Source organism: Terrapene carolina, unplaced genomic scaffold, assembly GCF_002925995.2.
Source record: "Terrapene carolina triunguis isolate 2854851 unplaced genomic scaffold, T_m_triunguis-2.0 Scaffold136, whole genome shotgun sequence".
NCBI lineage: Eukaryota > Metazoa > Chordata > Testudines > Emydidae > Terrapene > Terrapene triunguis.
In genome coordinates, this window is record NW_020664487.1 from 958,019 (window position 1) to 1,025,329 (window position 67,311).

A 67,311-nucleotide genomic window follows, 5' to 3' on the forward strand; every position below is an offset into this window, starting at 1 on the left:
CCCCCCCCTTAATCAGAGGCTTATGCTTCTTGACCTCATATGACCTCATGACCCCTCCATGACCCCAATTGCTTGGAAATTCACTTTCTGTGACCCTAGATGACCCCAACTGCCTCCAAATATTTTCCTTGATGACCTCATATGACCCCCCCTTAATCAGAGGCTTATGCTACTTGTCCTCATATGACCTCACTGATATCATTACAACCCTTACTGACCCCTTCATGACCCGAATTGCTGTCAGGGGCAGGTCTTGTACTCCTTGTGGGCATCTGGCCTTTTCCTTCTGGCTAAGGACTCCCTGTAGAAAACTCCCTCCATCCATTTGCTACTCACTTTCTGTTCACCCTGCTCAGCTACTGGTTGTTCCCCCCTGTGGGTTACGTGCTCTGCTCCCTGCTATGACCTCAGCAGTCCCATCTCTGCATTAGTCACTCAGCGCACACTCTCCCAGCCTATCCCAGCCCTCCTTGTCTCCTGATCAGTCCAATCCTCACTCATGCAATGACCTGCATTGGCCATGCCCTTCTATGCACCACACTACTTCTAAGCAGCCTATTCTTCCCCAGAGCCATCATCCATGTTAGAGGCTCTCTGACCATGTTTACTTGAGGTGGGGCCATCGCTGCTTCTAGCTAACCTGCAAGATAGTTTCCTCCTTGCTGTTGTCACCTCCTCAGGTGACTCTCCTTGCTACCAGTTCCAGCCCTGACTCCCGCCTGGACAGTCCCAGGTTCACCTCCCTTTTCTATACCACCTCATTTATCCAGATGTGTTCTCTGCTGCTACATCTGGCTGGGGGAGGTCCTTCCAGCGACCTCCCCGGGCTGTCTTTTGGCATATGCGCTCAGTCCAAAGAGCATCCCTGTGCTTTAGAAACAACCAACAGATGCCTTAACTGATCCTGGATCTGAATGGGTAACAGTTGAGGCCAGGCCGAGCCAGATGACTCCATCCAACGCGTTCTTCTGTCTCCATTTGTCTGTGTGTTGGGGGAGTCTCACAGCAGAGGGACGACAAATTCTGTAGGTGAGTCCTAATGCAAATTTCCCTTCAGAGCCCTCTCTAGCCCCAGCCTGGGAGGGTACGATCTGCTACCGGCTCGTTTTTCCACAGGAATGTCGGCGCCCAGCTGGGGAAGCAAAGTAGAAGCCGTGTCATGTTACCTCCCACACACTTTAGGCAGGTATTTAGTTCTATTGCTTAGCTCTTTCCCCAGCGTCCTGTGCTAAGACCAATCCTGGACCGCGGGCTTCTTATGGACATTCCAGTGCTGCCCTAAGCTCAGAGCCCACTGCCCCTCCCCCCCGTACACCCTGGGACACTTCCAGTCTGTCTGAGTTGCCCCCAGTCTGCCCTTTCCCTGCAAGTGGAACTCTCTGGGTTAGGGGGCTCCAGGCAGGCAAGGAGGAGCTGGGTACCAGGCCCCAGGGCCCACCCTTGGAGGACATAGTGGGCAGTGTGAGAAGGAAGGTGAGCTGGGGGTTACTGGTGGGGCCTGGCATTCATGGAGATGGGCTTCCTGTCCCCTCCGCCACCGGTTTCCTGAATGACCTTGCCCAGTACCAATACTCTGCTTCCCATCTCTGCCAGGGGGTGGCAGTGGATCCCTGGCTCTGGAGCTAGAGCCCTCGCTTCCCCAGGTGAGGATAGTGCCACTCCTGCATGAGAGGCACCCACCCTCCACCTTGAAAGGTCCAGGCTTGTCCATCGGAATAGGCCTTCCCTGGGAACCCCTCTAATCTCATCCCACTCTGCTGGCCCCACACAGCAGACTGGCTCTCAGACTGAACAACAGGTTCTCTGGGGAGTTTGCTTGAGGCCAATGCTGGTGAATTCTCCCTGCTGCTCAGGCTGGGGAAAATTTAGCCCTGGACAGAACCAGCACAAGGGCAAAGCCTGATTTTCAGGCCTGATGTAGTAATTACACTTTGTGGGGGGTGGGAACTTCAGGATTACAATGGACAACTCAATGTTTATCAACTTTGGGGCCTCATCTGGGAGCAGAATATTCCTGATGTAGAAAAACCAGCATCTGGGAACTTAGCACCTAGGTGCAGGGCAGAGTGTTTTCAGACACATGGACCCAGAAGGACTCTGCCGTTCCCATGCCAGAGCCAGTTGCACCAGCCTTCCGCAAGAACAAGGGATGCAGTGGATTCTCTATCACTTCCCGGCTTTCCCTCAGGACTGGCTCTTTCCAAAATATAGGCTGTAGCCCAGCCACAAGTTATGGGTCACTGGGTGAAACTATCACCTGGGTAATGCAAGAGGCCAGACTAGATGGTCACAATGGGCACTTCTGGCCTTCACGTTTCTGACACTAACTCTGTTCCTTCTGTTGGTTTGATTATTTCACTCAACACTCTGTCTGGGATCTCTGCCTCTATCACTTGGTCCACCAGCTCTACCCCTTGAGCTAAATGTGCCTGGGTTAAACAGAGGCACTTCAGTGGGTGTCCCAGTGGGATGAGAATATTTAAAACATCCCCAAAGCACAAATTACCACTAATTTCTCTGATTTTACAGTTCACATCATCTCCAGTCCAGTTCGCACAGTCATGACTCCTCCGGCTGGGGACATCTATGACACCCCTGGGCAGTCCTCGGATTGCATCTCTCTCTGGCAGTGCCTGATAACTCACACAATTGCACACTTCATGGTTACGGCCTCACACAGGCTTGACACCATATTTCTTCTTCAGTGTTAGATTGTACCGGCCTATAGATAAGCATCCCTTCTCTCTCGGCATCCTGTTGAGCATCTGGTTTGGGGTCTGGGCAATACCAGATCAGGCCCAATCCATTTGCTCCTTCGGAGCATTCGGTGTCCAGATTCTCCAAGTCTTCTGAAGAACCATTGCTGAGCTGCTGGAAAATTTAAAATAAGAAATACGTGTGTGACATTAAGAACAACCCAAGGGCAGAGGACAAGGGGCAGAGAATTACAGCTGGCTTAACCCGTTCAAGCATACATTTCTTGGCATTAAAGAATTGGGGTATCTGATAAGGGTCATTGAAACTCTCATGACTCTGTGGACATTGGAATTTCGAAAACAATTGGCTTAATTCCACTAATGACCATGCAGTTACATTGGTGTAAAACCACAGTAGTGCAGGTGAAATCAGGCTCAGATAGTTTCACAATGCCAGAGAAATGCGGTGAAAATAGATATTTTGAAGTTCCATATTTCAAAGTGCCATATATGTAACATGGAGTTAATGCACAAATCTACATTGCTTCCTCCTGCTTCTGAGCCACTTTGCCATTTTATCTTCCTGTCTTAATCTGTTCCTTTGTTCTTTGACTCCCTAACAATGGAAACGGCAGTAGGTTTCCTGTGCTGCTGCCCTTACAAGAACTCAGTTGGAGGCAACAAGTGGGAGATCCTCCCAGATCAAAGTCAGCAGGAAGACCAAGAGAAAGTTTCATCTGAGCTTTACCACTGAAGTCAGGGGAAGAATATGTCAGGCTGTCTGGAGTGTCTCACGAACATGGGTACCAACCTCCGGACAGACTATTACAAACCAGGGCGCAAACTCCAAACTGGTTGTGAGTTCTATACTTAGATTTCACCACCCAAATATCAAGTATGAACAACTCAAGCACTTAACACAGAGTCACAGACAATCCCCTTGGGCCCTGCAGTCTATCTTGTCACCCAGGCAAGCCTGCCTTTGTGAGAGATGGTTCCTTACACCAAAAATCACAACAATATTCAGGTTACTCCCAGTCCCAAAGGATCAGTCACTTACCTCAGGTCAATTGCACCTTAGATCGCTCAAAGACAGCGCCTGTAGCCAATCCTATAGGTTTATTAACTAGGAAAAAGATACGAGTTATTTACAAGATTAAAACAGGTAAACATAAACAAATAAGTTACAGTCTTAGGTTTCAAAAAGTAATAGAAGCTGCCATAATGTACAAGCTCTATATGTCTCTTAGGGCTAACCCAAAATAAGCAGGGAGGGGATCCCTTGCTTATTGTGACAGGGCATGCGTGCCCCACACTGGTCATGCAAGGGTTAACCCCACCCTTTGGGCCGGGGAAGCCATGCCCCCTCAGCTCTGCTGGGCATGCTCAGGCTGGAGATCAGGTATAAAAGGGAGCAGCTCAGCTCATTCTGGTTTGACTGCCCAGGAGTGAGGATGTATGCTGTGGACTCCAGCCTGGGAACCGCTGAGGCCCTGGATGGCAGAAGCCAGAGACGTTGACACCGAGGTGAATGCCCAAGCTCTTGCAGACATTCCAGGAGTGATGGAGCTGCACAGACAGAGGAGCCCAAAGACCTTGGAGATGCCAGGACCACTACACCAGGGACAAGGTAGGAGGTAGCTCAGGGGAAATTATTCATTGTGCTGGGTGCTGTCAGGGTGTTTTTGCCAGCTCCCCCCTAACCTAGTGGTGAGTGCACTTGCCACTGCCAGGGCCCTGAGCTGGGACCTGGTGGAGCAGTAAGGGCCCTGCAGCCCTGCTGGAGAGGGCAGTTATATTGACTTTTGCCCCTAGGCCATGCTATCCTGAGGCAAAGGCTGATCACACAGACTTAGCTGTGGGGAAATAATAATCCAGACCCTGCCCCAAAAGGGGATGGGGTGTGCTTGCCCCATGACACTTAAGTTTGGGAACATTGCCCTCTCCAAATTCCAAGCTGCACAGTGACACACTTCCTTCTGGTCAGGGATTTTTATTCCCTTCCCCCACTGTTCAAACTGTGAAGTTTGTGCACCGCCTCCTCTTCATGAGTGTGGTGGGTGCAATCGGTCTGTTGTCCACTGATGTTCCACAATGGTTCATCTGGTGTCTATAGGCTGCCTTTGAGATGGCACCTCTTGTGGTAAACTAGTATTTCACCCTGGGTAACGCTTCTGTCCTGACTATTGGGGTTCATAACAAACACTCTTATTAGCTACCTGCATCCATCGTCTATGTGTAAGGTAAGAGCAGCCATCACTGTGTTGCTACTGCCCCCTCAGAATTTGTGGGGATATGGGAGGCTAGCACAGCTGCTATATGGAGTTCCTGGAGTTGTGGCCTTGCTTCCATAATTAACTCTGCTGCCTAAATTGGTGGGTGTCGTGCAATAAGATTTAGGTGTGTAATGTTCCATGTGGGGCCCTGATTCTAATCAAGGTTGCACACGAATGTCTTGTTTCTCCCACATTGATAAATAATTAGTTGTTGTGCTATGACAGATAATGACATCTTTCTCTGTATTTAATGAGGCCTGTCCTACTTTAGTCACTGTAACATGACACAACAATGGCCCCATTTCAGCCCTTTGCCATTTTCTCTCCGCATGTATGAAAGTTAGATTCCCTGCCCCCCCAAATCACATTCACAAACTCATCCATGGCAATCTGAATGACTGAGTGCTGTTTTAGGTCTGATCTAGCTCTCATTGGCTGGATTGGCACCTTGTAATCTGGTCTGATTGCCCCAGGAGCAGGGTCACATTCCCAATCCTGCTTCCCCCTTGTCCCCAAGGGACAGTAAACGGTGTGAGCATTTTCCCCCTCACTCAGCTGTGCTTGCTAGTGCATTGGGGAAGGTGCTTTTGGGGCTGGAGGAGGACCAGAATATCATACAGGAAGAGCTGGATGACCTTGAAAACTGGAGTAATAGAAATGGGATGAAATTTTAATAGTGCAAAGTGCAAGGTCATGCATTTAGGGACTAACAAGAATTTCTGCTATACGCTGGGGACTTATCAGTTGGAAGTGAGAGGAGGAGAAAGAGCTGGGGGTATTGGTTGATGATAGGATGACTATGAGCCGCTAATGCAGTCCTAGGATGAATCAGGTATTTCCAGAAGAGAGGGGGAAGTGTTCTTGCCATTATGCAGGGCACTGGTGAGACATGATCTGGAAAACGGTGTGCAATTCTAGTCATGCATGTTTAGAAGATGACGTCAAACTGGAAGAGGTGCAGAGAAGGGCTACTAGGATGATCTGAGGAATAGAAAACCTACCTTATGAGAGGAGACTCAAAGAGCTTGGCTTGTTTAACCTAACCAAAAGAAGGCTGAGGGTAAATTGATTTATTTCTATAAATACATCAGAGGGATAAATACCAGGGAGGGAGAGGAGTTATTTAAATTAAGTGCCAATGTGGACACAAGAACAAATGGATATAAACTGGCCATCAAGTTTAGGTTTGAAATTAGACAAAGGTTCAGAGGAGTGAAGTTCTGGAATGGCATTCCAAGGGGAGCAGTAGGGGCAAAAAACCTAACTGGCTTCAAGACCCAATTTTTTTCTCAACTTTAAAATGTGGCATTTTTTTTGTTTGGTTTTAAATATTCCCCTGTGAGAACTGCAAGTCAATCACTGTAGTATTGTGTTTAAGAGCCTTCTGGAAAGTAATTAGCCTTTAAACAGAAGTGAAAGTGACTTGAAAGTGTCAGTGTCACTCCTGTTTTAAGTCCCTTTCTTGTCTTTTATTATTTCTATTCGGGTGAGCCCTAGGCAGATGCAGTATAAACTCATGGGGCCTTGCCCTAGTAGGATGTTTCCAAAAGTTAAATAATATATTCCAAGCTTGTTGAACTGCAAAATGTAAGTAGCCTGAATGATAGAAAGTAATCGACATTTTCCTACAATTGTTTAAATTGTTGTATGCAAGAGTTAGTAACCAAGTAAGAATATACATTAACATTTTAACCCTAACCAGTGTCCCTTAAGTGACTTGCCACAAGTTGTCAGAACATGTTAGTATTAGAGCTGAGCGGGTCTAATATTTAATTGCCTTTATATAGGAATTAGAAATTAGCTGACAGGAGCATTGAATCTGCAAAAAAAGCTAGTTTTCAGGTGCTTCAGTAGCCCCTGGAATCATGCTTAAAGTTGCCCTCCCCAGTCTGAAATGGTGCCCCTGGTTTAAACTAATGTAAATGGTGGAGTCTGTGTAATTTGAAATCTTTAAACCACGATTTGAGGACTTCAGTAACTCAGTCATAGGTTAGGGGTCTATTACAGGAGTTGTTCTGTGGCCTGAAATGTGCAGGAGGTCAGACTAGATGATCATGATGGTCTCTTCCGGCCTTAAAGTCTGAGTCAAGGGTCTGTCTAGTCCCCACCTAACAGCACAGGAGTGGGAGTGGCAACCTGTTGGCCACTGCTTTATCCATTATGCAAGAAGGTCTGGGGGTGTCTTGCATTGCTTTTCTCTCCTGAGTTGGGTGTGGTTCGGTGGCTCACAAGTTAGCACTTTGTGCAGGTCTCAACTGCACTTTTCTTTTTGGACAGATAACGTTTTTTGCTTCAAAGTGGCTGAAAGGCTTGATATGAAATTAATAATGTAAGAATAGTTTAATATGAAAAACAGCACTAGTAGTTCAGTGTGAAAAGATATAGTTACATTTTGCAAGGTTTCTTTGATATCTCTGGGCTGTTTGCCATTTCAACAATTTTAATAAAATTGTTGCATTAAAATGGTCAGCAAAGATTGCATTAAAAAAAAGTGCATGCAAACGAGTAACAATCTGCATAGCATAAAAGTTGCATTAACACCTAGCATGTCAAACAGCAGAGTACATCAGAAATCAAACTTCTGTTCATTAAAAGTCTGTGACCAATACAAATTAAAGATAGCAAAAGGGAGCCACAGGGAAATATTTTAGGTACGAAGTAAGACAACTGCATTGAATAAAGGCAAGATAAGGACACCAGCATCCTGAACACCATTATAATTAGTGATAGGTCTGTGTCAACCCCCCTGATTGGAACACACCTGAGCTTTGTGGTGAAGGTTAGAAAACCAGATCCAGATAGGAATCTGAATTTTACGAATAGCCAAAACTATGACAGCAGAGCTGAGCACCCCTAGGCTGGGGTATTTATACTACAAATTTGAATTTTGTGGTCTGGGGCCTCTCTATCATAACTGCTGTTTGTATTATATAGCACTTTAAATATTGGACCAGATACTGCTGTAATCTACACACTAGTATTAATCAGACTAAACAGTATCCTGACATTTTGTTCTATCTAGCAGGTCGGTCTGTCTCCTCAGGACTGCACTCCATCTAGTGGTGATTGTACTGCCTGCATGTGAATGGACACAGAAGTGAAATAGAAAACCTGGGTAGGTGCTTTATTGAAGATAACTGGAAAGGGATGGGGTCATCAGCACTTGCAGATGTAGTGAAACCTACAGTTAACTCTCAGTCCCCTACAGCATAAGCTAATGCAATAGAAGTTTTGAGCACGAAAGTTAACCAACAGAGCTAAATCACTGAGGCAGAAGAACAGTTTAAATAAATGTATATTTGAATTTAAAGAATCCCTATCCTTCTGCCATCCAAGGTTATGCGAGCAGGCAGGCTTAAATCTCAGGATAGTAAACCCATTTCCCATGACAAGAGTGAAGGAAAACTTGGATTTTGTCTAATTTGTACATAATTGATACTGTTTCCTTCTAACTTCAACTAGTTTAGTTCAGGCAAGAAGTTCAAAGCAATGGAGGTTGTGTGGAAAGACCTAGAGTAATTCAGATTTTTGGCAGCCAGTAGTTTTTGTACTGATTTCCTTCAGCTTATAAAATTCCCCTATCCAGTGCTACAGGTCTCTATATGACCTCTAAAACCAATACAAGTTGACCTATATAAATGGTGGTAGGAAGGTCAATAATGAGCAAACTCAGCCTCTGGGAATAGAGGGAGAGTAAATGCCAAGCCCAAGACCCTCCATTGGGAATGCTTTCCTTCAGAGAAACACTTTAGGGAACTCTCAGCTGGTGTGCCCCAGCTTATCTCAACTAAGCTAAAACATAAGGAGGGAGGAAGTCAGGAAACCCATACTATAAAGCACTTGTCGTTCAAAATCAATACCTTGGATTGCATCTGGAGTTTAGCTGGAAACCAGGGCTGATACTGGAGCACAGGTGTAAGCTGCTTTCTGTGGGGAAACACCAAGCAAATGGACAGATGTATTCTGCACCAGATGGAGTTACTGAGCAGTCTCCAGGTGTAGCCCTTTATTTTTCACAAGCGATTGTAACTTCAGAGAGCACTGCTCTGACCCAGTCTGGAGGCAAGCAAGGCATTCATGGCTGAGGTGGGGTCCCCATCTGAAAGAAGAGGGTATAATTATGGGTCCCTGAGCACAGCTGAGAAAGCAATCTGAACATCCAGCAGCAGCTGAGGATCCTACAAAGTTGCAACCATAGGCTGAGAACAAAAAGCAGCCATGAGACCAGAGACACCCTTTATCTTTTCTTCCAGCCTACTGACAGGCTACCTGTGGGTAGCACAGTGTCTGAGGTGCTCTCAATCCTCCTTTGAGGTGGGGAAGTAGTAGTATCCCCATTCTGCAAATAGGGAGCTGAGCTAGAGATGAAAGACCTGATTTTTCAGAGGTAGATGTATCCCCTAGAGATGCAGGTGGCACATATTTGCATCTGTGGGTGCCTACATAGCTTTGAAAATCTGACCCTAAGTGACTTACCCAGGGTCCTTGAGGAAGCCTGAGACAGAACGGAATAGAACCAAAATCCTCAGGGAACTAGTACAGGGCTCAATCAACCAGCCCCTCCTCCTCCATTCTCTCTGGCGTTAGCAGAATAGCAGAGCCATGGGAGAGGCTTGGGGTTTTTTTACTTTTAAAGTGAACCAATGACTCTTGCAGCCTAGTCATTCTGCCTCCTTAAAATTACCTTGGCGGCTTCAGTAGGGTTAGGGTTCTAGAATTTTCAGTTCAATTCTTTACTACTTGTACTAGGGCTAACTGCAGCCTTGGAATAAGTAGGAACAATGCCATTAATCTATTCCATGTGTCTCTATTTGGATTGATGTTAATGGTGCTACATCCACTGACTGTTGGACATTTTCCACATTTCACCCCAGAGGTGGCTGCATTTCCATGCTAAATTAAATGATCCCAGTGTATAGTTTTTAGCCCAGTGTTTAGGCTTTTGGGGGATAAAAGGTGCCATATAAACGTAAGATTAATTACTGGCCAGATTCTTAGCTGGTATAAATAGTGTAGCTGGAGCCATATAGATTTACACCAGCGGATGAGTTGGCCCTTAGTCTATTTTCTGAGCAGTGCAACAATTTTTTTATCCTGTAGAAGTCAAATGTACTGTGACCAAAATTGCATAATTCTTCCCTGCAGATGGAATGCAGGGGGCAGTTTTGTGGGGAACAGAAATAAGAGGGGAAAACAGTAACAAAAGCTAGCAGTGTGGTGAGCTAAAAAATATTTGATGCTAAATTAAATCCAGCAGTCCCTGGTCACAGTCATATTTCAAAAAGACACAGCACTCTCTGGGCAAATTCCCTTGGAAATCACTCTGACCTGCGGCTTGCTAGAAAAGGCTCGTTTATGAGAATTGGAGTCTCTGATCTGTCTTACAGAAAAGGAACCTCAAAGTGAAATACAAGGCTGAAAAGAGGGATGCATCTTTTCATAAAGAGGGGGAGAAGGTTTTTATATGAAGTTTCACAGATCAAAGTTCTGTTTCCCTACAGTCTTTGAAATACTCTGTGTTGTCACATATGAGGTAAGAGCTCAATTTAAGTTTGAGAGCTGCAGAAAACAGGCAGATAAAATATTCCTCTCAAAGGGAGAATATTTTTTCATTTATATATTTTGATTCATGATTAATGAACAAATCCCATGCTGTGGCAATAGCGGCACCACAGTTAAGGTTGCATTTCAGAGTTCCATTTTAACAGGCGCGTTCAACCTTTATTTTGTAGAAGTCTTATTGAAATGGTGCAATCCCACCACAGAATATAAACTTTGGTTATTTGACTTTTTTCCTGGTGGTTTGAAAGTTCCCTGAGCTAGGAAAGAGAAGACCAGGAGTTCAAAATCTCACTTCTAAGAGCAGTTTACATTTCCATGCAACCTACTACCCTTTTGACTAACTGTACAGAATCCTAACCAAGAAGACAGGGAAGTCAGGGGGTCTAGAACATCCCTTCAAATACACCTGGAGCCAAATGAAGATCAGTCTTGCTGAGATTCCAAGCAACAACACCCATACTTTGAGAACTACAATTTGTCCCCCATGAGCCTCATGTGGCTGGAAGGTTGGGGAGCCATTGGTTTACCTCTAGTTGGCCACACAAGTGACTTTCTCTGAGACCAAAACCGAAGTTGTTCAGTGGATTGGAGCAGCTGGGGAAATTGGCCTTTTTCTCCCTAGAGCCAACTTCTTCACTCCCTCCCTGATCTTCTAGAAATCAGAGGACTGAGATAGGATCCCTGTTGCCTGCAGTGTGTGCAAAACCACCCCCTGGGTAGCCAGTTTAGTTACAAGAGCATGAAAGCAAAGGTATTGGAGTGATCATCGGGTCATAACAAACAGCTTTACTTTTCAGCTATGAGAAAGGTAGTTAGTGATTTGCTTCAAAGAATGTGAGCTCTTTATTTGCACTTCCAGTGTCACCTGGCACAGGGATGCAGTTGGGATCATTACAACAGCAATTCAGCCTGTCAGACCAGATTTGAGCTAGATTGGCATGGCCTCATGCATCCTTTGATGGAGCTCACAAATCTGACATCACTGTAAATACTCTGATGGGGACCAATCCTCAGCTTGTGTAAATTGGTGTCGCCCTGTTGGCAGTCACATGGTGAAATCCTGGGCCCACTGAAGTCTCCCATTGACCTCAGTGGACCTGTATTTTACCCATGGAGTTGTACTGATTTGCACCAGCTGAAGCTGTGACCCATTATTGGCAAATGTCACTTCACAGCAGAGATGATCCACTTCGTTGAGCCAGAAGCCATTACATATGCAGAGCTGTAGTCTAAGAATGTTGACAGATGAAATGAAGACTCCAATTAAATTATTGGCCTGCTAGCAGTAGGCACAGCTGTGAAATCTATTTCTTTAGTCACTGGGGGAGTAAATTCAGTCCCATGTAGATTGGCTTACATATTGCATTGCTAAACAAAAACACCAGTTCAATAAATAAGTCTGTACCTATACATTGCACTGTGGTGCCAGAAGACCTCTAACAACACAACCCATTAAGTTGTTTCAATACAAATGTCAAGGGCTTGTATTACTGGGCTTTCCTGACCCACTTAATCAATAATAAATATTAATAATAAAAAGGTCAAGCCCTTTATTGCTCACCTAAACCCACACCTGTGATAATTTACATCAGTGGTAAGGCCAGGAAAGTGGCCCAATGCTCCAGCAGTTTCAACTGCAAATACTTAACACCTTGCCTAGGTCAAACTGTTCTGTAGTGGGGTCGGTGTCCTGGCTGGTTGTTAACTCTCACTGGATTAGGTTCAGATCTGCCTTAGGCCACAAATGAAGTGGATTTTGATGTATTTCCATACTGTCACTGTTGCAGTCAGCAGGGCTCTTGAGCCAGATCCCCCTTTATCAGAGACAAGGGGCAGCTTGCAGGGCAGTCTCTGGGGGATCTGAAACTTGCTCCCCACCTTGGTCTGAAATAGCCCAGATTTGGTAACTTTCCAGCCAGGCTGCAAAATGTCTGTTTGCCAGGGCTTTCGGAGGGGGCTGAGCGTATGTTTCCTATAATGCTGGAGGGGTGGCTGTCTGGCTGCATTGCTATTGAAATAGTCACTTTAATGCTGCTAGGAAGCAGCATTAAAGTGCTGCTAGGAAGTTAGTGATTGTTTTATAATACTAGGATACGTAGACCAAGAGCCTCAAAGGTATTTAGGTGCCAACTATTTTAGGGGACCAGATACCTTTGAGGCTCTAGCCCTTAGCAGCTTGGATAAGTGTGTTTTTATTTTAATTCTAAATACATTAAAAAAAATCTATTTTACTTCCCAATAGACATTTGCCCACATTATGAAACGTTGCTGATTACTCGGGACTACCAGTTGGAGTCTGTGCTCTGGAGAGGCCTGCAGTGAAATGCTGGCAGAAGGGTTGTTTCTGGTGGGCACTGGAAGAGCTTTGTAAGGAAAGCAGCAGGTACCAGCTACCCTATGGATGGTCTTTGTCTGGTGCTTGATTTCTCGAGTGGGAGTCGCAGATAAAAGCACCAATAATAGGTGTACTTACGGAATATAAATGGGTTTGGTAGCTGGCATGTTGAATAATGGAAAAAGGGATCCAGTCCATTCCTGGAATAACTCTTGACAGTAAGTTACTGCAGGGATGAATTTCTGTCTTACCTGATCAATGTGGTACCTGTAATAGCTTGTATAAAAAGGACTCCGGTTTTGTACATATGAACTCCCAGCATCAGCTACCACACAGACCAATTCTGCCAGTACTAGGCTGAGGGAGTCAGTCAGGGCTGGGTAGGAAAATCTGCCGGTGAGCTGGCAGGAGGGTGTTGGGAGCAGATAAGGGAGTCAGAATTTTACTGTGGTATGTGATACCGCCAGACATTCAATGATGGTCCTGTATCACCCAGCTGCCTTTATTCATTCTATCAGTAATGGGTTGTGGGGCAGTAAGACAATAGGTTGGATCCCCCTTGGTGCAGGTGGTGGGTGTGTGGTGACCAGGTGAAAAATAAGCTGCATCAGTTGTGGAGGGCATGGGAAATTCCTAAAGCAGGAGAGGTGCACAAGTTATTCATTGTAACCCTCTGTTTTTCTACGCCTGCAGGTTCTTTGCTGTCGTGCATTGCCATAGTTTCTGTGCACCTCCCACCTGAAAAAGGTGTAACAATGGCTCTCTCGCTGCTAGGCACAACCCTGCGTTGAGGTGGAATGGAGCTGTCCCTTGCCAGCACAATGAAATTGAGTATGGTGAGGTAGTGGTGGAGATCCTCTGAGATATCTAGGGGTCCCTGTACTGCAATTCTACCTGTCTTTGTGATCCACACAAGGAGGGGAAGGCTTTTTACGCTCTCCCCACACTATGCACTTGTGTAAGGACCAGGCAGAATCCCTGAGACCCTCTGTATGTGGCCCAGTTATAAAAACGCATCAATATTTTCATTTCAAATGTGAATTCATAGTATCCTACAAATGTAGGGCTGGAAGGGACCTCGACAGGTCCTCTAGTCCAGCCCCCTGCCTGAGGCAGAGCCAAGTAAACCTAGATCATCCCTCACAGGTGTTTGTCTGACCTGCACGAATAAACTTCTAGTGATAGAGATTTCAGAGCCTAACTACCCTTATGTTTTGATTCCCCCCCAATATCTAACTTAAATCTCCTTTGCTGCAGATTAAACCTATTACTACTTGTCCTACCATCAGTAGACATGGAGAACAATTGATCACTGTCTTTATAACAACCCTCAACATATTCTCAGTCTCCTTTTCTCAAGACTAAAGATGTTTAGTTTTATTAACCTTTCCTCATAGGTCAGGTTTTCTAAACCTTTTATCATTTTTGTTGCTCTCCTCTGCACTCTCTCCAATTTGCCCACATCTTAAAGTGTGGTGTGCAGGCCTCACCAGTCCTGCGCAGAGCAGGACAATTCCCTCCTGTCTTACATATACCATTCCTGTTAAACTCCAGAATTATATTAGTCTTTTTTGCAATGCATCACATTGACTCGTACTCAATTTGTGATCCACCATACCCCCTCAATTATTTTCACCAGTACTATTGTCTAGCCACTATTCCCCATTTTGTAGCTGTGCATTTAATTTTTTTTATTACTACATGTAGTACTTTGCACTTGCTTGAATTTCATCTTGTTGATTTCAGACCAGTTCTCCAATTTGTCAAGGTAACTTTGAATTTTAATCCAAAATATTAGCAACTTCTCCCAGTTTGGTGTCATTCACAAATGTTATAAGCGTACTCTTCGCACCATTATCCAAATCATTAATGAAAATATTGAATTGTACCAGACCCAGAAAAGGCCCCTGCAAAGCCCTACTTGATCCATCCTCCCAGACAGACAGCAAACTATTGATAACTCTTCTTTGAGAACAGTCTTTCAACCAGTTGCAAACCCACATTATAGTAATTTCATCTAGATCACATTTCACTCATTTGCTTATGAGAATGTCATGTTGGACTCTGTCAAAAGCCTTACTAAAACCAAATTGTTTCATGTTTACTGCTTCCTCCCACCCACTAGGCCAGTAACCCTGTCAAAAAAGAAATTAGGTTGGTTTGGCATGATTTGTTCTTGACAAATCCATTCTGGCTATTTCTTAGAACCCTGTTACCCCCTAGGTGCTTACAAATTGATTGTTTAGTAATGTTCCAGTATCTTTCCAGGAATCAAAGTTCGGCTGATTGGCCTATCCTTCCCTAGGTCCTCTTTCCTCCTACCCCCCTTCTAAAGAGCTTGTTTGCCTTTCTCCATATTTTGACGACTTGTAGGATTCCTTTATCTCCAGGTCACTAAATACCTCCTGATGGAGCCAGGGTGGCCTATTCTGCCTATCTCTTTCACCTGGGGATAGTTTGATGAGCCATTAATATTGTCTCATTGAGAAACTGCTAGCTCTCCTAAATTCCTTTATCTCTTAGATTTTCTTCCCATGGGATCTTACCTACCAATTCTTTGCATATGTTAAAGTTTGACATGGGCAGAATTAAATCTAAAATGTCAGTCCCTTGGTTACTTCCTCCACCTTCTGAAACAAAGTTGGCCACAATATATTCCAAGAACTTATTAGACGTTTTGTGATATTACTACTGTAGTTAGATGAGGCCCTGAAACATAAACCCTTGTATTAGAGGCCTGGTATGAGGCCTAAGGCCTGAACTAAAGTAATGGTCAAGACTTTGTAACATAAAGCAAAGTTAAGCTGTGAGCAAGAGGCAGGCCCTGCTCAGAGTCTGGCAAGGAGAGGGCTGATGTTGCAAAAACACACATACCTAAAAGGTACTGGACACTAGAGATAAAACCTATGCCAGGATTGTAACAGCTCTCCGATACTAGCACATTCCACACAGATGAGCAAGAATATGCTGATCCATCCTAAAGACCAGGGCAAAAGGGTAATATGATGGATGGGGGTTGTTTTGATCGAACCAACATGTACAAGCTGATAGGCGGCACCTTACTACATAGAGGGGTTGTACTTCAATACCTCAGGAATGAGGTGTAACTTGTTTGTACCTGTGTATAAGAATGCACTCCTGAGGGGTTGTCTATCTGGCCTAGGGGGCAGTGGTAAACCCCTATGACTGAGCCGGTCCATTGTCAGGGAGCACATATGTATTAGCAGAACTGTAGACACCTGATGCGGGGAGCTAGAGACTCTCATTTGGCAATAAACCTGGCCGGATGCCTTCATACCTTATTGGAGTCTGCTGTGCCAGCTATCTACGCAGAGCAGAGGACAGCACACGCATGCAGCTGACTTATCAACATTGGATAGAGCAGAGCACCACATTGTTGATGACAACTACCACGTCTTGTTTGGGATATGTTTGTTTAAGAAATGCTTCAACTACCTCCTCTTCCTGACTTGATGGTCTATAGCAGTGGTTCTCAACAAGGGGGTATCAATTCCTATAGATATTTCCAGTTATTTTAAACAGGCTCCATAAAAAGCACCCGCGAAGTCAGTACAAACTAAAATTTCATATGATGACTTGTATCTAGAGCAGCATAAACTATACACTGAAATGCAAGTAAATATTTATATTCCAATTGTTTAATTTTCTAATTAGATGGTAAAAATGAGGAAGTGAGCAATTTTTTAGTAAGTGTGCCATGACACTTCTGTATTTTGTCTGATTTTTGTAGGTTTTAAGTGAGGTGAAATGTGGGGTACATAAGACAAATCAGATTCCTGCAAGGGGTACAGTAGTCTGGAAAGGTTCAGAGCCACAGGTCTAGAGTAGATCCCTCTTTTCTCCCCTTTTACCTTTACCCAGAGATTCTCAACTGGTCTGCCTTTCATGACTTACTGGGGATTGCATCACATTCAGGTGCATTGCTGTATACCAGCATACTAGTTATAGGCCAGATGCAAATCCCATTGAAATGGAAGCAATCCCCTTGCCTTCACTGGGCTGTGGATCAGATCCTATGCCCTACAAAGGTGATTATTGTCATAGCAGCTAACCATTAACTGAACATTCAAGGGCCACTCCCAAGCCATGATTTACTTCATTTAATGAATGCAATGTCTAGCTGAATTGTTGGCTGCGTTCCCAAGTGCTGCATATATAAAGCACTGCAGAGTAAATAATCCTTGGAAGACTCGAGTACACAAGGAGGAAATGAAATTTCAAAGTGATTTTATTTATTTTTTTCATAGTTTGTAGTGAGATTCCCATTATTGAAGGGAAACGATACATAGCGGGCAAGCTTATACATCAGTAGTGAAACGTGTCCTTCACAGTGTCACTGCAACGTGCCCTTGTGATCTTGTCAAGGATCTATCATTTCATCTTGCAACTGTTGTGCAAATTGATTTGTCTTAACAGCATCAAAAGATGGGAATTAAGGACAAGAAGGCAACAGCATAAAATAAATTAAAAGCATCTGTAAAAGTTTTCCATATACAAATAACTTTTTTTTGGTAACTATTTTTTTACTTACTGCCACTGTCTGTACACACTAACTTCTAAACTAAAAACCTTAACAAAGGTTTGGTTTGTTTGCAAGGAGAAGAAGAGGGGTCAATACTTTAAAATGACCCTGCAAACTGCTGAGCATCTCCCAAGTGATGGGAACTTAAGGAGGTGGGCCCTTGGTACAGGGACTGGGGCCTTGGAGGCACTTAGCACCTCTTGGCAGATGCTCAGTAACTTACAAGGTCAGGCCTCCAAAGACACCCACTCCTGCAAATCTTCACACAGAGGAGTGGTCTCGTTGGCTCTACTCCTGTGTGAGTAAAGATACTCGCCTGGATTTGCAGGCTAGGCCTCATATGCTGCACGCTGTGTAATACGCTAATAAGCTTCCTTATTTAGGCTTGAAGGTGGAGGGTGGTTCAGAAGCCTTCAGCACTGACCTCACTCTGCTCCCACAGGGGAGCTTTACTGCTGACTTTAGGGGAGCAGAGTGAGGCCAATACTGAGTGCTTTTGCAAACCCAGCTAAAGAGGTATATGGCTGTCGCTCAAGTTGTTCTCTTGTTTGTGTTCTGAGCCAGCTGCAACAACAATGCACTAGCAGGAGATGTCATTTGTTAGCTGAGAGGCAGAGCCATTTACCAATGAACAGAATTACCAGAATATGGGCAGGGTGGTTACCCCAAACTGAACTAAGCATGAATAAAATAGGGGACTGATATTACTTGGAAAATCATTGTAAGGTCTGTATTGATGCATAGCTATATACAGAAATTGCCCATGATTAATAAATGGCTAAGGAGACATTGCTTTATGCAGAAACCTTCACTGAGAGGCATGAATGAAAAAGTTTTGTACGCAAAACACATCACTTATACATGGTTAACGAGAGAGGGGTTTCCTGGGGTGATTGCAGAGTGTGCATGTCAACATAGGTGAGAGCAAAGGAGTGGCTCTGATGAAAGAGTTTGAGATGGTTATTTTTCTTCCTTAATGATAGTTTGAACTTAAACCCGATTGGCAGTGATGTAGTTAACATCTTTGAAGTCAATGGTGTTAAACCATGAAACTGATCATCAGGTCAAAATCAGGCAAACTAGAGTTGCAAACATTAGACTAACTTAAGCTACTGATGCGGTAACCACTTTCAGTTGATGGTGGATGTGACCCCTGTTTTAAAAGTCACAATGCTTACAAAAACAACCACCATGGGACACAGTTTGAGACCTTATAATTAATTAGGTCTGGATTCTGCATTCCGTTACACCAAGCAACTGACAACAGAATTTGGACCTCAGATACTGGTTGAGACTGGGATGCCAGAATGAATACTAGCTTTAAAAATTTAATGTGTTACTAGGGTGACAGAGGTCTGGTGTGAACCACTGCTGTCTGGGATTTTCCTGCAACTGTCAGCTGGGAAACTGGTTGCATGGCCAATACTAGTCTTGTACAGGAAGAAGCGTTCCATGGGACTTCTGTTAAAATCAATGGAACGAGTCACATAAATAAGAATGGCAGGACAGGACTTTCTTTATCCTTAATCACTACGAGCACCACAGAAGAGGTATCAAAAGATAATACATGAAATCCTACCATTCAACAGTGCTGTACAGACTCAATCAGGATGGTTTTAAGAAGCCAATAGGACCATTGAGTGCAATGGCATTTTGAAAAGCAGATTGTGAACTCATGTACCCTTCGAAAATTGAAGGCCTTTCCTAATAAGGATTTGACAGGAATGGAAACAGCAAGAAACAGGGCCTGGATTGCTTAACAACCATGTTCAAAGCCCAGCTTCGGGCTGTACTACTGAATATGAAAAATCTATGGCAGAGAATCGTGTCTGACTTCCTTCTAGGAGCTGGTAAAGGTCAACTCTCATGTTTGTATGCTGAACAGTTATATATTACTGTAGCCCCGTTGTTTCTTTGATACACTTCTGTGGTGATTTGGAATTCTTTATTGCTGCTTTTGCAGGTACAGACCTGATGGAACATGGGGCCAAAATCCTGAAACTCACATAAAAGTTGTAAGTTCAGAGAGAGCCTGTGAAACAGATGAGTGACAGCCAGATTGTGCGCTCAGATACATGTCTCTGCCAATTCAAAGTAACTGATGTTAATGGGGATGCTCTGGCTTGGACAGGTGTAACTGAGGGCATGTCTTCATTGCAGAGAGAAGGTGTGTTCTTAACTCAGGTTAAAATGTCACTGTTCATTGAGGCATACTCCTCCCGGTTAAACTCATCCTTTTGGTCAGACGCAATGACCCTTTCCTTTCTTAGGCTCCAGGCTTACACCCTACTATATTCTTCTTTTGCATCATTACTAGAAGTCTGGGTGTCTTGGCCTACTTATATTATGCCTGCCTAACTGGCTGAGATGCCTTTTACATTGTGGCAGGATTTAGGCTCATGAATCTGTTGTTCACTCTCTCTCAGCCACACACAGCACATATAAAACCTCGGATAAGAATTCTCTAACGTTCCCTCCCCACCCAAACTGCTGTGAAAAAATTCTGGCTGGCTGTAGAATAATATTTTTCTCCATTCCAGGTTAATGAAGTCAATAGCATAAAATAGTCCCCATTCCTGAATAACAAGAATAAATGCTTTTTTTGTAATAAAAGTTGATACATACGTTGGCTGAGACAGTTGCATACCAATTCCCTAATATAGAACTCTTAGAATTGCAGGCTTTCTGGAAGGCTGTTGGTAAATAAATCATCCCTACTGTAGTGCATGGCACAAATTGTCTGCCCTGTAAAAGGAAAAACATTGCAATACTTACAAAGACAAATTTAGGACAAGTTCCATCCTCGTGTACAGGTGAACTTCAATGGGAAGTGGGGGTGCATATCACAATAAAGAACTTAGTCCCTAATGATCATCAACAATATTACATGGGAAGAGATGGGAAAGAAACTATTTGTCTTCAGCTGGCACCTAAACCTAAAGGAAAAAACATCAGAACTACTGACTCAGTTACCCACTAATGCTCTACGCAATTTTCTTTTTGACAGTCTCGCTAATGATTAGTGACTAGAGCTGGTCAGGGTTTATTGTTATAGCAGCCATTGATTTACCTTTTTTTGGATTAAAAAATGGATTTTTTCTTTGCAGCTAGTAGGGAGGGAGTTTATTTAAAAACCATCTACTTTTCACTTCTGCAAGGGCTGATGTGTGCTAGCGGGAGCCAGTCCTGGGTGCGGGGCACTCAATGGCAAACTCCCAGTAGCTTCAATGAGTGCAGGATTGGGCCAATAGTTAACATTCAAGGTAATCCCCACAGAATATGGGCACTTGGGTGCCTTGAACTGTCTTTTTAAATCTTTCCATTTACGCTGTACACAGGATCTCTCTCACACGCAGACAGACACATTTTCTTCCACTAGCAACAATTCAGGAATCTGCTGTGTGAAGGAAGGATCTTTCTGTCTGCATCTTTCTTCCCTTTGCATCAGAAAAACGTGTGGTTCTCCCCCCCACCCCCCACTGAATTGTTCAGACACAACTCACCACATTTCAGTGCTAACTCTTCTGCCACACATGGAAGTGCATCAAATATTAAGGAATTTGCGCATGCTTGGCTTATGAACACAGGGGTTGCACATGCCTGGATCGCGTCTTAGAGGCTAACATTTCTACTGATCTGTCTTTTACAGTTCGTTGGAACTCCCCCTGTAGGGCAAGATTCAGAACACTTGAACTTTTATGACTTTAGGGACTAGATCCTCAACTTGTATAAACCATCATAACTGACACAGCTCCACTGAGTTTAACTGAGCTTACACCAGCTGAGGATCTGGCCCCAATTCATACCAATAATGAATGAGCTTTGGGCCCATAGGAAATTAAGGACTGAATCTACAATTTTTTCTTAAGCAAAACTCCCACCGATTTTTGACTGGAACTTTGTCTGTTTCCCCACACCTGCAGACACACATCAAGTTGGCAAACATGATGGCACTGATGACTCAATAGTAAATTATCATTGGTCGTTTTCAAACTAACCTTGAGCACCCACTGAAGCTTAAGGTAGGTGTCTACTCACTGAAGCTGCTTGTTGAGGACTTCAGCACAGTGGGAAACTTGACACATCAGGTGCCATGAGAGCTGTGGAGGGATTTGGTCATGAGAATTTGTCCCCTGGTTAGGAAATGTGAATATTTTATGACCAGTGATGCAGTTTCACAAAGTTAGTTACTGAGGTGGGTTTAAAAAAAAAAAAAGGAAGGTTGGGACCAGAATTACATTTTAACAAATGAAATAAACTAAATTATTGTTCTTTCCAGTGTTGATCGGCACCAGTCTCTTTCAAAAGCAGCAGTGTTTCTAGGTTTCACGTTGTTGAAAATGAGGAGTTGGGCAAAGACCTCAAATGTTTCCATGAATATATTCCCTTCAATAAAAAGTGAAATCTCTCCAACTGTGTTTATGGGCCGTAGGAGTCACTTTCTTCAGCTGGTCTAGCAAATGTATTTACAGGCAGGAATGTTCATGGAAACACCACATTTTATGTATTTATTAGAGAAAACTCTCACGGAGCAAAGTTTGAACTGGCAATTTGATTCTAAAAGCAACATGTATCCAATAAGGGAATGGAAACAATACCACCTGACCTCTGTAACCAATCAAAACTAGCTAACAGACTAAATGTTGATCATCAAATAATCAATGAAGTTCATGCAAATAAGCTACAGATAAAGAATTATTCAGCAAATTTCATGTAACAATTTTAGACATTTATGAGTTGCTTAAGGACTATCTGCACACATGAGATAAAATATTTGTTCATTATTCAGCCAGCTGTGTTGTTGAGTATGATACTTGCATTTTGCTAGGCCGGTGATTTTTTAACCTTTTTTCATTTGCAGACCCCTAAAAAATTTCAAATGGAGGTATGAATCCCTTTAGCATTCTTAGACATAATCTGCAGCCTCCCAGGGGTCTGTGGACCATAGGTTGAAAATCACTGTGCTAGGCTTTTGGGTCAATTGTTTCTCTGTGTGACATCACAACTTCTCATGTAGCATAACTGGGATTTATATTATCTAATCTGAGGGGAGGAATGTCACATGGGCTGAATTCTAAAGAACATGCTATACAATAATGAATATACACGTGAAATCAATGATGTCAGATCAAGGAAATAAATGTTTACGTTGGATTTTTTAAGGCTCTTAGGATAAGTTAGATTTGTTCAGGTTATTTAGCACTTGCTGAGCTGTTCAGTAACCCAAGGCCTAGCTTCAAATGTATAATGTATTTCTTAATCTCCCTCCCCATTAGTCATTAGAAGAACGGACACCAAAAAATCAAACAGCGGCTGCCACTTTCAAAGCCTTGTACAAAAATAAATCAACGTTGTCCTCCTGCCAGTTCCAAAAAAATCTCGAACAGTCCTTTGTAAATTTCACTTTTCATTTGTACATTACAACAGAAATAGTTAGCGCCAGTTGCTAAAGCTTACTTCTCAGTCAGATTCAAGGGTGAGTTAAGTTTAAGTTCCCCTGCCTTGATATCTCCATTCAGTATCTTCTCTCTTATTCAGGTTTGTTTATAAATCTATTTTTGGAATGAAATGCATTGGCGGGGGAGAAAAGAAAAAGCAACAGCTCAATTTAGACATTTCAAAGGGCTCATCTGGGATGTTATCTGCATGCACAGGACTCCACTGTCATGTTGGGGTAGACCTTAAGCACCACGTTCTTATTTTCATCAAAGAATAGGATGCTGAGAGAAGACATTTTGTCAGGGACGCAGCAAGGCTCAGGAATACCAGGGATGACCCCAACTGCTCTCACTATGCTCTGGATGGTGGCATGGTTCGATGGCTTCAAGACCTGCAGAAGAAAGAACAAGAAGAGAAGGAAATGTGAAGGTTCACGTTAAAATGGAACTGTATTGTTTACATGGTAACACTGCGCTTCATTGTTTGGGACAAAATATAGCCAATTCCCTGAAGAAAGACAGCGACGAGTCAAAAAGGCTAGCTAGCGGCAGCAATTCTGAGTACCTCTTTTAAAGACTGTTCTCAATTGTCACGGTATATCCCTCGGGATAGCTTCAGGGAATACCATTCTTGGATTAATTTTACTGGCCACTGGGTGTCACTGTTGCTCTACAATTCAGCTAGAGTTTTCTTACTCTGAAGAAAGTGGCCCTTAACTTCTTGCCTTTTCAAGAGACACACCCCATCTAGGGGCAACGGCTGCATCAGAAACATATAGACCAGGACACTGTGTACTGATGGAAATGGTGGTGTAAATTATATGCCGGATGTAGTTTAGTCAGAAAAGCAGCGTAACTGGGTGTAAACGTACCTCTGATTGTAACTTACACCATCATTTTACATCATTGCACAACTAGACCCAACAAATTCCATCAGTAGTAAACCTATGAACACTAAGGCAAAATTCTGCTCTCAGTCACTGGTGTAAACCTGAAGGTACCTGGAATTACATTTCTATAACTGAGCAGAATTTGGCCCACTGATTATAACTAGAAAACAAAATTGACTGAGCTAACTTCATTGTCCAATATGAGTAAACAAATTTAGAACAAGATTTTAAATATACTTTCATTTTCAGTAACCTAAGTAGCAGTACTAGTAACACAGGAAAACACAGTAATCCAACAAAAACCAACAAGAATATGATTTTTTTTGTTGATACTGTCCTTTAAGAAAGATATTCAGAACTTCATTTTAGAACTCATCTCAGACCTAAAACCTGGCAGTCACAGAGTTAAAAATGCATCTACTCAAATGTCAGGCAAGGTTCAGTGGGCCAAATATTCAGAGAGCCTGCAATTTTCCTGACACAAAAGATAGAATTTGTATCTGCAAAAATCAGTCACAGGGGTTAGACATCTAACTACCTGATTTGCAGGCCCAAATGACTTTCCATGGAAAAAGCACTGGAACAATTTGGAGATTCTGGCTCATTATGTCATATACATAATATAATTAGGAATATCTACTTGTAGTTATGTTGGTGATGTGCAGGGATCTCCAACCTGCCTCCATTTAAGCAAACAAATGCCAACGGTATTCTTCTGCTTTATCTCAGAGATACGCGATCCTTAAATTCCAACCACAATGAGTCAGAATGGACATTTTTCATATCATGTTGCTAGAACTATTCTCAGTGAGGATAGGAACCCTTTGATGCAAGATTCAAAAGGATCCATTTGGGAACATTCCACTGTTGTTTTTTTGTTAGGGTTAACATCATCCAAACTTGTTTTCTTCTTCTCCAGATGAGAGAATTTATTCCTGCACTCTGAGAGACTGAGCAATGCATGGGACCCATCCTGAGTTCCCTTAACTCCATTTTAAGGTAGTTAAATTTGAGGACAGTCAGGCTCATAACTTCAAACATATTTAGGCACCTAACTTCCACTGAAATCAATGGGAGTTAAGCGCATAAATAGCTTTATGGATCTGGGCCTCAGAGCCTTGCAAGAAGCTCTCTGTATCTACCTGCAGCAAGACCCCCCCCTCCCCCGTTTCTTTTTTTTAAACACAAAGAGTTCGGTAAAATTCTCTTTTTAATTTCTTGCAGGAAGCTTCAATAAGCTTTACATTATTATGATTTTAAATAGAACAAAACGACCACAGAGCTCCATGTCCCCAGTGCAATAAGGCATGATGGAGTGCCTTAAAAGCCATGAATTCTAAGGAGAGCCCTCTTTACAGCCATAAGCCAAATATGGTTGAAAAGGGACTGCTCAAAAGTACAGTTATCCAGACGCGGAGATCCTGCAGCGAGACAGCTTTTTAAAGAGAGACTGTGATTTCCTCTGCAACATTTTATAGAGCATTTAAAAATTTCAGTGCTCCCACAACTTAAGATTTTTGTATACATTGTGAAGTCAGAAAGCAGGTGATAGATTAGGTTGTTCCAGACACACAGTTCTCAATGAGCATTCTGCACAAAAATCAAGGGGAGCTTATGGCCCTCAATGTCCTAGGGTCCCTATAGTTCTCACAAAAAAATCAATAAGAATCCTATTATTGATAAAATATCCACGGTGTCTATTGGATTGATAGGAATTGAAAATGGATTTTCATAGTTTTGCTCAGCTTCTTATTGGGAGCCCTGAATGGCTCTTCAGACAGGGAACCTGTGCTACCCCAAACTCACTACATGAGGTGCGAGGCATTAGAGGATCACAGATTGCTCACCATCACTGAAATGGGGTCTAAGGTGGCGGCCGTTCTGCACTAGGAATGCTTCTCAACTGTCTGGAGGAGGGGATGGGAAGATTAACCAGTTTTAACAAAGTTGCTATTTGGTGTGTTTTTTTTAGTTTCCTAAAGACTTTGCATTTCTCCCCTCTTATGGTTTCCTTTGGTCAAGTTTGAAACTATCAACCATAATTATGTCATACAAAAGAGGAGAGCAGGGATTCACTGGTTTATGGTATAATGCCTGTCCTTAATAGCTGAGGTTTTGGTTCAGCTAATCAGTAGATCTGACTCCGTTTGGGTGGGGTTTTAAACTCAAACCCTGGACTACTCACTTTGGATGGAACACTGAAATATACAATTGCATCTCAGTAACGCTCTGAATTAAACAGATTAAAGTACACGTCTGTTTACAGGATTGATTCCAAAGGTGCTCGGAGTAAAGGCCTCCCATGGGATCAGAAGGAGCTTTGGGTGTGGTGGATCATCTGGCAAAGTAAGTGTCAACATTATTTGGTACTGGGCGGATTACACCTATTTCCTTAAATATCTGAAATGTCTTGTGTGTTACCCTCTAGCCCACAAAATACACAGCCCCTTAATCTTAAAAGTGGGATTTTCAAGGCGCTCAGGCTTGGGCTAACTTTGCTCTCATTGAAGTCAATGGCCAACTTCACCGGCAGCAGAGTCAGGCCAAAGCTGAGCATTTAAAAATTCCCAATGGAAAGGGTTAAACTGGCATATACCCTGCATAGAGAGTGTTACATCATCTTTGCCTGAAGGCAGCCTGCTCTGTCTGGTTCCTACTAATGAAAAGCAGGCTGGATCTCACATGAGATTTTCTATTAGAGTGGGAGTGGCGTAAGGGAAAAACCCAGTAACCTCCAAGTGGCCAGATCTGTGAACGAGTCCAGCTGTGGTTAGGACTGCACCTGCTAAGCTGCACGCATCCTTGAGAGACTTGCTGCCCAGTTGAATTTCATTATAGATGCATTAGGAGTGGAGAGAATGATGTCAGCGACAAGCTTTCATTCCTGACCTGGGAGAGGGACTGTCTGGCCTGTATGCTCTATGGTATTCTGCAAGTTCAGCACATGTGGGTTTGACAGCACTCTAACCATTTCACCGAAACAGGGAGAGGGTAAGGCTGGGAATTGGGGGTGGGGGTGGGAGGGGAAGAGGCACATCTTTTGTTAATTACGCAACAGGGTCGTCAACCAGGCTAGATGGAGCTCAGTTCTCCTTCACTGAAGGGCCGCTGTATATCCATAAGCACAGATGAATTTTTGGTATTACCTGACAGCTACAGTATCAGTTTGCAAATGCACAGCTCTCATGAATGTCAATGGGAGTCGTGCGCATGGATCAAGAATACTACATGGATCTCAACCTGCCTGTTTCTCCTTGTCATGTGTTGAATCTTCATTCGCACTAAAAAACCAACGTGGATTTTGGTTCACATGGTGCAAATTGTATTTCACACTGCACATGTGCACAACAGGCACAGTTTGGATCCCAAAATCAATGGGAATTTGCTGTTGACGTTCATGGAACGTTAGACATGACATTGTCACCTACTTCCATAATAAACTAGATACACTCCATTTGAACACAGGAAAGAGTTATTCAAAGGTCACGTTTAAGTTTACGTTAAGGAGCCAATCCGACATTCCTTATGTACCCCAAAAGTGGGAGTTTTGCATGCTTAAGAAATGCAGGCTCAAGCCCTACATTTGTACCAAGCCTTTTAAAATATGTTTAGAGATGAAGAATGGGTTTGTGGTTAAGGCACTGACCTTGGACTCAGGAGATCTGGATTTAGTTCATGATTGTCACAGATGTCCTGTGTGATGCTGGACGAGTCATTTAATCTCTTTGTGCCTCATGTACCCGCTTGTAAAATGGGGTCAGTAGTCCTTTTTTGTCCATCTCATCTATGAAGACTTTAAGGTTTTCCAAGGCAAGGACTCTTTCTTACTTGTTTGTACAGGGCCTATCACAATGGGGCCCCAACCTCAGTTGGGACTACTGGGCACAAAGTAATACGTACAATAAATAGCAACTGTTACTGTGAAGTGCATTTAGTTCTCAGAACCAAATTAAGACCTGATGCAACTGAGCTCAACCTCCATGGACTCGCACCTGCTTTCACTGAGCATGAGTTTGACTCTAAATGTTTAAAGAAGACTGTTAAGAAACCACTACGGTTTCTCAAGTAAATTGGCAAAAGATGGGAAGTCTTCTCCGACGTCTGGGTAAGTACACTGTCTCCCTTTAGCTTCTCTACACGTCAAATAGCAGCTTTGTTAGAACCAATTAATCTTCACTTCCCTTTCTCCAGACTGCTGAGCAGCATGCCTAGTGCAGAACAGACGCCACCTTAGACCCTGTTTGATGGTGAGCAATCCCTTATTCTAGGTTTTGCACCTCCTGTAGTGATTTACACTCGTGCAGTGAATACAAACTAGTTCTGATAGTAAAATGATCACATCAGAATGGGAGGTTCGCATTTGCTTTTAACCACCAGAGATGCAAGGCCATGGGAATCAGGCCCTCTGTTTGTGAAGTGTTTTAGGGCCCTTCAGGATGCTACACAAAGAAAGTGCTACGTACAAAAAGTGCATGTTCTTATTACTCTTTCTATTTTCTGGGGTTTGGCAGTTTGTGGGGAAAAAGGGACTTTTCTTTTGTCTTGGGATCTCCATATTTTAAAAAAGAAATAGAACATAAATCCTTATATGAAACTTGCTTTCTTTGTTATGTTAATAGGCATTTAGCAGCAACTATGGGTGAAATTTGCAGAAGCTCTCAGCACTGGCCAAACCCTTGACTTCAGTGTGAGCAGAGCTGGCAAGGAGTGCTTCTGACAACCTCACTGCGCACCTATGGTGTACTTCAGCGTATTTTTGCAAAAGCTCATTTGTTGTTGAAGGTGCATGTTCTTATGCACGTGAAGTTTGACCCAAAGCTCACTGAAGTCAATGAAAAGACTCCCATTAACTTCAATGGGCTTTCGATCAGGCCTATTTTGAATACATGCCATTTACCTGCTACACAACACAGGTGCCCTCTTACCAAGCCATCACGGTGCCATCAGGTGAATGGGTGCCAATTTTGAAATGGCATGTTACATGTTACTTACTGGACGTGAACTGTTCAGCTCTTGGTGGAGTGTAGCTACTCTTCACTGGGAGTTGAAGGCCCAGATCTTCAAAAGTATTTAGGCACCTAGCTCTCATTGAAATTAACGGGAGTTAGGTGCCTAAATACATTTGAGGATCTGAAGCCCTGCAGAACAGCGCTATAAGAAAATACTATTTTTTAATCTAGAGACGCTAAACAATGTCTAAGGAACTGGTCCACTTAGCTATGCAGATGCAGCTTCTACACCAGCACACTGAAATGTAGTGTTTATAGGGAAAAAACTATTGTCCACAGATAGAAAAATAGTGTCGTCGTTGTAAGACATGATCCAAATCACATAGAAGTCAGTAGCAGATTTCCAGTGGGGTTTGGAGCAGTCTCACACAGAATAACTGGCAGCTTAAAATTGTTTTCCTTGTTTGTTTTACTTCTTTCAAAATATCCATCTATTTGCCCATATTACACGGCTCACAACATGCCCAAATTCGTTTAAAATGTAAAGTGCTTTCAGGTAGAAGGAGCAGCTGAGAGAATTAGTTTAAAAATTATTTTTGTTTTTGCATTCCTGTAAATTAAAATAGCCACACTGATCTATTTCAAATATTGCTACATATATGACTTATTTGCTCTTGGGCCAATGTCAATCCCCAGAGCAAATTTTTTACAGTTGCGTTTAAAATCCTTATAAACAAGGTTGAAATTGGAAGTGCTGACACAGCCTTAACCAGAGCAATGCCCAGGGCATTGCTATAACTTAACGTCCTTAAAGTTAACATGGAAAAAGTCTAGGTCAAATTGCTGCTAAAGTTAAGGGTCTGTTTCAAACCCATACGTGGGGATATAGGTATGATAGAGCATGGATGCTATCAATCACAGAGGGAGAAGCCAAAAAGACCCAGTAGAATGTTTTACTACCACTGAAAAACAAAAACAATCTTGTTAATATCTTTTATTGGACCAACTTCTGTTGGTGAAAGAGACAAGCGTTCGAGCTCCACGGGGCTCTTCTTTAGGTCACTGTGGCGCTCGAAAGCCTGTCTATTTCACCAACAGAAGTTGGTTCAATTAAAGAGGTTACCTCATCCACCAGTTCTTTCTAATAACATGGCTCCAAGAACACTGCAAATCTCCTTGTTTTCCTTTTGAACTCTCAGCAAAGGCACAAAACTGAAGCCAGCCCTCCAAGTTTTAGAGTCTGATCCTGCAATCTTAATTCAAGTGAGCAGTCTCCCTGAAATCAACAGAACTGCTCACATAAGTAAAGGCTTCCTGATCAGGCCCATACTGGACTAAATTATCTCGGATGTTACCATACATCTCCTCTGTCTGTCATTGAAAAAAAGACATCATTCCGATTAATCCCAAAATTCCGCACCGATTTGAAATCATTTTGCTTTCAGTGCTGACAATTAGTTACATGAAAAAGAGAAAATGGTGAAGATAAGGCTAAGGCAAGAACAATGAACCCTACATCTACTGTGGTTTCCAGATACCAGGAATAATTTGTGTGTGTCCCCCTCTCCCCATTTTGGGTCTTTGTTACATATTGCATCCCACTTTGTGGCCTTGGTAGGCTGGGAGATGTGGGTATGACCTCCAATGGAGCTACACTAGAAATAAATTTGGCCTACTGATTTCAAGAAGCCAAGCTCATGCAACAGGGCCAGATCATGGAACCCTTACTCACCAGAGTAATCATTATTCATAGCCATAGTCTCAAAGCCATAGGGGCAACTCTAAAGTAAGGGTTCCAGGATCAAGTCACTTGTGCTTATGTATGTATCTCAGAGGATACAGTTCTTTAGCAAATGACTTATGATTTTGATTTGATTAGCTCCTTGGCTTATACTCAGAGTCCCATCCACTTCTAGGACTCTACACCCTCCTCCCCCTTTCAGAGCAGCTTTAGAGCCCCACCCTGAAAATATTTACTACCAAACATAGCGCTTACTACTCCGAGTGGTCCCATTCATTGGTTTCTATTGGGACTAACTCAGTATGGTAATTACTATACTTGGTCATAAGCATTTGTAGGATCAGTCCTTTATTATGCTTGATTAAACTGGACGGTCACCAGTTCACACATTATTATTACCCAATAAGCAATTTACAGCATATTTGGATTCTGGACAAAAATAATTCTGCTATATAACTTTGATTTTATATCTTTGCATAAAGCAATTCTAACTTCACATTAGCAATTTTAACAACTACCCCTTAAAGAACAGACATAAAATATTACTTAATTACTACATTCTAGAGCTTAATAGGAGCCAAGCTGGATTTTACCATTGTAAACAAATCTGTGCAGTTCATAAAACCTAGATGTGTTTTCCTACTCTCTGGAGATAGGAGAATAAGACAGTGGGGAAAAAAAATACTGTACCTTTGGAATGGGGAATTGACATTCGCCTGAGCAGTAATATGCATCAAAGGATTTAGGGGAAATAATCCATTCGCTCCAGCCAATGTCTGCAAAATCCACTTTGAGATAGCGCCGCGCACAGTATCTTGGTTCGTTCCATTGCTTCCTTCTTGCCTTCTTCAAGGTTTGCTCATCAAACTGGAGCGTTTGGCTCTTCTGGTGGTTGTTCTTTCTCTGCTTTTTCTTACCCTTTGTCCTCTCTGCCAGCCGCGGCTGGAGGGTTTTGTAGGGTTTCCTGTCTTCCCACCCCTCATCCTCATTGTACTGGTACTCGGCACCTGGGAGCTCGTTGTTCTGCAAGGGCAACAGGATGGTGGTGGAACGTTTCCGTCGCTGTTCACCAAGGCTGCTCTTTGAGTGGCCTTCCGGTCTGGGGAAACCCTCAACCAGGGAATTACGGTGTCCTTGCAAGCTAGAAACAACACTCTCTGGTTCTGAAATAGCAGAGTCATTGGCGTACACCAGGATGTAAGGTTCATAGCAGGACGGAATCCTCCTCCAGGAATAGCGGCCAGTCAAGGCCATTTTCACACCAATCAGAAGTTCATCATTCTGCTTTGCCTCACTCAGGACATGAGTAATGTCCTTCCACTGCCAGGAAAGGACATCCCGATAAGCCATGGAAACATTTATTAGAAAACGTCCCAGGGTTCGAGTTTGGTTCCCATCAGAAGGAAAGCTCAACACCGAGAGATCTATTTGAATTTCAGGTTTCCTGTGTCCATGACGAGAGCAGCCTCCGGATCGGGGACAACTCCAGGTAGCATTTAGTAGGTCCCCAATGTAATAATGCAATGACGCCGACAAGATATTTTCAGACTTGGTTAGGGAGGTCAGATTAAAAACATGTGGCTCTTTGCTTCCTGGGCTCCCTGAAAGAAGAAATATTCACATGAGAACACAGAAAATTCTAACACCCCGAAAGACCAAAGGGCCAGTGTTACCTGTTGCTTTGTATTATCTTCACTTATTCCGATGGAAAATTCCCCATTGACTTTAATGGGAGCAGGAGCAGACCATTACATTTGAATATACAATCCCCACACAGTTCCCATACAGCGTTCAATTTTGAAGAACACACTTTACTATTCAGTTCTCACTGGCCAAGTGAAACTTCAACAGCAACTAGCAGTTTTGTTGGCAACCTCAGGAGAGAGGCCAAGGATTGACTGAACTTGGAAACTAGCTAGGTACTTATACATCATTAGAATATTTGAGTGCCTACCACATATCAATGAGTACATCCACACTGCACCCTTCTGAGGTCAGAAAGCAAACGATATCACAGGAAACAGGACTGCTTAAAAGGATACACTGAAGACTGCAAAAGAACATCCAGGAATTTGACAGCCAAGTGTATTTTTAATGAGTGTTTATTTAGCATGTGTGCAAATGGCTAGCTTGACATCCCTAGAGAACAAACGTTCTTTCTCTGTCCAGGAGAGAGGTCTGGCATGGACAGCTGCAGTTTAGACCTCATCCAAAACCTACTGAAGTCAATAGAAAGACTCCTAGTTGACTTCACTAGGCTTCAGGTCAGTCTTTTTAAGCTTCAACACATTCACTTACCAGTATGCTTCACTTCAACCCTAACGTCTTCCTACCAACGGAGGATGGGTGTAGGGAATCAGCTAGAACTTAGAAGAGTTGGGCTCAATTCCCAGCTTTCTTGTGTGACCTCAGGCAAGCCACTTGGGCTGGGATTATCAAAAGGTGCCCAATTGAGTTAGGCACCCAAATCTCATTGAATTTCAATGGCTCCTTTGAAAGTTCCATCCTTAATCTCGCTGCACCTCAGCTCCCCATCTGTAAAATGGGGACAATACTTTTTGATCTTTATTTTTTGTTTAGTGTCTAGCTGTCATTCAGAAACTTAGGTGTACAATGTGCCAGGATAATTACTAATATAAATTGGGATGTGTTACATTTCCTTATTCAAAATATTATAAACTTCAAAAACTAAACCAAACAAACAAAAGTTAAGCACTATAAATGTTCTGCTACATCAGGGCCCATGCACAAAGTCTACATATCATGTAAATCCCACTCAGAATAGAACCCTAGTACTGGCCCTTTAACCAGGGTAAATTTCACCCTGTATTTGTAGATTGGTTCCCAGCATGCTGGAGCAGTGGCTCTCAACCTTTCCAGACTACTGTACCCCTTTCAGGAGTCTGATTTGTCTTGCGTAACCCAAGCTTCACCTCTCTTAAAAACTACTTGCTTACAAAATCAGACATAAAAATACAAAAGTGTCACAGCACACTATTACTGAAAAATTGTTTAGTTTCTCATTTTCATCATATAATTATACAATAAATCAATTGGAATATAAATATTGTACTTATATTTCAGTGTATAGTATACAGAGCAGTATAAACAAGTCATAGTCTGTATGAAATTTGAGTTTGTACTGACTTTGCTAGTGCTTTTTATGTAAAACTAGGCAAATGTCTAGATGAGTTGATGTACCCCCTGGAAGATCTCTGCCCACCCCTAGGGTACATGTACCCATGGTTGAGAACTACTGTGATAGAGCACTACATGTCCATTGGGATAGAGATTGGAACAGCAACAACTACAAAATTAGGAGAATAATCAAAAACATCTCTAAGTAAAAATAAAGCAAGCCTCTAAAAATGTGGAAAAGCAAAAGGTTTTCTCTTTAGTCCCACCAGCCCAGGAAAGTACATCAGGAGCCATAGTATGGTTATTTTAAGGCAATAAGAGAAGAAATATTTCTGCACAATTGGCGAATCCATGACATGATATTTTACAGATCTTTATTACAAGGTAATGGCATTGTTACAGCATCCTGTTTTTAATGCAGACCACAGTCCACAGCATAAACTTTCCTCCAGAATAAGCGGGTCACGTTTTGACCCAGTGCATTAAATGATGTCACATTTCAAGGTGCAGACGTCAAAAACAACCCGTGCACAATGTTTTAGAGATAGGGAGAGGCTGCTAAAGAAGAATCAAGATCTGAAACAAGGCGTTAATGAGAAAAGACATCCATGTTATTGGAGTGGAAGGGTCAAACAGACCCTCTTTCCTGAATGCATGATCCACAAGGAAACAAACCAAGGGCAATAATTCCATATAGGCACAATGTTACCGTGCCAATGAGCAGGTTCTTGTGAATGGGGGATCTCCATGGCTTTGAAACTACAGAGGTCAGTCTAATAGGTATCTCGCACAACCCAAAGACACACTTACAACAGAGGCCCCGAGTCACCAGGGCATTTAAGCTTGTGTTTTGATTATAAGCATAAAAGTGATTCCACTGGGCAACGAGCAACAGCAGGTTTCCTTAAAACAAGTTCTATGCTCAGATTGCGATGACGTTTATATTGGTCAAACTGGCAGAAATATAGATTCTAGCGTTAAGAAACACTGGAGAGCTGTAAAACTGGGCTGTATGGAAAATACAGCTATAGTGAAACGTGTATATGCAACAGCCCCCAAAAGGACTGGAAACAAACCAACACATTAGAAAAACAAGGGAACATTAAGTTAAAACCTTCTTTGACATCATGGCAATCCACCTTCTCAAGAGTCCGAGGAGGGATTTTAGCTCACAGGGTTTTGAAAGAGTTCTTTCATTTAAAAGGAATGACAAAAATAAAATCCAGAAGTGCCCATGTAAATAGAGATGAGCAGGTCTTTGGATAAAGAAAATGACTGCTGATATTAACCTTTGCTCAAGCACTTCAACTGAACACAAATCAACACTTCTTTCTCCCCTGCCCCCGATGTTCCAAAAAGTTTGGGGTTTTGGGGGGAGATGGAACTCGGGGCTTCCAGATTCTGACTGGCAACATCAAAATTGCCAGTAAGGTCTGAATAAAGCCAGCAAATGAAGTAAAAAACACATCTAGCCCATCTCTTTCCCATTTTTTGCTAATAGAGCAGAAGAGTTTTAGGAAAAGTGGGTACTGCGCAGTTAAGGGATGGAAAACACCTGTTCTATTATGTTCATTGTTCTGCAAAGACAAGGAAGAATAGTTCATGCAAATTTCTGACCCAGAAGGAAGAATTGAGAATCCCACACAGACAAGAACCTGTTTTCACATGCTTTCCTGACAGGTTTTGTGGATTCGAGATGTTCAGATAATCTAAGCACCTGGAAGTTGACCTAACTGAACTAAACTGCAGAATGCTTTGAGATTCACCCAATTTGTGTCTATGATTCATTACCTGAAGACTCTGTTTTCAACAGATTAGATCCTACTTTATTTTATTTTACAAACAGGGCAGGCACAGTCTCTTACTACTTCTCTGTGCCGCACCTAGCACATGACCACCTGATCTCCGTTGGGGTCTGTATGGACACGTGAATAATACATACATCTACAAATAATGAATTACATCCATCTACTCCTACGGACAATTATGTTATCACAGGGGTCGGCAATGTTTGGCACGCGGCTCGCCAGGGTAAGCACCCTGGCGGGCCGAGCCAGTTTTCTTTATCTGCTGACGTGGCGGGTTCGGCCGATCGCGGCCCCCACTGGCCGCGGTTCGCCGTCCCGGGTCAATGGGGGCAGCGGGAAGCCGTGGCCAGCACATCCCTCGCCTGCGCCGCTTCCCGCCACCCCCATTGGCCCGGGACGGCGAACCGCGGCCAGTGGGGGCCGCGATCGGCTGAACCTGCCGTGTCAGCAGGTAAATAAAACTGGCCCGGCCCGCCAGGGTAAGCACCCTGGCGAGCCGCGTGCCAAACGTTGCCGACCCCTGTGTTATCATGAGGGTATCTGTTGTTTGAGCTTATTTTTACATGCAGAGTCAAGTTTTTCTTTTGGGATTTTAGCAATTAACAAAAATGGTAACAGTTCAGAATCTAGGAACAAAAGAAAATGGGAACACAAATTAATCTGCTCTTGCTTAAAAAAGAAAGAAAAACTAACTGGTTTGTGATACACATGAACGGGGCATTATGTATTTTGATTAACAAGCAAAACCAGACAAGCCATTCTTGCACTCTTACTTAAAAAAAATTATCAAACATCACGTGCTACCAATAGATGGTGCTGCTTTCATACAACCCACTTATGCAACTAACTAATCCAGTTTCCCACCTGCATGTAACTCATGCTGGCTGATTATTAGCTATTGTCACTGATGTGTTATGTATTTGGTTTTAGAATTAGATTAAAACAAAAAATACACAAAAATGTATGTCTTGGTTTGACATCACTTGGGAACAGAGTCCAATTCACCAATCATGCAGCAGGGATAATGGATTTCAAAGCATGGGCAGCAGACAAATTAAAACAAAGCCCTGAAGTATCAAACAAAGGATGAAGATTTAAAAGAGGATTTAGCCACAAGGTACCTGATCCTGCAGTTTTTTCTCAGGAAAACTCTCACTGATCTCACAATGAGACGGCCGCACTTAAACCCAAAGAACATAAGCTACTAAGCACTGGCGCCCACAAACACTACAGTTCAAAATCTTGATTAAAGTCAAGAGCTACTGAGGCGCATGTTACAGAATAGGAAGGTCCTGTAGGATTTTCTTTCTTTGTACAGTCATGGACCAGACCAGCCTTTGGTGTAAATCAGCCTCTCTCTCTACTGACTTCAATACTTAGACTGATTTACACCAGCTGAGGATTTGGCCTTTAGCATATGAATAATGGCTAAGAGGTTTCTTTCTAAAATAAATATAATTTTTTAAAAATGACACATTGGGCCTGACTCCCATTTACATGGCAGAGCGGTTTAAATGAAATTAGGCCTGATAATACCACTTAGCTCTTATACAGCACTTTTCATCAGTTGATCTCAAAGCTGCTAATCGATTTCAGGTGTCCGGAGTCCCAGTTCAGTGCTTTATCTACTATGCCACTGTCTCCTCCCAATAAGAGGATTTAAAGATTTTACAGACAGTAGAATCTACTTGAAACAGCAGTTTATGTCTCAAACAAAATCATTCTAGAGGTCAAAAATCTAAGCACTCTCAAGTGATAGCATCATAACAGCCCTTTGATATGCTTTCCACATCAAACAAAATGGCAGAACACTTCACTGCCTATTTGCATAGTCAATTCTTCCCTGTTGCTATTCAGTTGCGTATGAAATGTTCATCAACAGACCTGAATACACATCTCAGGGTATTTAATGCCAAAGAGAGAAAGCCCAGAGAGGAGTGTTTACAATACCGGAGATGGGCATGGTGCCCAACACTCCTTCCGATGCTTTCTCTTAGGATCAGGCAGCCATGGGAGAGGTGGTCTTACAACGGTTGAGCATTACTGCTTTGCATATGGTTACTGAAGCTGATAATCAGAGGGAGAGATCAGTTTATTGACTGAAAATATGGAGCCAGATTCTCCACTGGCACCTAGATACCACAAGGTCAGATTTAAAAGGACAGGATTGCTCCCATTAAGGCATCTAAATGAAGTGGCCAGATTTTGCTACTGCACGCTCAGCACTTTGGAAAATCAAGCCCTATGGTTTTCAGCCCCTTGTAAATTGAAATAGACAAGACAGACTTCAAACACACTTATTGTTATTACTTGTATTGTGGTAGCATGTAGGAGCCCCAGTCTGGACCAGGGCCACATTGTGGTAGACACTGCACAAACACACTTTATTGCTTATATTCCTGCAGTATATCCTGGGGAGGCAGACATGGTCCAATCACTAGGGCATCAGACTCCCCTGGCCTTAACTCCCAGTTTATACTGACTCACCATATGACAGTGAACAAGACATTTAACTTCTCTGTCTCAGTTTTCCTGCGTGAAATCCTGACCTCACTGAAATCAATGGCAAAGTCTTTCTGTAAGAGCACAAATGATGGAGCTCCACAAAGACGAATAAGCCTCGTGCGATCTATAGGAGGAAGGTTCCCTCTAAGTGGTACTAAATATGTACATATTCTGTGTTTAGTCACCACCCTGAATCAAGTCAGCATTTGCCTTCAGTTTCTACACGGTGATATCAGAGATGCTAATGGAGTTACCCATACTTCGAATGGGAAACAGACTCCTGATGGCACCGTGAGGTACCTTTTCGTACATGACGATTCTTCAAAAGCGACCGTTGTGCTTTCTCTTCCTCCCACAAGAACCCACAGCTGTTTGTGCCGCTTACTACCATTACTGGCATAAAAAGTATTTTTTAAAAGGCAGCATGCCTGCGAAAACTGACATCACCGGCATAAACATGTATTCATGTTACAAGGGGCATTCCCAGACATCAATAAGCTGGAACCAGTCCACTAACATGTGGTGTGTTTACCTTTATAGAGGATATACTGACATTTTTATGGACTGCCAAATCTATCCCAGGGGTGAAAAAGGATGCAATAATGAGGGCTATTTAGCTATACAGTCGTCATTATCCATAGTTTAAATTAGATATTAAAGCCGTTCTCTTGCACCAGTATATAGTTAAGAATGTATCAGCATTTCCATTATAAAACCCTGTTTTCATGGGTTCATAGCACAACTGAGCTGAAACTTGGAATAGAAGAGCTCAAGGCCGAGAATACAATTTTTGATGCCAAATTTCTTTCCCCCCTAACTTTCCCCTATCTCTTCCTAGCAACCTTCTCCCAAACTCCCCAATTAATTTAGCTATTTCTAAATTATGCATGTAAAAATATAAAACTTTCCAATTTTGTTAAACATAGCACCAGAGTCATTCTTTTAAAAGAAGAAATTTCGGATGTAATATTGGTTGATACCTGGAATTAAAAAAAAAACCCCTTCTATTAAAGTGATAACAACTTTAATAAAAAAAAACTCTGAAAAGCAATGAACATGCATGCTCAGTAACTAATTTACGGGAGGCGTTTTATGACTGGAAAGATTTTAATATGCATCTTACACATCATAAATGTACTGTGTAGTGAGTAAATGATATGTCTTTTATAAATTAAACACAGACGTCATACCGGCTCTGAACGTAATATATGGTTTATAGTACCCATCCATGAACTATGGACTTCTTTCTTTAAAAGATTTGTTCCAGTATATGGGCTCAATACTGCAATCCACATGTAAAGTAACTGCAGGGTGTGTGTGTGTGTGTGTGTGTGTGTGTGTGTTTGTGTGTGTGTGTGTGTGTGTAAAATCATCTGTAAAAGTGGATAATATGGGCTCAATACTGCAATCCACATGTAAAGTAACTGCAGGTGCGTATAAAATCATTTGTAAAAGCGGATACGTAGATTTTCATGCCTGGGCTTGTGGATTTTCATCCCAATTTCATAAGGGTGATTTTATCTGCTCTTTGATAGAGATACATGGATATGTAGGGCCTGATTCTCCTCTTGTTTACCCTAGTTGTACAGCACTGTAATTAAATTTGCTTCAGGTGAGTTACTTCTTATTTACACCACCGTGAGAAGAATATCAGACCCATAGCGAGTGTACTCCAATGTAGTACAAAGGGTAATATCAGTAAACTGGTTAAACGATGGGTTTTTCAACTAGATAACACATAGAGCCTGAGTCTCCTATCGCTTACATTGGTGCAAGTCAGGAGTAACTCCACTGAAGTCAATGGAGGTACATCAGTCAATAAATCCAGCCTAAGATCAGAATCTACACCAACCAGAACAAATTCTGGGCGTGATCCTGCAAGCCCTCGTCCTGTGTAGCTCCTATCAATTTCCAAGCAGAGAAAGTTTATAGTGCCAGGCCCAATGTTGCTAACTCATAATGTCTCACTTTTCAAGTTTCTTATGCAAAGAACCTGATTTTGTTTGTATTTCATCTGAAGTGGTGTGATTCAAGGGGTCACCAACAACTATATATATCTATCTATCTCACACTTCTATCAGAATGTTTTGAAAACTGCTGTTGCAAATGACCCCTGAAAGAGGCTAGAGGACAAAGAGTAGAGTTTTCTTTATTTTGTTTTTCAGTCTGACTGCAATTAATGATTAGTCAGTTTCACTATACTCAGTTTCCCTAGCTGTTTGTGTGGGTGGTTCATGCCACAACAAAGGGAAGGAAAACAGTCTTAAAAATAGGAAAAGGTGGTTATAAAACCACAAAAATTGGCTCATGGGCAGATGTAATACCTGAAATTACTTTAAAACACATTTTAAAACAAACTGTCTCCATTTCAAGTTGACACTATCCCCTTTAATGATGCTATGGTAAAGGTGTTTTAGTCTGGATTTCAGAAGTCCCATCTTCCAAGGTTGATAACTCAGACAAACATTTATTCTGGGTTGTAACTTTGCATTCAGGGCCAGAGCCTCAGGTAGTGTAAATTAATAGAGTTCCATTGAAATCAAAGAAGCGACACCACTTTACACCAGCTGAAGAGCTGGTCCCCTAATGTCCTAGAAACCCAATACAAAAAAATCAGGTGGGGTTTTTTCGTTTTGTTGGTTTTTTGATTGTTTTTTCTCCCCCTCTCCTATCGTTCGTCTTACAAATGTGATTGCAACAGCACTTAACTAGCACTAAGAAACCATTAAGTTAAAATCAAGTTTACATGTCAAACTTATGCTTATAAAACTAAGGAAATTTACAATTATAGCTGAAGTACTGTTCTTAATCTACCCCTTTTTATGCTTAAATCTTCTAGCTCATGTGGTATGTAGAATAACTCACTCTTGGGACGTTCTGAGACAAAGAACTATAAGCCTTATTCTCTGCCTTACTCTAGCAAAATTTGTCTTTGAAACAAATGAGGAGTTTTATCCGAGCAAGGACTGCAGATTTTATCCCATGAATATCTCACTATTATATGTTTCTGACTGCTCTCGAGTTTTAAGGTCTGATCCTGCTCTCATTGAAATCAATGGCTGAACATCCATTGAATCCTATACAGGATCAGCCTCATACACAGGAAGAATCAAGAGTAACTCCATTCAAGTCAGCGAGAGGAAATTGTGCCAGAACACAATTTGACGTATCATATGTGATGTATATTCTCACATATATTTAAGTTAGTTCATTGTTTTTACTTGGTGAGGGACTTCTAAGGTTCTTACTGACTGATGTAAAAATCCAACAATTATCTTTTAAATTTATTTAACCGTATTTTTAAAAATTATTTTTATTTGCCTAAATGAAAAAGAACATGTGAAGAAACATCAAAATCAGAAATGAAAAACAACTACGTAATTCAGCCCATTTCTCTGCCACTGCAAGATTATCCCCTGTAAGCAAAGGATTTCAGTTCAGCTTAGGGTGGACTTTTCAATCCTAACTTTCTTAGGTACTTCTGAAAACTCCATCCATAGTGGGCAAAGTTTTAATTTTACAATAATCATGAAGCTTGTTTTCATTACTAATTTTTTCATCCATATTTTCAACTGCCCTTGTCACTTTGTAAGATTACAGCATTAAAAAGTGATGCCCTTTCTTTTGTTTGGCTAAAAGATTGGTAGGATTTCAAGTGATGGAACCCAATTTTTGGACTCATTAGACTACATACGTTATCTTTATAAAGTTCAGAATGTTTGCCAGCTGGGTTAGTTGGAAATCTAGCAAAGAACTTTCCTTTATGCCACGTTATCAATATTGTATAGTAGCCAAAAGTTCTTAATGTAAGTAAAGTGTTGTGGACAGCAAGCTTTCAAGAACTTCCATATGTCTTTTCACTTCTCATTTGCTATTTCTGATCATTGTATTTTCAGAAAAATTAATCTACCTCCTTTCTCAGTTACACTATAAATTAGATCAGTGGAAATTTCTTTTTCTGAACTCTTGCTCTGGTCCTCTTAAGGACCCCCATTCCATCCTCATTACTGACACAGGCAACTCTGCACTGATTTCCATGGGAGCTTTACTGGTCTCATGCGTATAAGATCGGTCCCTTATCAGTTAGGGACAACATCCTAAATTATTCAGGGAACAGTGGCAATGAGGTTTATACTGTCATATGAACAAGAGCAGGGGTGGGGATGGGAAGAGAGGGAGAGTTGAAATTTACACGGAGAATGTCTTAACAAGCTGAGGGCAGAATCTGGAAACAAAACAGCTCAAAAAGGAAATACTGTCAGTGTCCTAATTCTATTGCGTTATAAGCCAAATATTAACTACTTTTAACCTTCAGTAAATATAAGATTCCCCCCCCCCCCCCCCCCCCCCCCCCCCCCCATCATTTGATCTAAGGTTTTATAGAACTGCAAGTTTCTGCCATCAATAACCTTACAAATGAGCTGCTGTATCCTAAGGGAAAGGGAAGACAACACCTAACTGGTTAAATATTTTGCATAAATACTTATAAAAGTGTCAGAAAACTTATAACCACTTCAAATTTATTGCTTTGGCACTTGAACTGTGAAAGTATTGGGGGAGGAGGAAAGGGGTTAGTGAACAGTGTGTTCATAGGACTGCTGCCACCCACAGTCAAGTAACAGTATAAATATAATCAGAAAGACCGCAGAGATGGGATTTCAACCAAAGGCCTTCTAGGTTTAGAACAATAAATACCTTTAATCAGGTGTGTTTAAAGGAGCAAATACCACTCAGCCTGGATTGTATCATTCCCTTTTTCAGTCTATTTCAGAATCAGGCCATGTGCATCAACAGGAAACATTTAGAAGGCTGCAGCCTTCGGCATATGAAGACTAATGTTAGGAAAGAGACCAGGCTTTTAAAAAGATAGGACAGGCAGGATTTAAAGTAGGTATTCCCTGTCCCTCAGAACTAAAACCGTATGGGAGCAGCTTAATTGGAACAGTGTAAGGAAATCTTTACATACCTCAGGCTCTGACACCAACAGATTTAGGGTTTGACCCTGCAAACACTTATTATGGGTTGTCCTGGACAGAACAACTCACAGTAATAAATAAGTAGTGAATGTTTTCAGGATTGGGCCTGAAGTCTCTTGCTTCCAGAGGAATTTGGCTACTCACAGTAGTTTGCCCAGTGTATGCACAATCAGGTCCTTAACAACCAATACATATTGTAGCCTTTAAAGAATCAAAGGCTGGGATTTTCAAAGAAGCCTCAGGGAGCTCGGCACCCAGCTCACTGGATTTCAGCGGGAGTTGGGGAACTACTTCTCTTAGGCGGTTGTGAAGTCCCAGACAATGATTTCATTGGGACTTTTGCATGTGAAACGACTGCAGGGTCGATCAGTTAGTGTCATGAAAAATATATGATTAGTAAATGAGGCTTTATAATGCGTCTATATCAAGGCACATATTGCAGGAATGGAGAAGCTTAATGGAATACAATAGTTTGGAATCACAACACTACATTTCAGGTTTCCAGCATTTATTTTTGACCCCTACATATTAAAAGCTCTTGAAATGACCAGATAGCTAAACAATCAGGAACAGATTCTACTTTTTCCCTTTTGCTGTTAACGCTTGCTTCTTTTGGTACATAGTCTTGGTGGATTGCCAATGTACATACATGCTTGGGCAAACAGGATACAATTTCCAAAAGCATCTACGTGACTTCAGAGCCTGAGTCCCATCAATGTGCTTTGGAAAAATTTAGCTATTGACTTAATTTCATAACAACAAAGATGTGCAATTTTTCAAGCTTTTATTTTTTCTTTAAAGATAGGAATAAAAAAAACAACTAGCCCATCAACAATGTGCTACGTCATAGCCAGAAACTAACTGCAAAGGACATGAAGCCAACAAATAGTGTCAAAATAGGCACTGTAGATTTCCCCCCCCCCCCTTAGATAGATATTCCCGAGTAAGAAGCGACTTTCAACATTGATAGGTTTACTGGTGCATTTCCGTTTAAAGCCGAAACCCCAATTATGCCAAAAGACATAAACTCCACTTAACAGAGCTCCTGAGGGGTAAATTATTCTGTATGCACGACTGTACTTAAAGTAAAACCATCTTCCTCTTCCTGTATTTGTCACCAAATAGACCTTTGCTGCAACCAACTTTAAGTAATTATATTTCTATATCTAGCTGCCTGAGCGCGCCCAAAGCCACTTTACAGTCCTATTATATACGCAAAACACTCCTTGAGTTCAACGGGAGTTAGAGAACAGCTATAGGGATAACCCTTAATAGGAGATATACAGTACAACTTATCTAAACTTCAACTATCTGCAATTTCCTGTTATCCAAAAGAGAGTCATGTCCCCTACTGCCTGTTAATTACACCAAAAATCCCCTCAATTATACAAATCCTTGATTATCCAAAATCCCTATGATATTTGATTAATCAGGGTTGTACTGTATCACACATGGAACTCAGCTACCAGAGGGACAGAAGCATTAGCAACATAAACGTATATAGTTAGAACAAAATAGTTAAAACACTAATTAAACCATCTATATGATGCAGCGTATGCATTACATCAGAAGACATATTGGCATATGTGTAGGGAGCACTACTTGTTTGTTACTTTCACTTTCAAGTTCCAGTCCCTGGAGTTCCTTGTCAGTCTAAACATGATGTACTCTAGGGCCCCGATTCTGCAAAGACTCATGCACATGCTAAAGTTAACCCCCTCCTCCCCGCCAGGCCTGATGCGCATGCCTATTTCATTCTCCAGAGCAGGCTCATTTTCAGTGAGCTGCTTTCTTGAACCGTAAATCCTGTATACCACAGAAACATCTTGCAGTTTGCAGTGGCCAAATGCTCACAGGTAATCCTAATGCTTTCAACAACTGAAACGTGCAACTTCAGTTTGATTTGACGCTGTAAGTCAGGGCAGCTAGAAAGAGGTGATTTTTGCATTGAAAAGACTAAGTGGGATATTAACTGTAAATGCCATTTGGCCATTAAAGCTCCAGAGTGTATTTATATTGTCATCCTAAGGCTTTCACTGATGAATGGATTTTTCAGGAGCTGTGCATGTCAGAGCTTTGGGGAAATCTCTTCACAGTGGTTTCAGACAGACCAAGAACATTATCAGCACCTTAAAAATTATGGACCTGATCCAGTCCCCATTAAGGTCACTGGCCAAACTCCTATCGACTTCTACAGTGCAAGATCATTTATTAACGTTACTAGACAGTTCCTTAACTCGAACTGGATACAAGTGTTATCAAGTTGACATTATATATATTTGGTTTTATATGCAAATGCGTTACTAAACAGAGTTTATTTTGTGCTGTGTTGACACAGAGCTGGATTAACCTCTGCATCTCCTGAAAAAGGAGCACCCATCTCTAAACTCAGGTAGGATCCAGCGATTATTATAAGAACATATCACACAAGGATTATAGCTAACGTACTAGAAGGTCTCTGGCACAGGTATTGCACAGCCAGCCCTGCAAAATACACACACCAAACTCCCCAAAGAAAAAGGAATCTCGGACTATAGGTAAACTGTTTCCAGATGGAGTTTCTCTGCTTTTGTTATTCTCACTTTGCAGACCTGCAAGCTTCTCCCCATGCTCATACCCAGTGCAAAGCCTGTTACATTTCCCCCAGCCCCTTTGCATGAAGTGTCAGTTGCATTTTCACTGACAGTGCAGTCAGATACACAAACAGCCTTCACCTCTCTCCTCCCACCCTCCACAAGTAGTCACAACCACACAGCAGATATAGATCTACCAAGCCTCAGTGGGAGGGAGGCTCCCAGGTTTGGGGGAGGATGTCACATTTGGGGGGGTCACATTAAGGCAGCGTTAGAAGTTTCTGCCTCTTGTGAGGAGGGCTTTCCAAGCGGGTGAGGTGCTGTCTTTTATTGGACCAACTTCTGTTGGGAGAGACTGGAGCTTACTCAGAGCTCCTGACATTTCAGATGGGTGTGTGTCTGTGTCTGTTTCCCGCATCCATTGCCCCTGCTTTTGACAGCCCTGAGGAGACACAATTTCGAGAGACTCACCCTGAGCTCCAAACAGCTACCTGGGCTCGGGGGGTGGGAGGAAGCCAAGGCTGCGGGGCGGGTTGGGGGCAGCAGCTGACCGGCCAGGTGGCAGCTGAGCGGGCGGAGAGGAGCCAGAGGGTCAGGGGCCGTACTCACCCGCTGGCAGGGCTCGGAAGCTGCGGACCGTGTTGCCCTCCCGGAGGTGCAGCGGGTGGAGGCCGGGGAGCTCCTGGCGCCGGGCGCCGCTGTACTTGTCGTAGAGCCGGAGCATGTGTTCCGAGACCTTGTCGCCCGGCGGCAGCTGCTGCGGTGCGGGGCCAGGGTCACCTGCCGCCCGGGCTCGGCCGCCCGTGACTCCTCCCAGGGCAGCCTTCCTCCGGAGCCCCACGAGGTGCGCTCGCAGCAGGTCCCCCAGCGCCAGGCACAGGCAGCTCCAGCCGAGGCAGAGGCACAGCAGCGAGCGAGGCGACCCAGCCATCCTGGCCAGCCGGGCGTGCAGCGAGCCCACCCCAGGGAGCGGATCGCCAGCAAACCAGCCCAGCGGCGGCTGCTTCACCCCCCGCCCCAGCCAGAGACAGCGGGGACCAGTCCGCGGGGGGGGAGTCGCGCTCTGCAGCGGGGCTGTTGCTGGGCGCTGCAAGCCCCGGGATCCTGCAGACAGGAGGCTTTAACCCCAAACTGCCTGCATGCAAAAATATAAGGACAGCAGCAACCCCCCCTCGCCGCCTGTCCTGGCGCTTGCAGTGAGCTCGGGGGTGCCTCTGTGCGGGTGGGTTTTTTTGCGGGGGGGGGGGGGGGGGCGGTTGTTATTATTATTGCAGGCGGGTTAGGGGGTGGTGCCAAAGCGGCGGCGGTGGAGCGGAGCCTGGATCGCAGCCTCCCCCCGCTCGCTCGCTTGCTCTCGCTCCGGCTGTGGCGGGGGCAGGCGCAGCCTGGCGGAGTTTTGTGCTCTGCGCGCGGAGTCCCCCGGCTCCCGGGGCTGAGCTGGGTCATCCGCAGCCAATCGCGCCGCCTGCTCGGCCGGGCCCGGCGGCAAGCGAGAGGCAAAGCGAAGGGGAAACCGCCCCCCGAAGGGGACACGCGCGCGGGAGAGGCCGGGCTCGGCTCGGCAAATTCAGTCCCTCGCGTCCCGCGGGCAATGGGGGGAGTTTACACCCAATTCCAAGAGGAAGAGAGGGGAGGGGGGGGGGGTGCTGCAGTTGGTCGGATCATAGAAAGCGCAGAGAGTTTGGGCACGTCTAAAGGGCTGGGAACACGTGCGCCCTGCGCCTGTGCTCAAGGTGATCGGGCACCTGGGAGCGCGGCCCACCTGACCGGACCCAGCTCCCGGGTGGGACTCCGCCTTTAAAGGGCTTCGGTTTTGCCCCGTCCCAGTCTAACGTGCGTGCATAGGAGTGGGAAAGGTGCCCAAGCCCATGGCAGAGAATCTCAGCCGGGGTCTGAGCGAGGGGCAGCTTATTCCAAGCTAGGGGGACCAGACAGCAAGTGTGAAAAATCGGGACAGGGGGTGGGGGTAATAGGAGCCCATATAAGAAAAAGACCCCAAAATCAGGACTGTCCCTATAAAATCAGGACATCTGGTCACCCTATTCCAAGCATTAAAGCTTCTGTCTTTCTTTTGATGCGTTTATTGGAGTTAAAGCAGGGACATCCTGCACGCCACAGTCTGATCCCGATACAGCAGGGCATCACACCCTAACGCATGCTGAGCAAGATCCATGCAAAGGCCTTCACATGCCTCATTCTCCAAACCTTTTCACAGTCACCCAGAGGGAAATAATTGTGCCCCCCCCCCCCCACAATGCCACAATATACTCATTGAACGTGCAATAATGTCCCTTTCAACTCAACTCCCATTACGTTCTGCAAGAGAAACGGAGACATTGTCAACTGGAATCCTCCCTTCACACATCTGGAAATGAAAACAAAACAAATAAATCAACACGAGATAAAGTAGAAAAATCCCTGCCCTTCCAAAGTTTACATATGCATCTGTTCAGGCTTGGAAAACAAGCATCTTTCTAGTCTGAAGAAGGGAAATATGAAATGATATTGCATTTAGTACATGGGATTTATCACTCAATATTTTTGCCACTGTATTCATACACTCACTCTGTGCAATTATGCATTACTAATTTATATACTGGTAGTTTGTATCTTTCATGTGCATATTATATAGTGATATAAACGGCAAGTCCATACGCACATATAGGCTAAAATTTTCATCATTGCATAAGGGAGTTAGACACCCATCTTTAATTGATTTTCAATGAGAGTGGGGTGCCCAACACATGGAAGTGTTTTAAAAATTCCCACCTATTAATTACAATACACACATGTATGTATGTATATAAGGGGACAATCTTAGTAACATCACTGCTGTATCATATATATAATATGGTATATTAACCTGCCTTGCTTCCCTTCCGCCTCTTCCTCCCCCCCCCAAAATGACTAATTATTTTGGATGCCTTAATTTCTGGATGGCCAAATCAAAACACAATCAAAGGACCTGATTTTCAGAGGATGGGTGTTCAGTGATTCATTCAAAAAACCTAGACACTTCTGAATATCTCAGATATATACATATGCAGTAGTATGTTACCTCATGCTTTTCATTTTACCTATGCATGTAATTATCAACATACATTAAAATAAGGCAATTGAACACACAAAAGTGACAAAATGCAAAAGTTAAGGTGGTATGGGGTGGGTTTCTTAAAGAGAAAAAGTATTTCTTGCTTGTGAAACTGAAAAAGACGAGTATCAGAGGGGTAGCCGTGTTAGTCTGAATCTGTAAAAAGACGAATTGATTTTAGCTAAAAATGTCAACATACACAATCAGATCTGGCTAAGATCAAGCAAGGAGAGCTTCAGTCTAAAACAGGAATACCGGACGGAGCAAGTGAAAATATGGGTTAGAATGGAAGTGCCATTTCAACTTTAATTATAGTGTTCTCTGCTGCTGCTGAGAGATATAATGAAAAACCCATTTAAATAAAACTATAAGAGAGTGTCACAGTCTGGTTTAAACCGACACAGGCAAAGCCATTCACAGTTAAAAATGTACTTTGTTGTGCCTTGTTGTGTGATGACATCTCCAAAGCGTGAGGGATCTTACAGATTCTGGCCTTGATTTTGATCTTACATCAGCGTAGACCAGGAGTGACTCCCCTGTTGTCACAGTGGTATAAAACCAGTATAAGAGAGAGAAGAATCATACCCATTTTGTGTACATCCTAAGCAAAACTGGGTTAATTAAGGAGGGAAACCCAGTTTGGAATCTCACATTCCTTTTGTGGATTTATTTATTTCAAATCCTTTAACTTTCTTGTAAAGCACTGCTTATGGGTTCATTTCTTTTGTTTTTATTTAGTTTTTAAAGATTGCGATAATTAATACAAACCGAGCATGTATGATAGTTTACACAGTAAACCACAATGGCTACTCCACAGCTATTACAACCAAGGATCTAAGAATGTATTTAGGGACCCGAGAAACAGTAGTTACACTGACCCTTTATGGTCTAGTATGTTAGATCCTGAATCAGGCCTTCTTTACACACAGTTCTGAGACCTGATCATGCAGTTCTGATGTATTTAAACTCCGATTGACTTCAGCTGAAGTTATACATGTGGAAAGCATACAGGACTGGGCTCAGACTATAATTGTGAACTTATTAAAGATGCGACATAAATACAAATTGTGGGTCAGATTCTGCTCGTTTATGAATAGTTCCACTGACATCAATGGGACAACGTTTGTGAGTAAAACCAGCAAGATTGGCTCAATACCTGTGTTTGTACTAATCGGCAATATTTGGAGTTCAAAAAACAAACAAACAAGCAAACAGACCTCAACCCCGCCATAGACTGAATTTGTTAAATTGGCAATAACGTTCCCATGAGTACAAGGCTAAATAGAGAGATGGGTGTTTTTCTAGGTGATTCATTTCAAAAGGAGGAAAATGTAATGTCTTAGGGCCTGATTGTGCAACTCTTACTCAACCTTTAATACAACTTACTCAGGCAAGTTACTGGTAATCATCATGAATAAGGGTTGCAGATTTGGGTCCTAGACTCCTGGGGTCTGGCTGATTCCCGTTTCACAGGTTTAACACCAATATATTTTTATTAGTATTATTTCTATTGCAGTAGTGCCTAGGAACCTTAATCATGGGCCTGGACCCCTTTGTTTTAGGTGCTGAACAAAAAGCAGTCCCTGCTCCAAAGAGCCTAGACTCTAACCCTATAGACGTAACTCTTGACTTACATCAATGTGAGATAAGCACCAGGCCCTTGAAGTCTACACAATTTCTGCTGCTATGTTGAGGAGTTATGAGGATCTGTGGGAGGGCTATGTTCTTAGCACCTAAAAATGGGTATTGTGCTTATGTTATAAACATCCTGGCAGCTAGAGAGCCTCAGAACTGACAGGTTCACCCTCTGGGTGCCCATGAAATGATCTGATAGTGAACTTTACAGAAGCAAACATCACTGGGGAAGGTTATTAGTATTGTTCCCCATCTCAAAATGCCATTGTGTCCCTATATGAATGCAGCACATTCATCTTCCATGAACAATATTCCTAACTATAAGACACATTTCTGTTTTACTGTAACAAAATCCAAACACCAGATATGCTGGGTTATTTAGGCTTAGGTCAAGTTCCATCTGTTTGTATAACCCTATAACAATGTGTCTGTATGTGTCATTTTTAGGAGGGGAGGGGAAGTGGAAAGAGAGAGAATCCAGCAGTGGACTGGGAAAGTGATATAGCTGGAGGAGGACATGGATGATGAATTTACAGCCTGCCTGTCTTGCGTAGTACATCAATACTATCAGCACATTTGAAAGGATCCTGAAATCGGCATAGTCAAAGTGTGAGTCTGTTGTACTGTTGCTGCTGCTCTCATTGACTGCAAAGAGCACAAGAATAAAAGGGACCAAGAAAAACCACATTAAAATGTGTTGGGAATATTAAGACTTTCAAGTACCTACAAAATACACTGAATTGCAGGGTCTTTGTCTAAAATCCCCTTTAATGAGTGCTTGTTGAACTACCCTGTAATCTGGGGGCAAGACGAGTTTTATTTTCCCCTGGTTTGCCATATTGTGTATTGCTTCGTGTCTTCCGATTATGGCCTGCTGCTAAATTCTAGCAAGATAGCAATAGGGCCGAATTCTGGCTCTCCACACCTCAGCTGTGGGAGGAGTGGAGCTGTATCAAGCGAGGGGAAGGTCCCTGAATGATTCTAGCTGCACAGGGCAGATGCAAAGTGAGGTCCCATAAGTTGCCAAGGCAGCTGACACAGGAGCTGTTGCCACCAGGTTTATGCCAGCAAAGCGTTTTCCCTTCCACGTCTGTACGAAGGGGCAGCTGGATCAAATTTCAGTGGCACTGTGACCATGCAGCCTGCTCTGGCAGCAGCCGTACGGATTTAGTATAGACCACTGCTTAAAAGTGGTCAGGCCTTGCCCCGTGCACCCCTCTCCACCCTGGCTCTGTGGCCTAAGGAACTTTGAGCAAGTGAAAAAAACCTTGGGGAGGAGGGCTGTTGTCTGCCCCCTCACTCCCCACCCCCCCAACTCCTGCTAATTGGTGCCATTGCAGATAACACCATTTTTGTGTGTAGATGTCTATTCACTAGGAGCTGGCCTGAGCTCACCAACCCGTTTCACACAGGATGTTGCAAAGATGACAATGAGTTCAAGCCACTGCCAGTCTGGACCATATCCAAGCCAGTAATCTAGAGCTGAGAGGTTCCATATCCTACTGCCAATCCCCCGAGACATCTAGGTCTCACTGGTTGTGCTTAAGTAAATACCTAGTGTAGTGCTTATTGGTAATGACCTAGTAAGTAAATAAAAATTTGGCAGAAAGAACCTGTGCTTAATTCAAATTATATAACTTAGAATTTGTGACGGTGATTTCATACCCATACTATTAATTGCAATTTGTTTTATGTGACTGCAAATGTCTGGTCACATTTTACAGAAGATGTTACAGGCTACAATGCTTACACAATTACACTGTGACTCTTAGTCACAGTAACTCTTATACTGTAAGGGTGGGAGTTAGGTGCCCAACTCCCATTGGAAGTCTATGGGAATTGGGAGCCTAACTTCTATTAGTGCTTTTTGAAAACCTCTTCTAAAGTCTCACAAAATAAGGGCTCAGTTTTGTGCTACTGAAATCATTGGGTATTTGCTATTGACTGAGGGGGGAATTTTCAAAAGCAGCTAGAGGACTTAGGAGCACAAGTCCCATTGACTTATCAATTGAAACCCAGTGGGACGTGTACTTCTAAATCTCCTAGGTATTTTTGAAAACTCTTCCCCTTAAATGGGACAGACTCAAACCCTAACATTATTGTGTGTCGCACAATCTTTTTATGTTCAGGGTCAAAATCACCCCACTCCTGCGATGCTAGTGGAGTTTCACTGGGTGAATTTGGCCTTTAGGTTGGAAAGAGGTTTCAAAGCAAAAAGAGGGTCAAATCCTGAGCCTCCACTATGTCCCCTTTGTGCTGTTCCCACCCCCCTCCCAAGGTGTCATGACTTGCATACTCCAAAATGGAGGTATTCAAAATAAGCCTTGACAGTTTGGTCTTGGCAAACAGACAGCAGCCAATCCAAGGGAAGCATCTCAAATCCCAGTTTTTGAAGACCATTCTTTCACGAGTACACGACTATTCGTGAATACCAGTTTCAGCACATTATGGTTTTTAAGGGTATGTCTGCACTGCAGCTAGGAGTGAACCTCCCAGCCTGGGTAGACAGACCTGTGCTAGAGGGGCTCAAGGTAGCATGCTAAAAATAGCCATGTGGACATTGAGACAAGGCTGGCAGCTCAGGCTTTCAAGCCCACCCAACCCCTTGGTCTGAGCTCAGGCGGCTATCCCCAGTTTCCAATGGAGCTGCTAATTTTAGCATGCTAGCTCAAACCCTGCTAGCGCAAGTCTGCCTACCCAGGCTGGGAGGCTAGCGCCAAGTTGCAGTGTAGACGTCCCCTAAGAGGCTGGCACAGAGACCAGTTTTCTATCATGTCAGCTGAGGTTTGTTTTTTTTCTGTCAGTGTTTATTGCTAAGATAAGACCACATTAAAAAGAGAGAGGGAGAGGGAGATGCCTGGAGATTTGGCAACGTCCTTTAAAATCAAACATTTTGGTTTGAATAAATTGCGGTTGGTTGGTTTGGATTCTTAGTATGTCCCCATGTGAAATTCTCAATGGGCATCTTTTCAGCTCGGTTTCTTGAATAACATTTTGCAAACGGTAATAAGGGCTGTGGAAAGAAACTGTGGTTTGGTTTGCAGTGGATATTTTGATCCTGGTGCTACTTTCAGAATGGAAACGTAGTAATGCAAGGCTTTTATAATACCATCTGTGGCCTCAATCCTGCTCCCAACGAAGTCAGTGGGAGCTTTGCCATTGACTGCAGTGGGAGCAGGAACAGAACGTAACAATAGCTTTAACAGTATCATTGGGCTAGTCTTTAATTTCAGAATGAAGCCTAGAGATGTCCTAATATATTTGAATGAGCCTTTCCCTGACTAAATGGATAGTGATTTTTTTATTGGGGCCTTAGCCTCCTCTGGTTTTAATTTAGTTATTATCTATTCCAGTGGTCAACCTTTTTTCATTTGTGGACCCCTAAACATTTTAAATGGAGGTATAGATCCCTTTGGCAATCTTAGACATAGTATGTGGACCATAGGTTTAAAACCACTGATCTATTCCATTAAAAAAAAAAAGACTTCAGAGGAACAAGCTAATTGCTCATCCAGCAAAGACAGAAAGGATGCTTCATTTAGAGAAGAGCTCCTGGAAAGAAATTCCGTGAAGTTCCTGTATTGGAAAGAAGAATGGATCTGGGCCAGAACTTTGGGGAGATTATGACTTTCTCAACTGACACCTTATTTGCAAAATGGAGCAAATGAAAATATTGGATCTCAATTCCTTCCCAATGTTGGGAGAATCCATATCTTGACCAACCTGGTCAAGAGATCTCTATCAAGAGATCATAGAACCAGTATAATAACTAATAGCAGCTAGCTGATGCTAACACCTGTGTTGGTGTCAACATCGTTTTTAAGAGCCAAATTGTGTCTGGCCTTTATGCATTTGCATAATGGGAGTGAGCGCAGGCTGGCCACACAAAGTCTCTCCTACTGATTGTGTTAGAGCCAGGCATAATTGCACTCAAGGTAGAAGGGTAGGTGCCAACCATTCTTTTTCTGTGGAACCGATGGATACACCTAAGCTGCTTCTCAACTAAAATACTACGATTACTGCAATATAATTTAATTCAGAGAGCATCTTCTGTAGGTGCATTGTTAATATAGGGTCAAATCCTGTAGATCTTATCAGGGCCAAATCCTCCGTTGGTGCAAATTGGCAGATATCCATTAAATCCATTAACTTCAATATAGCTGATCTCGTCATCCCAGCAGACTGTTTGACCCTTGTTTATCCCCCACCCTCCAGCTCTAATTAATGCAAAACTCTTACTGGGATCAATGGGGGATTTTCTCAACTGGCTGAAAGCTGAGCAGGGGCCTTAGCAATCTGTAATTATGTACACAATAGGTGCCCTTAAAAATTAACATTTACCACACTGTAGTATTTTTACTTTAAGGCAGGTTTGCCTACATTTTAAAGGGCCCAACGCTATTCCAGTTGAAATCAACAGGAATTTTCCCACTAAGCTACATGGAAGCAGAATTGGGCTCAAAATGTGTAGCTCGGTGAGGCATTACAGCTTAATGCGATGTAAATCATATTGACTTTTTGGGTCACATCCTCAGCTGGAGTAAGTCAGTGTAGCTTCATTGACTTCAGATTCACCTGGTGCAAACCAATGTGTGTCTAGCTCTTTCAAGGGCAGCAACTGTTAAATTTAATACTTGGGAAATCTACTTTCTGGGCCATAAACACCACAGGTATAAATGGGCACAATTCCACTGCATTCAGTGGAAATGTGTTATGTCAGCAGTGAATTCCACCTTCTCCCCCTTTCTTAATGGGTATTTGTGTTTTTTTCCTGAGACCTCCAAGTGACCACACCCAACTGTGTATTCTGATGGGCTTTGGAAGTCTTCATTGTCAAAGAACCACCAGGTCATTTGGATGAAACCCAAAGGCTTAACGTGTTGAACTCTGGTTGGTGTTGATGCAAGAGCCATAAAAATGATGTGTGGGCAAACTGCAATGAGATCTAGTCTGAACTTGGTGTAATAGCACTGTGCATATTTTACATATTTAATGGGGATGACTAAATGTGGTTAATTTCCCCCCCTCTCCGAATCAAACAAAACATCACCGTTCTGATTTGCCCAATACAGCAACTCAATGGCATAATCAAAGCAACCGAATGGAATGAAAGCTTACCTACCTTTCCCTTGTTTATAAAAACAAGACAGACTTTTCAAAATGATACACTGACCGCCTCCAAACCTCTGAGGGAATACAACTTTCTAAATCACATCTTTGGTGCAAATGTGAGAAGCAGGTCTCCGTCGGTCTGGAGGACAGGTCTCTGCACAAAACAGCAGAGGAGACATGCAAAGCTAAAAAATATGAAGACAGGCAAAAATTACAAACCTCACCACCTGGGCCAGATTCTGCTCACACACCGGTGTAAGCCTAAACAGACTATCAATCGCAGCTGCTGTAGATTATGAAAAAAGTGATACATTATTAGAATGAATAGAAAAGATACAAAAGGGTCAAATTATGCCAAGAGGGGCCTGATCCTGGATGGGGCAGGTGCACACACAAAACTCCAATTGGCCATTATGTATCCGAAGCAAAATCTGGCTCAGAATATTTAATATAAAGGAAATTCTGGCCACATATAAGATAGCCTGGGTATTCTTCCTCCCAGTTTATTAACACATGGGCAGCTTGCTTTATAGTTGGAGGTGACTTGACCACCCTCTCTCAAGCTGTTGTTTTGCATTTCTCATTTCTCCCTGGCATCAGACACAAACATCACCACCAGGGAAGGTCCTCACACATGGATATTGGTGCAACTCAAACCTGACCTACAGCACTTCCTACTATTTCCACCTTGGCCCCAACCATTCTTGGCCACTGAACCTCAATCCTGTCTCCTGTCCCCTTGCTGAGATTCCATTTTATGCTCCATACATTCTGTGACTGCGCTGCACCTTGTAAGAAAACACAGGAGTGCTGGGAAGGGGCTAGTCTTTATTTCTTGGCCTCAGTCACATTGTGGGCCTCAGCGCCAATGAACTTCATTTGAATGATGTGTGACCCTTCTGCCAGTGTCATCAGCTGCAGTTAAGGCCAGGTTCAATGCTCTTTACCAATTGCTTTTAAAATAACAAACATGAGCGGAAGCCTTCACTTGAAACCTTGAGCCCCCATTCCCTGGCTTTAAGAACTTTAAATTTAACACACACACATACGGTAGGGGTGTTTCTTTCCCCCTCACAACCACTCAGGAGTCCTTGGGAATAGGAAACAACACAGACCCTTTTGGGGGGGGGGGGGAAGAAGATAAACCTCTGTTTACATAATAAAATGAAATTAGCAAAATCCAAACAGTGCCTTAGGGCCGATCCTACCAAAGTACTTATTCATTGCCCAGAACTCTTATTCACAAAGCAAACCCCACTCACCTGCACCTCATTCACAAATCCAGTTAGACTTGGGATGGTCAAGTGGGCATCAGGAGGTGGCTCTCCTCAGGCTGTCCACTGCAGGCGACTGCAGTTCACACCATCAGCTCCTGGTTAGGCATGCTGCTGCCAGGTCCTAGTTCACTGCAGTCAGCTGCCCCAGCTCAGTTGCTGTCAGGTTCAGTCCCACAATCCTACTGCCAGCCCATCCAGTCTCATAAAGACAGCTCCATGAGGGTCCAGAATCTCTGGACAGGCAACCCACAGCAAAACCCTCCCCAGGGCACAGCCTCCAATCTTTCTGACACAGTCTCTGCTCCCTTTGTTGAGTTGGGCTCAGTACACTACTGTCAGCTCAGGGTGATTCACTTTCCCCAGGCTAAACCATTCACAATGTCTCCCTCCTTATATAAATATATTTCCATGCACTATTTAATATAGTGTCCAAAACCAGACAAAAGTAACTCCAAACAATACATCATAAACCACTGTACAGATCCACACTGGGGCAAAATCATAACATGCAAATTAATCCTGCCAGATCTAGCGTTCCACATTCTCCTATGGGGGAGCAGAGAGCTTCTTTTCCCTTCAAGACTTCTAGCTCTGGGGCTTACAGATGTGTACAAAAATAGATTTCTGCAAGACTGGGCACCATGGAGAAGCTGGCACCAAGCAACATTCATTGTGGTGCTCAATGTATCCTGTGCTTGTTCAGGTAGCAAGTACTTCTCTACCCTTGGGTGGTGATCTCCCAGAATAACTCTTCTAAAGGCCTGAAAGATCCCATGTTTCTCTGATCACAGAGAACATCCGCTGTGGGCTCTGGAATAATTCTGCTTTGAGCTATGAGATGGGATAAAAGGAGCCTCAAGAGAATCATGGCCAAATAACAAAAGCAATGTTTTTCCTTCTTGTAAAGAGTGTGTACTATATACCAGGCTCTAATCAGCATGGGCTCCATGCATTCTGCACCTGTGTTTTTGTTTTCTTTGCAATAGGAACAGTTGCTCGGTCTGTGGTGCATGTCCCTGCCTGCCTTGCAGAGAGCAGGCCGCCAGCTTTCTTCATTTGGATCTGGTTTCTGTTCTGTATGTTGGAAGTTAGTGTTAATGGAGGGATTTACTCTACAAAACTCATTCACTGATGGCCAATTTGAGAATACCATCAACAGCCGGAAAATAAAACGTTTATAAGGCGAATGAATGTGGAAGTGTTGCATCCCATTGGAGGCCTCGTTAGCAGTTTACACTGGGTGGGGCTAGTTCTTAATATGGCACAGGACACTGTCTCTTGCATCTCTTTTCTTCCGTTTCCCTTGTTCAACTTCATGGGACGTGGTTTGGCTTGTGAGGCTGCTGCTGTAGTTGTGCATCTGAGTGCAGAAAGTGCTGCTCTGTTTCCCCAGCAAATGCTTTACTATGTAGCTATATCGTTTGAATCTAGGTCCTAACTTCTGCCACTGTTCAGGGCTGTTTGGCTATGGGTGTTGGATTGGATCATTATGTTGGCAGGAAACCTGCCAGTTATGGAGATTGAAACTTCAACAATATTAGTGCCGTTCAGATCTCTGTTACTACAGTGGGAAAGTAATATCGTTATTACCAAAAACAAAGGGCGTGATTCTCAGATACACTAATGTCCCTCTGCTAGTGTAAGGGGACATAGCGTACCTGAAAACCAGGGCCAGAACGTACTTGTGCCCTAGGAAAGAATCAGGCACCACAACCAGGGAAAAGCTTCCAGTGTGATAAACAGAAACAACAGCCAAAAACAAAAGAAAAAGGTGCATGAGTCTAACCTGATTCCCTTAGTGAGACATGCTAGGGAGATTTTTTGAATTCATGCACAGTAAGTGCATACATGTAAATACATCAGAAAGGAATTTTGTACCTCAACATCTAGTATATTATTTTTAAACCCACTCTGTTATACGGTCTTATTTCCTCCTTTCCCGCCGTCTTTTCTATGTCCATAAACACTAAGTTGTGGATCATTTCAATCCATTAATTTTCTTTTGTACTTAAAATTCAGAAGGTGAAGGTAGCAAGAGGTATAAAATATATGGCTGCTGATGGGTAAAGATTGAGTAAGGACCTACATTCTTTGATGAAGGTTATGTAGCAAGTGGCATCAGTTGAGAAGTGAATCAAGCTACAGTAATACTATGGGGCACTTACGTACTTGGAGGCAGGCACTGTTGTACCATCTGTGGGGGAAACGGGCTATGTTTCTGGGGGAAGGGGACCAAGTGGTTTGCCAAGATCTCCCCAAATCTTTATTTTCAGTTGAAACTGCTGCCCTACAGGTTTCCAGCTCTTGTGGCTCAGTTTATTTAGTGTATCAGAGAAGGGTAGGCAAGGTAAGCAGGGACAAGAATGGCGATGTTAACCAGGAAGAAGTTGCCTTATTTGAGGTTCAAAGTATTGTTAAAAAACAAAAACCTTTGTAAAACTATGACTAGGGTCCAAGGTCCATGCAGTTTTGCATATTTATATCAAATTCCACATAAAAACAAGAGTATCAATTTCTAGGGATAAAGTAAAAGAGCAGAATATATAATGTACACAAAATAATATTTATAGACCTTAGCTACTTGTAACCAGTTTAAATATGCTTTACACAAAAAAGCCACTGGCATAAAATTACAATTGTATAGATCCACTGTTCTTGTAATATACATTCACAATCCCCCCCCCCCCAATAACTCTTAATGTAAACTCTAGTGCAGTTGTACTGAATATACACTTGCCCTATCTTACATAACTGTCATGGTCAGAGTGGATAGTTTGTATTCATCGTTGCTAAAAAGTCAAGAGTGCAGGAGGGACATTCAGGGAGTTTTCATACGGTTATTTCTTGAAAAAACTATTTCCTTGATTACCATGTTTGGCACATTGGTCTTGCTATGTATCTAGCCAGGGCAGCACAATGACATGATATTGGGAAAACTCATCAGTCACAGGGGGAAGGTAATAATTTGAAAGTGTTTCAAATGTTGAAGTAGCCATAAGGAACATATCCGCGGTTAGGGGAAATTAACCAGACTGTATGAAATGTGGGGCCAGATTTTAAAAAATGCTCACGGACAGAGTTTCAAGTGATCCCCACCCAGAATGGAGGCTAGATTTTCCAAAAAGCTTAGCTCCCATGAAGACACCTTAAAACTCAGCCTTTCCATCGAACTAAGTTATAATCACTTCAGATTTTGCATTAGTTAGTATCATCCTGGTTCTAACTTTTTAATTTGATTGCATGCAGGACACTAAGGTTATCAGTTTTTTTTAACAACAAATTGATGGCCCATGGGCTGTGGTAGATGCGGAGACTTCTCCATGATTGGTCATTTCGACTGGCTTACTGGGCTGCCAGAGATTTTGTAGATTCAGTAATATTCGGTTCCTAATTACATTTAGTTTTATGTTGTTGTTAAACTTTTCATCAGAATCTTATTTCAAATTAGAAACTGCACAAAATCAGTATTCCCTAGGAGATGAGTGTCAACTTCAGAAGACGAGGCTGTTTATATTTTACAAGCATCTCAGTTGTATGCCTTTAAAGACACACAAATCAACTGTTGCTCATTCATTAGTACATTCACTGATCATCACATTAATATGTACAGGCTGTAATTTAAAGCCCATTTTAATCCAAATTTCCTTCTTTCCCCCGCAGGCACAGACATGGTGTTCTCCTAATCTTGCTGTAATTTACCAACATCAAAAGTGTTGATTTATGGGACAAAGGTTAGTGAAAGCTGAATTCACCTTGAAGAAATTATTTCCACAACTTTGGAAGTTTAATTCTATTTACTTTTATTTCATCTCTCTCTCTTTTTCTCCCCCCCACTTTTATTCATAATTTCCTCCATGTTCCAGGGGCTGTTTCCCACCTTAGATTTTTATAACTTTAAGCTCTGATTAGACCAAGAAAGAATAATTAAAATTCATAGCTTCAGAAGTATGAAAAATTCAATCACACTTGTTCATTTTCTTTCTCAGAAATGTCCTATCCACCAGCCTTTAGAGTTGGGGTTTCCTCTTCTCCGGCTTTCAATGGAGACAGTATCAGCATCTTACATTAGTGTAACTCCATTGACTTCAATGGGATACCCTTACTTTATACCAGTATGAGTGAGTGAAGAATCAGGCTGTAACAGTTTCAGGAGAACTGCATCTGTATTCTCCCCTCTGGGGTCCACTCCAGGCATGCCCAGTCAGGTCTCAGGTCTCCAACCATCACCTGTCTCTGGGCAGGGATCCTTGTCCCACTTCCTTTTGATCAGAGGTTTAAAGGCTGCACAGCCCATGCCTTACACTGTGATTTCCCCAGCAAGCCAGTCTGCCTAATGGCCAGCACCCATGCTTTGCTCTCTCTCTACAAGGGCTATGAACAGTGTATTGACGGTGTCCACACAGCTCTTTCTAAGCAAGCACCTTTATGCTTAAGGTAAAAGCATTATAGAGAAAACCTAATAAAAACAATCAATACATGTTTAAATCTGTTCAAGATACCAGGAGTCACTCCTCAGTCTTGTGGAGTCTTTGTGGGCCAATATCGTTCAAACCTTCTGCAAGGGTTGGGGGCCCCATTGGACAGGAGGTCCCGTCCATTTGCTGGATCAGAAAGAAGTCCCTGATGCAGCATTTTTATATCAAAAACCCTTTCTTTATCTGTTGGGCAGTGAAAAATCCAATGTGAACCAGTATATATAAACCTCCCACACCTCTCTGGAGGTGTTTATCACCTAGAAGATTCACCTAAATCACCTCCCACCATTTTTGGTTCATGGAAGAATTGTGGTAACCCTCCCCCTGGAGCTGCATACAACCCCTGGTCCATAGTGATACATAAATTTAATATAATATGGTCTCGCATGGAGTTGCAACATCTGTCACATAGACCACAGATTTTTATTGTAAAATTAGCAATAGCCCAGTAATATCATTTTGCAAAACTTTCATACCAGCTAAAATTCATCAAAAGATTTTATATTTGGATAATTAAGATACACAGCATAAAAACATCTACTTCACTTGTGATAAATATTGAAAAAAAAACCCCAGCAACTTGGGGATAAAACCTTAAATACGATACTAACAATATTCCACAAGGCCTTAAGATTTTTATGTATGTTGTTTATCTGAAATATACTGCGGCAGTATAGGTCTAAGAGATTGTGTGAAGTTGCTATGCACAGATAGGTTTCACCCAAGACTGGCTGCATTTCAGTGCTCAATGAAGTGATCCCAGCATACAGTTTGTATATCTGTTTGTGAAGTTTGTATAGTGCTTTGGGATGAAGCCCTCTATATAAAAGCAAGCTGTTACAATAAAACATTTTATTATATCTGGAAATGGCAGAACTTCATAACATTGACAATTTTATTGGAAAGAAAACTGTCTTGTAAATCTTTCAAATTATTGCAGCTTTGAGGAACGAATGAACTTCCACTTTGTAATTGCTGGAACGCTGCCTCTTCCACTCAGTAAAGGGCCTTTTCGAATACAAACTGCTAAGGGAGAGGTTCTCAGCCTTGTCCAAAGGCATCATGTTTGTGATGGACTGACGAATAAGTCCCCACCTCATGGTAAGCCCCAGCACAGCTGAAATAATATTTGTTCTTGTCTATTTTCCCTTACCTGTCCTTTTAATAGATCCATAGATTTTAAGGCCAGAAAACCCCATTTTGATAATCCAGTCTGACCTCTTGCATAATACAGGCCGTAGGCTTTTTCTGCTTCTGTTTCTTCTGCTTGCCCCTCATCTGTTTTTCTTTCTCTATAACTATTCTTTTTCTTTGCTTTCTACTTGCTCTTTTTGCTGTATAGTTTGGTGCTTCCCCTCCCTGTTGTCCACTCAGCAGATGGCTACGAAGTGCTTGGGATGGAGGTATCCATCGATAGCTCCAAAGTCTGGATCATATGTGCACTGGCAGCTTATCTGAGTGCCACAGGAACAAAGGAGAATAGCTTGGGGCATTGGGCTGCTGCCCGAACTTACAGCCTCATACCAGAGAGTTGCTGATGTGGCCAGCTGTACTGGAGCCACTGCGAGAGCAGGAAGGAAAGTGGTGCTCTAGGCTACAGGAGCAGTGCAAATTTCTTCACACCCATTGTTATCTTCTGTAGTGTGATCTTCCTGGATGATCTTCCTGTAGTGTGATCTTCCTGGGGGTGGCCCTCAGAAGTGGTCACTCGGGGATCAATTGTGCCACAGGGGCACAGCTCTGTGTAGGGGAGTCACACTGCCCAAGGGGGAACTGCAGGCAGGAATCTGAACCTCCTACTACACATGATAATATTCTTGCTACTATACTGCTTAAGGGGGGCAGCATGCTCCCCCATGTAGTCAGCCGGGTCTGCTGGCTTCTGTGAAATGGGAAGAAGTTGGGGCCATGACCTCACCTCTTCACTCCAACTGCCTTTGCAGTGTCATGTGCCCCAAGGGCACTAGGATAGGGCAGTACTTATGATCTGGGGAGTGCATGGAACCCCACTACTGCCCAGGGGCATGGTGGGGCAGGGTATCCTGAAACAGCCTGCCACAAACTGACCCTAACCCAGACCAAACGTCACCATCCCATTCCACTGGAAGACCAGTTTCACACATGGTAGAGATCTCTTCAAACTGATTTATTTCTCTTACAGTTAAAATAAAAGTTGGTAAACAGATACTTGAAGGAAGAGCCAATGAGCTGGTGTTTAGGTCTTTCTTCTGAGGATATGGTCATAGATGACTACTTGGAGGTAGAGATCTGTCTCAATAGGTGTCCGAGTTGTGCTGTCTCCTGGGTAAGCCTGAGACACAGAGTATTATAGTTAACCCAACTGTCAGGACAGACAAAAAATAAACCATGAGAGTTACATGTATTTCCTCCTTGCTTCCCTGAAATATGGAACCTACCAACTCTGCCCAGGTTAGGTATGTGGTTTCTTGAATGCAGATTAAAGTTCAAGAGCTAGTGAATAAATACCACCAACTTACCATCATTTCATATAGGTTGACTTTAGGTAAAAGAAAGGGCACACTTGTGCAATCAACTGATCAAACAGAGCCCAGTTGTAGAAAGCACCTGGCATTGGCTTAACTTTGTTCAGATTGAAACCAATGGCAAAACTCCTTTTGATTTCAGTGGCAGTAGATTTAGGCCAATGTTAAGTGCTTTTGAAAAATCTCTCTCTACTTGGTTAGTGTTACAGAAAAACCCAAGACAGATGGACAGACAGATAGTTGCTGGGGATGCACGTACACTACATCCCGCAACACACAAATACACAGTACATATTTCTGCAGTGTTTACATTTTTTAAAATTAGAAATGAACAAAAAATGTTACTTGGTGTAGCACTCTGAGTGCAAGTATCTTTCACGTAGAAATAAAATATCTGGTTATTTGTTACAGATGTTCTCCAGCTGCAGGACATTAGATCAATGGCCCACTTTCAATGCAACCAAACACATTTTTTAGGTATGCATTTTTGACTGTCTAACAAACCAATGCACTCATTTTAAAATGTGTATAATTTGATATTTTGTACAGTTGCTATTCATCTGCAACCATCTTTCATGGGAAGCACTTCAAAGAAACCATCATCCTAGATCTGTTCTGTACAAACCCAAACAAATTATTGCCCAGCTTACTTCACGTTGGTTTTGAGAGGAACCAAAGCATGGGTGTGTTTGTCACATTCAATCTACAGTCCAAGGGCTCAGATGTAAAGTTTAAAAAAGGGCAATCAAGATCAGAAGAATATTGTCAATTCATTTCAGAAGAACATTGTTTATAGGGTTATAACCCATTCCTCTTCCAACATGAAAGAAAATAATACACGCAGCAATTTAAATAGCCTTCAACTATGGCTCAAAATGGGGAACTCCTGTGTAACTTTATTGTATATAGTATGTTTGTTTGTTTTGTACAGATTTCAAAACACTTTACAAAGTTATGTAACCATCACAGAACTAGATAAATAATAGCAGACAAAGTCAGATAGAAAAGGGTGCGGACAAAGGAGAAAATATGTTTTCAGCTGAGATTTGAAATGAGATGGAGAGGTAATTTCTCAGCCTCAGGAGATGTTACAGGAAAGATGGATGTTCCAGATGGGAGGAGCTGCAGAGAAGTGGGCTTTTGCATCAGCATTGGTGACACTGGGCCAAATTCTACCCCCATTTATATTCGTGCAAGCCCAGTGAAACACATAGGGTTGCCTAGGTGTAACTGAGGGCAAAAGTTGGCTCCAGACATGGAATGATAGAGAGGAAGCCAATGCTACTCTAGAAGAAGAAATGCAGGAAAAGAAGGGATAGACTTAAGTCTAGGAGGTAGATCGGAACAAGTCAAAGGACAAATTTTAAAACAAAGAGGGTAATTTGGATGCTGCAAAGAATGGGCATCCAGCAGAACTGTATGAGGTGGGGGTTTGTGAAGTCATGCTCCATTGTACATATGAAAAGCTCAGCCGGCTGTTCATGGACAGTACATGCTGCATCTTTGAGAACAGAAGTAGGAACTTACATTTGTTCAATCAATTCTGCCAAGTTCAATGTAACTGGATAAAATTCAAAACCTCTGCTGGTCGTTTGCTCCTCCTCCTGACTTACCTCAGTGATTGTATAACCCAATATCCCTAGGAACACTATATTAAATTTTGAAAGCAAGTTTGTTTCCTCTTCTCACTGGTCCAGGTTCAGTGGATCAGATTTTCCATTGCCCTGCTCAGGGCCGGCTCTAACTTTTTTGCTGCCCCAAGCAGCAAAAAAAAGCGCCGCCCCCCGAGCCCCCCCCCCCCCCCCGAATGCCGCGCCGCCGGAGCGCCCCCCTCCCCTGCGGAATGCCGCGCCGCGCTGCCCCCCGCCACCCCAAGATTGGCCGCCCCTTACCAGGTGCCGCCCCAAGCATGTGCTTGGTTGCCTGGTGCCTGGAGCCGGCCCTGGGCCTGCTCTTTGTACCTAGCCAATTCCACCAGGGCCAAGTCAGTGTAAAACACGACTGTTCTGATTTGGTAGTTTTGGGCCTAAGGGTGTGAAGTGCCCATCTCCCTTTGACATTCAATGCCTAACACCCGTAGGCCCCTTTGAAAATCCCAACCCTTAGGTTTTTGAATGTTCTAGCATTCTAACATTGACATCACATTAACATAGGATTTGGGGCATTTTAATGTATACTAAATCCAATAATGGCACGTGAGTGATTCCCCCCCCCCCTTTGTTTTATGTTTTCAACAATTGTTTGGCATAATTATTTTTAAGTAACAAATAAGTTTTATAGAATAAGGAAACCAATTCTGCTTCCACTGAAGTCAATGCCACAGCTCCTATTGACTTCAATGGGAGTAGGATCAGACCCATTATTAACAAAAAAGCAGTCTCTAACATGTGTTTATGCCGTATTTATTTTATGACACAGAGTCTATAACATTGTGGATAAAATTCTCTTCACTCATTACAATAAATTCACCTCTCGATTTCCCTGGTACATACCCTTATGCAAACATCAGTATTTTCCTGTGTTTGCTTCAGTTATAAACACTTCTGCGCCAGGACAAAGGCATTTTGCTATGTGCATGAGACTAACTTATATCCACCAGAGGGAGCACATACTGACAAATTTCTTGCGTGTGTGGGACAGAGTATTAGATATATTTAAACTGGTGTTTAACCCTTACACTGCCATAATAACCTCAACCTTCTTCAAGGCCAGTGTATTTTATGGGAGTTTCTTCCCATAGGAATTTTCAACCCTGATAACTCCCGCTTTACACTATACACTCGGCCGGCCACATACTGTGTTTTATATTTTCCAGGATGATCAGAATCTTTTACTGTCTTTTGCCTCTCTGGTGACATGAACAAAACATCCAGCCAAAGGATATAAAAAAAGTCCTAATTCTTTAAGCACAGAGTCACACACTCTGATTCCATTGAATAGCAAAACAGACAAGTATACATTTCTGATTTTGTCTTTATTTCTATGCTGCACACAATGCTCTGACAGTTGACATGAGCTGCCTTTTGTATTAATCTGTAAAATGAGGACAAATCTGAAAGCATTTGGCTTTTAGATTTCACACAGGTCCACTGGGCCAAATTTTTTCAACTTGGGTACCTGAAGTCAGGCAGCAAAAATCTCTGCAAAGCTATTGAAATGAGTGGCCTGATTTTCAGAGGTGCCTGGACAGTCTTTCAGCTTTTGATTTTTTTAAAAAGGTGTGGGGTTGTGACCCACACTAGCCCTGCTCTCTGAGTGCTTCTGAAAAGGAATCCATTTTGTTTCAGTTCATTGCAGAAAAACTGCTGGCGAGGCATTAGTCTGTGATTCCAACTGACCGTTCACTCTGGATTTGGTGGTGGTGGATTGCCCAGTCAGGAGCTCGGATTTTATAACTGTCCTATGTCTCCACCCTTGTTCTGAAGGAACTTCACATTTTTTTATCCACTAGTCGGCACATTTCATAAAGGAAAATATAACTTTTAAGTAGGGTCAAATTTGGGCCTGTCAGCCAAGTGATATGCTGCCAACATTTTAACAAGTGCCTCCCCTCAACAATTTTCCACCTCTTCTGGAGATGCATGTAACAGTCTCTGGATAAAATACCCCATTCCCTCCCCCCACTAAAATCCACCTGTCCCTTCCCCAATCCTGTATTCTTCCCAGAGCCAAATACATCAGTCCTTCCAATCCCTCCCACCTTCTGCACCAGCACCTCTCAATTCACTATGATTCACCTTCCTCAGCACTTCACTCAGGCTCCTCTGGCTTCCTTACTTGGAAGCAG

The 67,311-nt window shown here is 42.8% G+C and overlaps 2 protein-coding genes across 2 annotated transcripts in view; both read right to left on the minus strand.

Annotated features, from left to right (window-relative positions):
- Positions 1–17,969: 17,969 nt before the first annotated feature.
- On the minus strand, positions 17,970–46,361 carry BMP3 (bone morphogenetic protein 3). Its single transcript, XM_024212497.3, has 3 exons — positions 46,040–46,361; positions 31,121–32,031; positions 17,970–23,242 (listed from the first exon to the last, which is right to left on the minus strand). Exons 1-3 carry the CDS (start codon positions 46,359–46,361, stop codon positions 23,051–23,053), a joined length of 1,425 nt encoding a protein of 474 aa, XP_024068265.2. The 3' UTR covers positions 17,970–23,050.
- Positions 46,362–63,219: 16,858 nt separating this feature from the next.
- The window catches only part of CFAP299 (cilia and flagella associated protein 299), a 392,772-nt gene continuing 388,680 nt past the window's right edge, over positions 63,220–67,311 (minus strand). Inside the window, exon 6 of the mRNA XM_026653347.1 lies at positions 63,220–63,331. Within this exon, the coding sequence (XP_026509132.1) occupies positions 63,236–63,331 (96 nt within the window). The 3' untranslated portion in view covers positions 63,220–63,235. The remainder of the gene's footprint in view (positions 63,332–67,311) is intronic.

Bases quoted from the DNA above. Each gene is read 5' to 3' on its own strand.
- BMP3 (XM_024212497.3), bottom strand. From the start codon at position 46,361: ATGGCTGGGTCGCCTCGCTCGCTGCTGTGCCTCTGCCTCGGCTGGAGC. The intron at 32,032-46,039 runs GTGAGTACGGCC...TTCTTCTTTCAG, and splicing joins CTTCCGAGCCCTGCCAGCGG to GGAGCCCAGGAAGCAAAGAG. The intron at 23,243-31,120 runs GTACAGTATTTT...TTTCTTCTGCAG, and splicing joins GTCAATTCCCCATTCCAAAG to GTCTTGAAGCCATCGAACCA.